Consider the following 65,991-nt stretch of genomic DNA (forward strand, 5'->3'; position numbering starts at 1 on the left):
ACCCGGGCCGACAACAACCCGGGCCGACAACAACCCGGGCCGACAACAACCCGGGCCGACAACAACCCGGGCCGACAACAACCCGGGCCGACAACAACCCGGGCCGACAACAACCCGGGCCGACAACAACCCGGGCCGACAACAACCCGGGCCGACAACAACCCGGGCCGACAACAACCCGGGCCGACAACAACCCGGGCCGACAACAACCCGGGCCGACAACAACCCGGGCCGACAACAACCCGGGCCGACAACAACCCGGGCCGACAACAACCCGGGCCGACAACAACCCGGGCCGACAACAACCCGGGCCGACAACAACCCGGGCCGACAACAACCCGGGCCGACAACAACCCGGGCCGACAACAACCCGGGCCGACAACAACCCGGGCCGACAACAACCCGGGCCGACAACAACCCGGGCCGACAACAACCCGGGCCGACAACAACCCGGGCCGACAACAACCCGGGCCGACAACAACCCGGGCCGACAACAACCCGGGCCGACAACAACCCGGGCCGACAACAACCCGGGCCGACAACAACCCGGGCCGACAACAACCCGGGCCGACAACAACCCGGGCCGACAACAACCCGGGCCGACAACAACCCGGGCCGACAACAACCCGGGCCGACAACAACCCGGGCCGACAACAACCCGGGCCGACAACAACCCGGGCCGACAACAACCCGGGCCGACAACAACCCGGGCCGACAACAACCCGGGCCGACAACAACCCGGGCCGACAACAACCCGGGCCGACAACAACCCGGGCCGACAACAACCCGGGCCGACAACAACCCGGGCCGACAACAACCCGGGCCGACAACAACCCGGGCCGACAACAACCCGGGCCGACAACAACCCGGGCCGACAACAACCCGGGCCGACAACAACCCGGGCCGACAACAACCCGGGCCGACAACAACCCGGGCCGACAACAACCCGGGCCGACAACAACCCGGGCCGACAACAACCCGGGCCGACAACAACCCGGGCCGACAACAACCCGGGCCGACAACAACCCGGGCCGACAACAACCCGGGCCGACAACAACCCGGGCCGACAACAACCCGGGCCGACAACAACCCGGGCCGACAACAACCCGGGCCGACAACAACCCGGGCCGACAACAACCCGGGCCGACAACAACCCGGGCCGACAACAACCCGGGCCGACAACAACCCGGGCCGACAACAACCCGGGCCGACAACAACCCGGGCCGACAACAACCCGGGCCGACAACAACCCGGGCCGACAACAACCCGGGCCGACAACAACCCGGGCCGACAACAACCCGGGCCGACAACAACCCGGGCCGACAACAACCCGGGCCGACAACAACCCGGGCCGACAACAACCCGGGCCGACAACAACCCGGGCCGACAACAACCCGGGCCGACAACAACCCGGGCCGACAACAACCCGGGCCGACAACAACCCGGGCCGACAACAACCCGGGCCGACAACAACCCGGGCCGACAACAACCCGGGCCGACAACAACCCGGGCCGACAACAACCCGGGCCGACAACAACCCGGGCCGACAACAACCCGGGCCGACAACAACCCGGGCCGACAACAACCCGGGCCGACAACAACCCGGGCCGACAACAACCCGGGCCGACAACAACCCGGGCCGACAACAACCCGGGCCGACAACAACCCGGGCCGACAACAACCCGGGCCGACAACAACCCGGGCCGACAACAACCCGGGCCGACAACAACCCGGGCCGACAACAACCCGGGCCGACAACAACCCGGGCCGACAACAACCCGGGCCGACAACAACCCGGGCCGACAACAACCCGGGCCGACAACAACCCGGGCCGACAACAACCCGGGCCGACAACAACCCGGGCCGACAACAACCCGGGCCGACAACAACCCGGGCCGACAACAACCCGGGCCGACAACAACCCGGGCCGACAACAACCCGGGCCGACAACAACCCGGGCCGACAACAACCCGGGCCGACAACAACCCGGGCCGACAACAACCCGGGCCGACAACAACCCGGGCCGACAACAACCCGGGCCGACAACAACCCGGGCCGACAACAACCCGGGCCGACAACAACCCGGGCCGACAACAACCCGGGCCGACAACAACCCGGGCCGACAACAACCCGGGCCGACAACAACCCGGGCCGACAACAACCCGGGCCGACAACAACCCGGGCCGACAACAACCCGGGCCGACAACAACCCGGGCCGACAACAACCCGGGCCGACAACAACCCGGGCCGACAACAACCCGGGCCGACAACAACCCGGGCCGACAACAACCCGGGCCGACAACAACCCGGGCCGACAACAACCCGGGCCGACAACAACCCGGGCCGACAACAACCCGGGCCGACAACAACCCGGGCCGACAACAACCCGGGCCGACAACAACCCGGGCCGACAACAACCCGGGCCGACAACAACCCGGGCCGACAACAACCCGGGCCGACAACAACCCGGGCCGACAACAACCCGGGCCGACAACAACCCGGGCCGACAACAACCCGGGCCGACAACAACCCGGGCCGACAACAACCCGGGCCGACAACAACCCGGGCCGACAACAACCCGGGCCGACAACAACCCGGGCCGACAACAACCCGGGCCGACAACAACCCGGGCCGACAACAACCCGGGCCGACAACAACCCGGGCCGACAACAACCCGGGCCGACAACAACCCGGGCCGACAACAACCCGGGCCGACAACAACCCGGGCCGACAACAACCCGGGCCGACAACAACCCGGGCCGACAACAACCCGGGCCGACAACAACCCGGGCCGACAACAACCCGGGCCGACAACAACCCGGGCCGACAACAACCCGGGCCGACAACAACCCGGGCCGACAACAACCCGGGCCGACAACAACCCGGGCCGACAACAACCCGGGCCGACAACAACCCGGGCCGACAACAACCCGGGCCGACAACAACCCGGGCCGACAACAACCCGGGCCGACAACAACCCGGGCCGACAACAACCCGGGCCGACAACAACCCGGGCCGACAACAACCCGGGCCGACAACAACCCGGGCCGACAACAACCCGGGCCGACAACAACCCGGGCCGACAACAACCCGGGCCGACAACAACCCGGGCCGACAACAACCCGGGCCGACAACAACCCGGGCCGACAACAACCCGGGCCGACAACAACCCGGGCCGACAACAACCCGGGCCGACAACAACCCGGGCCGACAACAACCCGGGCCGACAACAACCCGGGCCGACAACAACCCGGGCCGACAACAACCCGGGCCGACAACAACCCGGGCCGACAACAACCCGGGCCGACAACAACCCGGGCCGACAACAACCCGGGCCGACAACAACCCGGGCCGACAACAACCCGGGCCGACAACAACCCGGGCCGACAACAACCCGGGCCGACAACAACCCGGGCCGACAACAACCCGGGCCGACAACAACCCGGGCCGACAACAACCCGGGCCGACAACAACCCGGGCCGACAACAACCCGGGCCGACAACAACCCGGGCCGACAACAACCCGGGCCGACAACAACCCGGGCCGACAACAACCCGGGCCGACAACAACCCGGGCCGACAACAACCCGGGCCGACAACAACCCGGGCCGACAACAACCCGGGCCGACAACAACCCGGGCCGACAACAACCCGGGCCGACAACAACCCGGGCCGACAACAACCCGGGCCGACAACAACCCGGGCCGACAACAACCCGGGCCGACAACAACCCGGGCCGACAACAACCCGGGCCGACAACAACCCGGGCCGACAACAACCCGGGCCGACAACAACCCGGGCCGACAACAACCCGGGCCGACAACAACCCGGGCCGACAACAACCCGGGCCGACAACAACCCGGGCCGACAACAACCCGGGCCGACAACAACCCGGGCCGACAACAACCCGGGCCGACAACAACCCGGGCCGACAACAACCCGGGCCGACAACAACCCGGGCCGACAACAACCCGGGCCGACAACAACCCGGGCCGACAACAACCCGGGCCGACAACAACCCGGGCCGACAACAACCCGGGCCGACAACAACCCGGGCCGACAACAACCCGGGCCGACAACAACCCGGGCCGACAACAACCCGGGCCGACAACAACCCGGGCCGACAACAACCCGGGCCGACAACAACCCGGGCCGACAACAACCCGGGCCGACAACAACCCGGGCCGACAACAACCCGGGCCGACAACAACCCGGGCCGACAACAACCCGGGCCGACAACAACCCGGGCCGACAACAACCCGGGCCGACAACAACCCGGGCCGACAACAACCCGGGCCGACAACAACCCGGGCCGACAACAACCCGGGCCGACAACAACCCGGGCCGACAACAACCCGGGCCGACAACAACCCGGGCCGACAACAACCCGGGCCGACAACAACCCGGGCCGACAACAACCCGGGCCGACAACAACCCGGGCCGACAACAACCCGGGCCGACAACAACCCGGGCCGACAACAACCCGGGCCGACAACAACCCGGGCCGACAACAACCCGGGCCGACAACAACCCGGGCCGACAACAACCCGGGCCGACAACAACCCGGGCCGACAACAACCCGGGCCGACAACAACCCGGGCCGACAACAACCCGGGCCGACAACAACCCGGGCCGACAACAACCCGGGCCGACAACAACCCGGGCCGACAACAACCCGGGCCGACAACAACCCGGGCCGACAACAACCCGGGCCGACAACAACCCGGGCCGACAACAACCCGGGCCGACAACAACCCGGGCCGACAACAACCCGGGCCGACAACAACCCGGGCCGACAACAACCCGGGCCGACAACAACCCGGGCCGACAACAACCCGGGCCGACAACAACCCGGGCCGACAACAACCCGGGCCGACAACAACCCGGGCCGACAACAACCCGGGCCGACAACAACCCGGGCCGACAACAACCCGGGCCGACAACAACCCGGGCCGACAACAACCCGGGCCGACAACAACCCGGGCCGACAACAACCCGGGCCGACAACAACCCGGGCCGACAACAACCCGGGCCGACAACAACCCGGGCCGACAACAACCCGGGCCGACAACAACCCGGGCCGACAACAACCCGGGCCGACAACAACCCGGGCCGACAACAACCCGGGCCGACAACAACCCGGGCCGACAACAACCCGGGCCGACAACAACCCGGGCCGACAACAACCCGGGCCGACAACAACCCGGGCCGACAACAACCCGGGCCGACAACAACCCGGGCCGACAACAACCCGGGCCGACAACAACCCGGGCCGACAACAACCCGGGCCGACAACAACCCGGGCCGACAACAACCCGGGCCGACAACAACCCGGGCCGACAACAACCCGGGCCGACAACAACCCGGGCCGACAACAACCCGGGCCGACAACAACCCGGGCCGACAACAACCCGGGCCGACAACAACCCGGGCCGACAACAACCCGGGCCGACAACAACCCGGGCCGACAACAACCCGGGCCGACAACAACCCGGGCCGACAACAACCCGGGCCGACAACAACCCGGGCCGACAACAACCCGGGCCGACAACAACCCGGGCCGACAACAACCCGGGCCGACAACAACCCGGGCCGTCAACAACCCGGGCCGACAACAACCCGGGCCGACAACAACCCGGGCCGACAACAACCCGGGCCGACAACAACCCGGGCCGACAACAACCCGGGCCGACAACAACCCGGGCCGACAACAACCCGGGCCGACAACAACCCGGGCCGACAACAACCCGGGCCGACAACAACCCGGGCCGACAACAACCCGGGCCGACAACAACCCGGGCCGACAACAACCCGGGCCGACAACAACCCGGGCCGACAACAACCCGGGCCGACAACAACCCGGGCCGACAACAACCCGGGCCGACAACAACCCGGGCCGACAACAACCCGGGCCGACAACAACCCGGGCCGACAACAACCCGGGCCGACAACAACCCGGGCCGACAACAACCCGGGCCGACAACAACCCGGGCCGACAACAACCCGGGCCGACAACAACCCGGGCCGACAACAACCCGGGCCGACAACAACCCGGGCCGACAACAACCCGGGCCGACAACAACCCGGGCCGACAACAACCCGGGCCGACAACAACCCGGGCCGACAACAACCCGGGCCGACAACAACCCGGGCCGACAACAACCCGGGCCGACAACAACCCGGGCCGACAACAACCCGGGCCGACAACAACCCGGGCCGACAACAACCCGGGCCGACAACAACCCGGGCCGACAACAACCCGGGCCGACAACAACCCGGGCCGACAACAACCCGGGCCGACAACAACCCGGGCCGACAACAACCCGGGCCGACAACAACCCGGGCCGACAACAACCCGGGCCGACAACAACCCGGGCCGACAACAACCCGGGCCGACAACAACCCGGGCCGACAACAACCCGGGCCGACAACAACCCGGGCCGACAACAACCCGGGCCGACAACAACCCGGGCCGACAACAACCCGGGCCGACAACAACCCGGGCCGACAACAACCCGGGCCGACAACAACCCGGGCCGACAACAACCCGGGCCGACAACAACCCGGGCCGACAACAACCCGGGCCGACAACAACCCGGGCCGACAACAACCCGGGCCGACAACAACCCGGGCCGACAACAACCCGGGCCGACAACAACCCGGGCCGACAACAACCCGGGCCGACAACAACCCGGGCCGACAACAACCCGGGCCGACAACAACCCGGGCCGACAACAACCCGGGCCGACAACAACCCGGGCCGACAACAACCCGGGCCGACAACAACCCGGGCCGACAACAACCCGGGCCGACAACAACCCGGGCCGACAACAACCCGGGCCGACAACAACCCGGGCCGACAACAACCCGGGCCGACAACAACCCGGGCCGACAACAACCCGGGCCGACAACAACCCGGGCCGACAACAACCCGGGCCGACAACAACCCGGGCCGACAACAACCCGGGCCGACAACAACCCGGGCCGACAACAACCCGGGCCGACAACAACCCGGGCCGACAACAACCCGGGCCGACAACAACCCGGGCCGACAACAACCCGGGCCGACAACAACCCGGGCCGACAACAACCCGGGCCGACAACAACCCGGGCCGACAACAACCCGGGCCGACAACAACCCGGGCCGACAACAACCCGGGCCGACAACAACCCGGGCCGACAACAACCCGGGCCGACAACAACCCGGGCCGACAACAACCCGGGCCGACAACAACCCGGGCCGACAACAACCCGGGCCGACAACAACCCGGGCCGACAACAACCCGGGCCGACAACAACCCGGGCCGACAACAACCCGGGCCGACAACAACCCGGGCCGACAACAACCCGGGCCGACAACAACCCGGGCCGACAACAACCCGGGCCGACAACAACCCGGGCCGACAACAACCCGGGCCGACAACAACCCGGGCCGACAACAACCCGGGCCGACAACAACCCGGGCCGACAACAACCCGGGCCGACAACAACCCGGGCCGACAACAACCCGGGCCGACAACAACCCGGGCCGACAACAACCCGGGCCGACAACAACCCGGGCCGACAACAACCCGGGCCGACAACAACCCGGGCCGACAACAACCCGGGCCGACAACAACCCGGGCCGACAACAACCCGGGCCGACAACAACCCGGGCCGACAACAACCCGGGCCGACAACAACCCGGGCCGACAACAACCCGGGCCGACAACAACCCGGGCCGACAACAACCCGGGCCGACAACAACCCGGGCCGACAACAACCCGGGCCGACAACAACCCGGGCCGACAACAACCCGGGCCGACAACAACCCGGGCCGACAACAACCCGGGCCGACAACAACCCGGGCCGACAACAACCCGGGCCGACAACAACCCGGGCCGACAACAACCCGGGCCGACAACAACCCGGGCCGACAACAACCCGGGCCGACAACAACCCGGGCCGACAACAACCCGGGCCGACAACAACCCGGGCCGACAACAACCCGGGCCGACAACAACCCGGGCCGACAACAACCCGGGCCGACAACAACCCGGGCCGACAACAACCCGGGCCGACAACAACCCGGGCCGACAACAACCCGGGCCGACAACAACCCGGGCCGACAACAACCCGGGCCGACAACAACCCGGGCCGACAACAACCCGGGCCGACAACAACCCGGGCCGACAACAACCCGGGCCGACAACAACCCGGGCCGACAACAACCCGGGCCGACAACAACCCGGGCCGACAACAACCCGGGCCGACAACAACCCGGGCCGACAACAACCCGGGCCGACAACAACCCGGGCCGACAACAACCCGGGCCGACAACAACCCGGGCCGACAACAACCCGGGCCGACAACAACCCGGGCCGACAACAACCCGGGCCGACAACAACCCGGGCCGACAACAACCCGGGCCGACAACAACCCGGGCCGACAACAACCCGGGCCGACAACAACCCGGGCCGACAACAACCCGGGCCGACAACAACCCGGGCCGACAACAACCCGGGCCGACAACAACCCGGGCCGACAACAACCCGGGCCGACAACAACCCGGGCCGACAACAACCCGGGCCGACAACAACCCGGGCCGACAACAACCCGGGCCGACAACAACCCGGGCCGACAACAACCCGGGCCGACAACAACCCGGGCCGACAACAACCCGGGCCGACAACAACCCGGGCCGACAACAACCCGGGCCGACAACAACCCGGGCCGACAACAACCCGGGCCGACAACAACCCGGGCCGACAACAACCCGGGCCGACAACAACCCGGGCCGACAACAACCCGGGCCGACAACAACCCGGGCCGACAACAACCCGGGCCGACAACAACCCGGGCCGACAACAACCCGGGCCGACAACAACCCGGGCCGACAACAACCCGGGCCGACAACAACCCGGGCCGACAACAACCCGGGCCGACAACAACCCGGGCCGACAACAACCCGGGCCGACAACAACCCGGGCCGACAACAACCCGGGCCGACAACAACCCGGGCCGACAACAACCCGGGCCGACAACAACCCGGGCCGACAACAACCCGGGCCGACAACAACCCGGGCCGACAACAACCCGGGCCGACAACAACCCGGGCCGACAACAACCCGGGCCGACAACAACCCGGGCCGACAACAACCCGGGCCGACAACAACCCGGGCCGACAACAACCCGGGCCGACAACAACCCGGGCCGACAACAACCCGGGCCGACAACAACCCGGGCCGACAACAACCCGGGCCGACAACAACCCGGGCCGACAACAACCCGGGCCGACAACAACCCGGGCCGACAACAACCCGGGCCGACAACAACCCGGGCCGACAACAACCCGGGCCGACAACAACCCGGGCCGACAACAACCCGGGCCGACAACAACCCGGGCCGACAACAACCCGGGCCGACAACAACCCGGGCCGACAACAACCCGGGCCGACAACAACCCGGGCCGACAACAACCCGGGCCGACAACAACCCGGGCCGACAACAACCCGGGCCGACAACAACCCGGGCCGACAACAACCCGGGCCGACAACAACCCGGGCCGACAACAACCCGGGCCGACAACAACCCGGGCCGACAACAACCCGGGCCGACAACAACCCGGGCCGACAACAACCCGGGCCGACAACAACCCGGGCCGACAACAACCCGGGCCGACAACAACCCGGGCCGACAACAACCCGGGCCGACAACAACCCGGGCCGACAACAACCCGGGCCGACAACAACCCGGGCCGACAACAACCCGGGCCGACAACAACCCGGGCCGACAACAACCCGGGCCGACAACAACCCGGGCCGACAACAACCCGGGCCGACAACAACCCGGGCCGACAACAACCCGGGCCGACAACAACCCGGGCCGACAACAACCCGGGCCGACAACAACCCGGGCCGACAACAACCCGGGCCGACAACAACCCGGGCCGACAACAACCCGGGCCGACAACAACCCGGGCCGACAACAACCCGGGCCGACAACAACCCGGGCCGACAACAACCCGGGCCGACAACAACCCGGGCCGACAACAACCCGGGCCGACAACAACCCGGGCCGACAACAACCCGGGCCGACAACAACCCGGGCCGACAACAACCCGGGCCGACAACAACCCGGGCCGACAACAACCCGGGCCGACAACAACCCGGGCCGACAACAACCCGGGCCGACAACAACCCGGGCCGACAACAACCCGGGCCGACAACAACCCGGGCCGACAACAACCCGGGCCGACAACAACCCGGGCCGACAACAACCCGGGCCGACAACAACCCGGGCCGACAACAACCCGGGCCGACAACAACCCGGGCCGACAACAACCCGGGCCGACAACAACCCGGGCCGACAACAACCCGGGCCGACAACAACCCGGGCCGACAACAACCCGGGCCGACAACAACCCGGGCCGACAACAACCCGGGCCGACAACAACCCGGGCCGACAACAACCCGGGCCGACAACAACCCGGGCCGACAACAACCCGGGCCGACAACAACCCGGGCCGACAACAACCCGGGCCGACAACAACCCGGGCCGACAACAACCCGGGCCGACAACAACCCGGGCCGACAACAACCCGGGCCGACAACAACCCGGGCCGACAACAACCCGGGCCGACAACAACCCGGGCCGACAACAACCCGGGCCGACAACAACCCGGGCCGACAACAACCCGGGCCGACAACAACCCGGGCCGACAACAACCCGGGCCGACAACAACCCGGGCCGACAACAACCCGGGCCGACAACAACCCGGGCCGACAACAACCCGGGCCGACAACAACCCGGGCCGACAACAACCCGGGCCGACAACAACCCGGGCCGACAACAACCCGGGCCGACAACAACCCGGGCCGACAACAACCCGGGCCGACAACAACCCGGGCCGACAACAACCCGGGCCGACAACAACCCGGGCCGACAACAACCCGGGCCGACAACAACCCGGGCCGACAACAACCCGGGCCGACAACAACCCGGGCCGACAACAACCCGGGCCGACAACAACCCGGGCCGACAACAACCCGGGCCGACAACAACCCGGGCCGACAACAACCCGGGCCGACAACAACCCGGGCCGACAACAACCCGGGCCGACAACAACCCGGGCCGACAACAACCCGGGCCGACAACAACCCGGGCCGACAACAACCCGGGCCGACAACAACCCGGGCCGACAACAACCCGGGCCGACAACAACCCGGGCCGACAACAACCCGGGCCGACAACAACCCGGGCCGACAACAACCCGGGCCGACAACAACCCGGGCCGACAACAACCCGGGCCGACAACAACCCGGGCCGACAACAACCCGGGCCGACAACAACCCGGGCCGACAACAACCCGGGCCGACAACAACCCGGGCCGACAACAACCCGGGCCGACAACAACCCGGGCCGACAACAACCCGGGCCGACAACAACCCGGGCCGACAACAACCCGGGCCGACAACAACCCGGGCCGACAACAACCCGGGCCGACAACAACCCGGGCCGACAACAACCCGGGCCGACAACAACCCGGGCCGACAACAACCCGGGCCGACAACAACCCGGGCCGACAACAACCCGGGCCGACAACAACCCGGGCCGACAACAACCCGGGCCGACAACAACCCGGGCCGACAACAACCCGGGCCGACAACAACCCGGGCCGACAACAACCCGGGCCGACAACAACCCGGGCCGACAACAACCCGGGCCGACAACAACCCGGGCCGACAACAACCCGGGCCGACAACAACCCGGGCCGACAACAACCCGGGCCGACAACAACCCGGGCCGACAACAACCCGGGCCGACAACAACCCGGGCCGACAACAACCCGGGCCGACAACAACCCGGGCCGACAACAACCCGGGCCGACAACAACCCGGGCCGACAACAACCCGGGCCGACAACAACCCGGGCCGACAACAACCCGGGCCGACAACAACCCGGGCCGACAACAACCCGGGCCGACAACAACCCGGGCCGACAACAACCCGGGCCGACAACAACCCGGGCCGACAACAACCCGGGCCGACAACAACCCGGGCCGACAACAACCCGGGCCGACAACAACCCGGGCCGACAACAACCCGGGCCGACAACAACCCGGGCCGACAACAACCCGGGCCGACAACAACCCGGGCCGACAACAACCCGGGCCGACAACAACCCGGGCCGACAACAACCCGGGCCGACAACAACCCGGGCCGACAACAACCCGGGCCGACAACAACCCGGGCCGACAACAACCCGGGCCGACAACAACCCGGGCCGACAACAACCCGGGCCGACAACAACCCGGGCCGACAACAACCCGGGCCGACAACAACCCGGGCCGACAACAACCCGGGCCGACAACAACCCGGGCCGACAACAACCCGGGCCGACAACAACCCGGGCCGACAACAACCCGGGCCGACAACAACCCGGGCCGACAACAACCCGGGCCGACAACAACCCGGGCCGACAACAACCCGGGCCGACAACAACCCGGGCCGACAACAACCCGGGCCGACAACAACCCGGGCCGACAACAACCCGGGCCGACAACAACCCGGGCCGACAACAACCCGGGCCGACAACAACCCGGGCCGACAACAACCCGGGCCGACAACAACCCGGGCCGACAACAACCCGGGCCGACAACAACCCGGGCCGACAACAACCCGGGCCGACAACAACCCGGGCCGACAACAACCCGGGCCGACAACAACCCGGGCCGACAACAACCCGGGCCGACAACAACCCGGGCCGACAACAACCCGGGCCGACAACAACCCGGGCCGACAACAACCCGGGCCGACAACAACCCGGGCCGACAACAACCCGGGCCGACAACAACCCGGGCCGACAACAACCCGGGCCGACAACAACCCGGGCCGACAACAACCCGGGCCGACAACAACCCGGGCCGACAACAACCCGGGCCGACAACAACCCGGGCCGACAACAACCCGGGCCGACAACAACCCGGGCCGACAACAACCCGGGCCGACAACAACCCGGGCCGACAACAACCCGGGCCGACAACAACCCGGGCCGACAACAACCCGGGCCGACAACAACCCGGGCCGACAACAACCCGGGCCGACAACAACCCGGGCCGACAACAACCCGGGCCGACAACAACCCGGGCCGACAACAACCCGGGCCGACAACAACCCGGGCCGACAACAACCCGGGCCGACAACAACCCGGGCCGACAACAACCCGGGCCGACAACAACCCGGGCCGACAACAACCCGGGCCGACAACAACCCGGGCCGACAACAACCCGGGCCGACAACAACCCGGGCCGACAACAACCCGGGCCGACAACAACCCGGGCCGACAACAACCCGGGCCGACAACAACCCGGGCCGACAACAACCCGGGCCGACAACAACCCGGGCCGACAACAACCCGGGCCGACAACAACCCGGGCCGACAACAACCCGGGCCGACAACAACCCGGGCCGACAACAACCCGGGCCGACAACAACCCGGGCCGACAACAACCCGGGCCGACAACAACCCGGGCCGACAACAACCCGGGCCGACAACAACCCGGGCCGACAACAACCCGGGCCGACAACAACCCGGGCCGACAACAACCCGGGCCGACAACAACCCGGGCCGACAACAACCCGGGCCGACAACAACCCGGGCCGACAACAACCCGGGCCGACAACAACCCGGGCCGACAACAACCCGGGCCGACAACAACCCGGGCCGACAACAACCCGGGCCGACAACAACCCGGGCCGACAACAACCCGGGCCGACAACAACCCGGGCCGACAACAACCCGGGCCGACAACAACCCGGGCCGACAACAACCCGGGCCGACAACAACCCGGGCCGACAACAACCCGGGCCGACAACAACCCGGGCCGACAACAACCCGGGCCGACAACAACCCGGGCCGACAACAACCCGGGCCGACAACAACCCGGGCCGACAACAACCCGGGCCGACAACAACCCGGGCCGACAACAACCCGGGCCGACAACAACCCGGGCCGACAACAACCCGGGCCGACAACAACCCGGGCCGACAACAACCCGGGCCGACAACAACCCGGGCCGACAACAACCCGGGCCGACAACAACCCGGGCCGACAACAACCCGGGCCGACAACAACCCGGGCCGACAACAACCCGGGCCGACAACAACCCGGGCCGACAACAACCCGGGCCGACAACAACCCGGGCCGACAACAACCCGGGCCGACAACAACCCGGGCCGACAACAACCCGGGCCGACAACAACCCGGGCCGACAACAACCCGGGCCGACAACAACCCGGGCCGACAACAACCCGGGCCGACAACAACCCGGGCCGACAACAACCCGGGCCGACAACAACCCGGGCCGACAACAACCCGGGCCGACAACAACCCGGGCCGACAACAACCCGGGCCGACAACAACCCGGGCCGACAACAACCCGGGCCGACAACAACCCGGGCCGACAACAACCCGGGCCGACAACAACCCGGGCCGACAACAACCCGGGCCGACAACAACCCGGGCCGACAACAACCCGGGCCGACAACAACCCGGGCCGACAACAACCCGGGCCGACAACAACCCGGGCCGACAACAACCCGGGCCGACAACAACCCGGGCCGACAACAACCCGGGCCGACAACAACCCGGGCCGACAACAACCCGGGCCGACAACAACCCGGGCCGACAACAACCCGGGCCGACAACAACCCGGGCCGACAACAACCCGGGCCGACAACAACCCGGGCCGACAACAACCCGGGCCGACAACAACCCGGGCCGACAACAACCCGGGCCGACAACAACCCGGGCCGACAACAACCCGGGCCGACAACAACCCGGGCCGACAACAACCCGGGCCGACAACAACCCGGGCCGACAACAACCCGGGCCGACAACAACCCGGGCCGACAACAACCCGGGCCGACAACAACCCGGGCCGACAACAACCCGGGCCGACAACAACCCGGGCCGACAACAACCCGGGCCGACAACAACCCGGGCCGACAACAACCCGGGCCGACAACAACCCGGGCCGACAACAACCCGGGCCGACAACAACCCGGGCCGACAACAACCCGGGCCGACAACAACCCGGGCCGACAACAACCCGGGCCGACAACAACCCGGGCCGACAACAACCCGGGCCGACAACAACCCGGGCCGACAACAACCCGGGCCGACAACAACCCGGGCCGACAACAACCCGGGCCGACAACAACCCGGGCCGACAACAACCCGGGCCGACAACAACCCGGGCCGACAACAACCCGGGCCGACAACAACCCGGGCCGACAACAACCCGGGCCGACAACAACCCGGGCCGACAACAACCCGGGCCGACAACAACCCGGGCCGACAACAACCCGGGCCGACAACAACCCGGGCCGACAACAACCCGGGCCGACAACAACCCGGGCCGACAACAACCCGGGCCGACAACAACCCGGGCCGACAACAACCCGGGCCGACAACAACCCGGGCCGACAACAACCCGGGCCGACAACAACCCGGGCCGACAACAACCCGGGCCGACAACAACCCGGGCCGACAACAACCCGGGCCGACAACAACCCGGGCCGACAACAACCCGGGCCGACAACAACCCGGGCCGACAACAACCCGGGCCGACAACAACCCGGGCCGACAACAACCCGGGCCGACAACAACCCGGGCCGACAACAACCCGGGCCGACAACAACCCGGGCCGACAACAACCCGGGCCGACAACAACCCGGGCCGACAACAACCCGGGCCGACAACAACCCGGGCCGACAACAACCCGGGCCGACAACAACCCGGGCCGACAACAACCCGGGCCGACAACAACCCGGGCCGACAACAACCCGGGCCGACAACAACCCGGGCCGACAACAACCCGGGCCGACAACAACCCGGGCCGACAACAACCCGGGCCGACAACAACCCGGGCCGACAACAACCCGGGCCGACAACAACCCGGGCCGACAACAACCCGGGCCGACAACAACCCGGGCCGACAACAACCCGGGCCGACAACAACCCGGGCCGACAACAACCCGGGCCGACAACAACCCGGGCCGACAACAACCCGGGCCGACAACAACCCGGGCCGACAACAACCCGGGCCGACAACAACCCGGGCCGACAACAACCCGGGCCGACAACAACCCGGGCCGACAACAACCCGGGCCGACAACAACCCGGGCCGACAACAACCCGGGCCGACAACAACCCGGGCCGACAACAACCCGGGCCGACAACAACCCGGGCCGACAACAACCCGGGCCGACAACAACCCGGGCCGACAACAACCCGGGCCGACAACAACCCGGGCCGACAACAACCCGGGCCGACAACAACCCGGGCCGACAACAACCCGGGCCGACAACAACCCGGGCCGACAACAACCCGGGCCGACAACAACCCGGGCCGACAACAACCCGGGCCGACAACAACCCGGGCCGACAACAACCCGGGCCGACAACAACCCGGGCCGACAACAACCCGGGCCGACAACAACCCGGGCCGACAACAACCCGGGCCGACAACAACCCGGGCCGACAACAACCCGGGCCGACAACAACCCGGGCCGACAACAACCCGGGCCGACAACAACCCGGGCCGACAACAACCCGGGCCGACAACAACCCGGGCCGACAACAACCCGGGCCGACAACAACCCGGGCCGACAACAACCCGGGCCGACAACAACCCGGGCCGACAACAACCCGGGCCGACAACAACCCGGGCCGACAACAACCCGGGCCGACAACAACCCGGGCCGACAACAACCCGGGCCGACAACAACCCGGGCCGACAACAACCCGGGCCGACAACAACCCGGGCCGACAACAACCCGGGCCGACAACAACCCGGGCCGACAACAACCCGGGCCGACAACAACCCGGGCCGACAACAACCCGGGCCGACAACAACCCGGGCCGACAACAACCCGGGCCGACAACAACCCGGGCCGACAACAACCCGGGCCGACAACAACCCGGGCCGACAACAACCCGGGCCGACAACAACCCGGGCCGACAACAACCCGGGCCGACAACAACCCGGGCCGACAACAACCCGGGCCGACAACAACCCGGGCCGACAACAACCCGGGCCGACAACAACCCGGGCCGACAACAACCCGGGCCGACAACAACCCGGGCCGACAACAACCCGGGCCGACAACAACCCGGGCCGACAACAACCCGGGCCGACAACAACCCGGGCCGACAACAACCCGGGCCGACAACAACCCGGGCCGACAACAACCCGGGCCGACAACAACCCGGGCCGACAACAACCCGGGCCGACAACAACCCGGGCCGACAACAACCCGGGCCGACAACAACCCGGGCCGACAACAACCCGGGCCGACAACAACCCGGGCCGACAACAACCCGGGCCGACAACAACCCGGGCCGACAACAACCCGGGCCGACAACAACCCGGGCCGACAACAACCCGGGCCGACAACAACCCGGGCCGACAACAACCCGGGCCGACAACAACCCGGGCCGACAACAACCCGGGCCGACAACAACCCGGGCCGACAACAACCCGGGCCGACAACAACCCGGGCCGACAACAACCCGGGCCGACAACAACCCGGGCCGACAACAACCCGGGCCGACAACAACCCGGGCCGACAACAACCCGGGCCGACAACAACCCGGGCCGACAACAACCCGGGCCGACAACAACCCGGGCCGACAACAACCCGGGCCGACAACAACCCGGGCCGACAACAACCCGGGCCGACAACAACCCGGGCCGACAACAACCCGGGCCGACAACAACCCGGGCCGACAACAACCCGGGCCGACAACAACCCGGGCCGACAACAACCCGGGCCGACAACAACCCGGGCCGACAACAACCCGGGCCGACAACAACCCGGGCCGACAACAACCCGGGCCGACAACAACCCGGGCCGACAACAACCCGGGCCGACAACAACCCGGGCCGACAACAACCCGGGCCGACAACAACCCGGGCCGACAACAACCCGGGCCGACAACAACCCGGGCCGACAACAACCCGGGCCGACAACAACCCGGGCCGACAACAACCCGGGCCGACAACAACCCGGGCCGACAACAACCCGGGCCGACAACAACCCGGGCCGACAACAACCCGGGCCGACAACAACCCGGGCCGACAACAACCCGGGCCGACAACAACCCGGGCCGACAACAACCCGGGCCGACAACAACCCGGGCCGACAACAACCCGGGCCGACAACAACCCGGGCCGACAACAACCCGGGCCGACAACAACCCGGGCCGACAACAACCCGGGCCGACAACAACCCGGGCCGACAACAACCCGGGCCGACAACAACCCGGGCCGACAACAACCCGGGCCGACAACAACCCGGGCCGACAACAACCCGGGCCGACAACAACCCGGGCCGACAACAACCCGGGCCGACAACAACCCGGGCCGACAACAACCCGGGCCGACAACAACCCGGGCCGACAACAACCCGGGCCGACAACAACCCGGGCCGACAACAACCCGGGCCGACAACAACCCGGGCCGACAACAACCCGGGCCGACAACAACCCGGGCCGACAACAACCCGGGCCGACAACAACCCGGGCCGACAACAACCCGGGCCGACAACAACCCGGGCCGACAACAACCCGGGCCGACAACAACCCGGGCCGACAACAACCCGGGCCGACAACAACCCGGGCCGACAACAACCCGGGCCGACAACAACCCGGGCCGACAACAACCCGGGCCGACAACAACCCGGGCCGACAACAACCCGGGCCGACAACAACCCGGGCCGACAACAACCCGGGCCGACAACAACCCGGGCCGACAACAACCCGGGCCGACAACAACCCGGGCCGACAACAACCCGGGCCGACAACAACCCGGGCCGACAACAACCCGGGCCGACAACAACCCGGGCCGACAACAACCCGGGCCGACAACAACCCGGGCCGACAACAACCCGGGCCGACAACAACCCGGGCCGACAACAACCCGGGCCGACAACAACCCGGGCCGACAACAACCCGGGCCGACAACAACCCGGGCCGACAACAACCCGGGCCGACAACAACCCGGGCCGACAACAACCCGGGCCGACAACAACCCGGGCCGACAACAACCCGGGCCGACAACAACCCGGGCCGACAACAACCCGGGCCGACAACAACCCGGGCCGACAACAACCCGGGCCGACAACAACCCGGGCCGACAACAACCCGGGCCGACAACAACCCGGGCCGACAACAACCCGGGCCGACAACAACCCGGGCCGACAACAACCCGGGCCGACAACAACCCGGGCCGACAACAACCCGGGCCGACAACAACCCGGGCCGACAACAACCCGGGCCGACAACAACCCGGGCCGACAACAACCCGGGCCGACAACAACCCGGGCCGACAACAACCCGGGCCGACAACAACCCGGGCCGACAACAACCCGGGCCGACAACAACCCGGGCCGACAACAACCCGGGCCGACAACAACCCGGGCCGACAACAACCCGGGCCGACAACAACCCGGGCCGACAACAACCCGGGCCGACAACAACCCGGGCCGACAACAACCCGGGCCGACAACAACCCGGGCCGACAACAACCCGGGCCGACAACAACCCGGGCCGACAACAACCCGGGCCGACAACAACCCGGGCCGACAACAACCCGGGCCGACAACAACCCGGGCCGACAACAACCCGGGCCGACAACAACCCGGGCCGACAACAACCCGGGCCGACAACAACCCGGGCCGACAACAACCCGGGCCGACAACAACCCGGGCCGACAACAACCCGGGCCGACAACAACCCGGGCCGACAACAACCCGGGCCGACAACAACCCGGGCCGACAACAACCCGGGCCGACAACAACCCGGGCCGACAACAACCCGGGCCGACAACAACCCGGGCCGACAACAACCCGGGCCGACAACAACCCGGGCCGACAACAACCCGGGCCGACAACAACCCGGGCCGACAACAACCCGGGCCGACAACAACCCGGGCCGACAACAACCCGGGCCGACAACAACCCGGGCCGACAACAACCCGGGCCGACAACAACCCGGGCCGACAACAACCCGGGCCGACAACAACCCGGGCCGACAACAACCCGGGCCGACAACAACCCGGGCCGACAACAACCCGGGCCGACAACAACCCGGGCCGACAACAACCCGGGCCGACAACAACCCGGGCCGACAACAACCCGGGCCGACAACAACCCGGGCCGACAACAACCCGGGCCGACAACAACCCGGGCCGACAACAACCCGGGCCGACAACAACCCGGGCCGACAACAACCCGGGCCGACAACAACCCGGGCCGACAACAACCCGGGCCGACAACAACCCGGGCCGACAACAACCCGGGCCGACAACAACCCGGGCCGACAACAACCCGGGCCGACAACAACCCGGGCCGACAACAACCCGGGCCGACAACAACCCGGGCCGACAACAACCCGGGCCGACAACAACCCGGGCCGACAACAACCCGGGCCGACAACAACCCGGGCCGACAACAACCCGGGCCGACAACAACCCGGGCCGACAACAACCCGGGCCGACAACAACCCGGGCCGACAACAACCCGGGCCGACAACAACCCGGGCCGACAACAACCCGGGCCGACAACAACCCGGGCCGACAACAACCCGGGCCGACAACAACCCGGGCCGACAACAACCCGGGCCGACAACAACCCGGGCCGACAACAACCCGGGCCGACAACAACCCGGGCCGACAACAACCCGGGCCGACAACAACCCGGGCCGACAACAACCCGGGCCGACAACAACCCGGGCCGACAACAACCCGGGCCGACAACAACCCGGGCCGACAACAACCCGGGCCGACAACAACCCGGGCCGACAACAACCCGGGCCGACAACAACCCGGGCCGACAACAACCCGGGCCGACAACAACCCGGGCCGACAACAACCCGGGCCGACAACAACCCGGGCCGACAACAACCCGGGCCGACAACAACCCGGGCCGACAACAACCCGGGCCGACAACAACCCGGGCCGACAACAACCCGGGCCGACAACAACCCGGGCCGACAACAACCCGGGCCGACAACAACCCGGGCCGACAACAACCCGGGCCGACAACAACCCGGGCCGACAACAACCCGGGCCGACAACAACCCGGGCCGACAACAACCCGGGCCGACAACAACCCGGGCCGACAACAACCCGGGCCGACAACAACCCGGGCCGACAACAACCCGGGCCGACAACAACCCGGGCCGACAACAACCCGGGCCGACAACAACCCGGGCCGACAACAACCCGGGCCGACAACAACCCGGGCCGACAACAACCCGGGCCGACAACAACCCGGGCCGACAACAACCCGGGCCGACAACAACCCGGGCCGACAACAACCCGGGCCGACAACAACCCGGGCCGACAACAACCCGGGCCGACAACAACCCGGGCCGACAACAACCCGGGCCGACAACAACCCGGGCCGACAACAACCCGGGCCGACAACAACCCGGGCCGACAACAACCCGGGCCGACAACAACCCGGGCCGACAACAACCCGGGCCGACAACAACCCGGGCCGACAACAACCCGGGCCGACAACAACCCGGGCCGACAACAACCCGGGCCGACAACAACCCGGGCCGACAACAACCCGGGCCGACAACAACCCGGGCCGACAACAACCCGGGCCGACAACAACCCGGGCCGACAACAACCCGGGCCGACAACAACCCGGGCCGACAACAACCCGGGCCGACAACAACCCGGGCCGACAACAACCCGGGCCGACAACAACCCGGGCCGACAACAACCCGGGCCGACAACAACCCGGGCCGACAACAACCCGGGCCGACAACAACCCGGGCCGACAACAACCCGGGCCGACAACAACCCGGGCCGACAACAACCCGGGCCGACAACAACCCGGGCCGACAACAACCCGGGCCGACAACAACCCGGGCCGACAACAACCCGGGCCGACAACAACCCGGGCCGACAACAACCCGGGCCGACAACAACCCGGGCCGACAACAACCCGGGCCGACAACAACCCGGGCCGACAACAACCCGGGCCGACAACAACCCGGGCCGACAACAACCCGGGCCGACAACAACCCGGGCCGACAACAACCCGGGCCGACAACAACCCGGGCCGACAACAACCCGGGCCGACAACAACCCGGGCCGACAACAACCCGGGCCGACAACAACCCGGGCCGACAACAACCCGGGCCGACAACAACCCGGGCCGACAACAACCCGGGCCGACAACAACCCGGGCCGACAACAACCCGGGCCGACAACAACCCGGGCCGACAACAACCCGGGCCGACAACAACCCGGGCCGACAACAACCCGGGCCGACAACAACCCGGGCCGACAACAACCCGGGCCGACAACAACCCGGGCCGACAACAACCCGGGCCGACAACAACCCGGGCCGACAACAACCCGGGCCGACAACAACCCGGGCCGACAACAACCCGGGCCGACAACAACCCGGGCCGACAACAACCCGGGCCGACAACAACCCGGGCCGACAACAACCCGGGCCGACAACAACCCGGGCCGACAACAACCCGGGCCGACAACAACCCGGGCCGACAACAACCCGGGCCGACAACAACCCGGGCCGACAACAACCCGGGCCGACAACAACCCGGGCCGACAACAACCCGGGCCGACAACAACCCGGGCCGACAACAACCCGGGCCGACAACAACCCGGGCCGACAACAACCCGGGCCGACAACAACCCGGGCCGACAACAACCCGGGCCGACAACAACCCGGGCCGACAACAACCCGGGCCTACAACAACCCGGGCCGACAACAACCCGGGCCGACAACAACCCGGGCCGACAACAACCCGGGCCGACAACAACCCGGGCCGACAACAACCCGGGCCGACAACAACCCGGGCCGACAACAACCCGGGCCGACAACAACCCGGGCCGACAACAACCCGGGCCGACAACAACCCGGGCCGACAACAACCCGGGCCGACAACAACCCGGGCCGACAACAACCCGGGCCGACAACAACCCGGGCCGACAACAACCCGGGCCGACAACAACCCGGGCCGACAACAACCCGGGCCGACAACAACCCGGGCCGACAACAACCCGGGCCGACAACAACCCGGGCCGACAACAACCCGGGCCGACAACAACCCGGGCCGACAACAACCCGGGCCGACAACAACCCGGGCCGACAACAACCCGGGCCGACAACAACCCGGGCCGACAACAACCCGGGCCGACAACAACCCGGGCCGACAACAACCCGGGCCGACAACAACCCGGGCCGACAACAACCCGGGCCGACAACAACCCGGGCCGACAACAACCCGGGCCGACAACAACCCGGGCCGACAACAACCCGGGCCGACAACAACCCGGGCCGACAACAACCCGGGCCGACAACAACCCGGGCCGACAACAACCCGGGCCGACAACAACCCGGGCCGACAACAACCCGGGCCGACAACAACCCGGGCCGACAACAACCCGGGCCGACAACAACCCGGGCCGACAACAACCCGGGCCGACAACAACCCGGGCCGACAACAACCCGGGCCGACAACAACCCGGGCCGACAACAACCCGGGCCGACAACAACCCGGGCCGACAACAACCCGGGCCGACAACAACCCGGGCCGACAACAACCCGGGCCGACAACAACCCGGGCCGACAACAACCCGGGCCGACAACAACCCGGGCCGACAACAACCCGGGCCGACAACAACCCGGGCCGACAACAACCCGGGCCGACAACAACCCGGGCCGACAACAACCCGGGCCGACAACAACCCGGGCCGACAACAACCCGGGCCGACAACAACCCGGGCCGACAACAACCCGGGCCGACAACAACCCGGGCCGACAACAACCCGGGCCGACAACAACCCGGGCCGACAACAACCCGGGCCGACAACAACCCGGGCCGACAACAACCCGGGCCGACAACAACCCGGGCCGACAACAACCCGGGCCGACAACAACCCGGGCCGACAACAACCCGGGCCGACAACAACCCGGGCCGACAACAACCCGGGCCGACAACAACCCGGGCCGACAACAACCCGGGCCGACAACAACCCGGGCCGACAACAACCCGGGCCGACAACAACCCGGGCCGACAACAACCCGGGCCGACAACAACCCGGGCCGACAACAACCCGGGCCGACAACAACCCGGGCCGACAACAACCCGGGCCGACAACAACCCGGGCCGACAACAACCCGGGCCGACAACAACCCGGGCCGACAACAACCCGGGCCGACAACAACCCGGGCCGACAACAACCCGGGCCGACAACAACCCGGGCCGACAACAACCCGGGCCGACAACAACCCGGGCCGACAACAACCCGGGCCGACAACAACCCGGGCCGACAACAACCCGGGCCGACAACAACCCGGGCCGACAACAACCCGGGCCGACAACAACCCGGGCCGACAACAACCCGGGCCGACAACAACCCGGGCCGACAACAACCCGGGCCGACAACAACCCGGGCCGACAACAACCCGGGCCGACAACAACCCGGGCCGACAACAACCCGGGCCGACAACAACCCGGGCCGACAACAACCCGGGCCGACAACAACCCGGGCCGACAACAACCCGGGCCGACAACAACCCGGGCCGACAACAACCCGGGCCGACAACAACCCGGGCCGACAACAACCCGGGCCGACAACAACCCGGGCCGACAACAACCCGGGCCGACAACAACCCGGGCCGACAACAACCCGGGCCGACAACAACCCGGGCCGACAACAACCCGGGCCGACAACAACCCGGGCCGACAACAACCCGGGCCGACAACAACCCGGGCCGACAACAACCCGGGCCGACAACAACCCGGGCCGACAACAACCCGGGCCGACAACAACCCGGGCCGACAACAACCCGGGCCGACAACAACCCGGGCCGACAACAACCCGGGCCGACAACAACCCGGGCCGACAACAACCCGGGCCGACAACAACCCGGGCCGACAACAACCCGGGCCGACAACAACCCGGGCCGACAACAACCCGGGCCGACAACAACCCGGGCCGACAACAACCCGGGCCGACAACAACCCGGGCCGACAACAACCCGGGCCGACAACAACCCGGGCCGACAACAACCCGGGCCGACAACAACCCGGGCCGACAACAACCCGGGCCGACAACAACCCGGGCCGACAACAACCCGGGCCGACAACAACCCGGGCCCGACAACAACCCGGGCCGACAACAACCCGGGCCGACAACAACCCGGGCCGACAACAACCCGGGCCGACAACAACCCGGGCCGACAACAACCCGGGCCGACAACAACCCGGGCCGACAACAACCCGGGCCGACAACAACCCGGGCCGACAACAACCCGGGCCGACAACAACCCGGGCCGACAACAACCCGGGCCGACAACAACCCGGGCCGACAACAACCCGGGCCGACAACAACCCGGGCCGACAACAACCCGGGCCGACAACAACCCGGGCCGACAACAACCCGGGCCGACAACAACCCGGGCCGACAACAACCCGGGCCGACAACAACCCGGGCCGACAACAACCCGGGCCGACAACAACCCGGGCCGACAACAACCCGGGCCGACAACAACCCGGGCCGACAACAACCCGGGCCGACAACAACCCGGGCCGACAACAACCCGGGCCGACAACAACCCGGGCCGACAACAACCCGGGCCGACAACAACCCGGGCCGACAACAACCCGGGCCGACAACAACCCGGGCCGACAACAACCCGGGCCGACAACAACCCGGGCCGACAACAACCCGGGCCGACAACAACCCGGGCCGACAACAACCCGGGCCGACAACAACCCGGGCCGACAACAACCCGGGCCGACAACAACCCGGGCCGACAACAACCCGGGCCGACAACAACCCGGGCCGACAACAACCCGGGCCGACAACAACCCGGGCCGACAACAACCCGGGCCGACAACAACCCGGGCCGACAACAACCCGGGCCGACAACAACCCGGGCCGACAACAACCCGGGCCGACAACAACCCGGGCCGACAACAACCCGGGCCGACAACAACCCGGGCCGACAACAACCCGGGCCGACAACAACCCGGGCCGACAACAACCCGGGCCGACAACAACCCGGGCCGACAACAACCCGGGCCGACAACAACCCGGGCCGACAACAACCCGGGCCGACAACAACCCGGGCCGACAACAACCCGGGCCGACAACAACCCGGGCCGACAACAACCCGGGCCGACAACAACCCGGGCCGACAACAACCCGGGCCGACAACAACCCGGGCCGACAACAACCCGGGCCGACAACAACCCGGGCCGACAACAACCCGGGCCGACAACAACCCGGGCCGACAACAACCCGGGCCGACAACAACCCGGGCCGACAACAACCCGGGCCGACAACAACCCGGGCCGACAACAACCCGGGCCGACAACAACCCGGGCCGACAACAACCCGGGCCGACAACAACCCGGGCCGACAACAACCCGGGCCGACAACAACCCGGGCCGACAACAACCCGGGCCGACAACAACCCGGGCCGACAACAACCCGGGCCGACAACAACCCGGGCCGACAACAACCCGGGCCGACAACAACCCGGGCCGACAACAACCCGGGCCGACAACAACCCGGGCCGACAACAACCCGGGCCGACAACAACCCGGGCCGACAACAACCCGGGCCGACAACAACCCGGGCCGACAACAACCCGGGCCGACAACAACCCGGGCCGACAACAACCCGGGCCGACAACAACCCGGGCCGACAACAACCCGGGCCGACAACAACCCGGGCCGACAACAACCCGGGCCGACAACAACCCGGGCCGACAACAACCCGGGCCGACAACAACCCGGGCCGACAACAACCCGGGCCGACAACAACCCGGGCCGACAACAACCCGGGCCGACAACAACCCGGGCCGACAACAACCCGGGCCGACAACAACCCGGGCCGACAACAACCCGGGCCGACAACAACCCGGGCCGACAACAACCCGGGCCGACAACAACCCGGGCCGACAACAACCCGGGCCGACAACAACCCGGGCCGACAACAACCCGGGCCGACAACAACCCGGGCCGACAACAACCCGGGCCGACAACAACCCGGGCCGACAACAACCCGGGCCGACAACAACCCGGGCCGACAACAACCCGGGCCGACAACAACCCGGGCCGACAACAACCCGGGCCGACAACAACCCGGGCCGACAACAACCCGGGCCGACAACAACCCGGGCCGACAACAACCCGGGCCGACAACAACCCGGGCCGACAACAACCCGGGCCGACAACAACCCGGGCCGACAACAACCCGGGCCGACAACAACCCGGGCCGACAACAACCCGGGCCGACAACAACCCGGGCCGACAACAACCCGGGCCGACAACAACCCGGGCCGACAACAACCCGGGCCGACAACAACCCGGGCCGACAACAACCCGGGCCGACAACAACCCGGGCCGACAACAACCCGGGCCGACAACAACCCGGGCCGACAACAACCCGGGCCGACAACAACCCGGGCCGACAACAACCCGGGCCGACAACAACCCGGGCCGACAACAACCCGGGCCGACAACAACCCGGGCCGACAACAACCCGGGCCGACAACAACCCGGGCCGACAACAACCCGGGCCGACAACAACCCGGGCCGACAACAACCCGGGCCGACAACAACCCGGGCCGACAACAACCCGGGCCGACAACAACCCGGGCCGACAACAACCCGGGCCGACAACAACCCGGGCCGACAACAACCCGGGCCGACAACAACCCGGGCCGACAACAACCCGGGCCGACAACAACCCGGGCCGACAACAACCCGGGCCGACAACAACCCGGGCCGACAACAACCCGGGCCGACAACAACCCGGGCCGACAACAACCCGGGCCGACAACAACCCGGGCCGACAACAACCCGGGCCGACAACAACCCGGGCCGACAACAACCCGGGCCGACAACAACCCGGGCCGACAACAACCCGGGCCGACAACAACCCGGGCCGACAACAACCCGGGCCGACAACAACCCGGGCCGACAACAACCCGGGCCGACAACAACCCGGGCCGACAACAACCCGGGCCGACAACAACCCGGGCCGACAACAACCCGGGCCGACAACAACCCGGGCCGACAACAACCCGGGCCGACAACAACCCGGGCCGACAACAACCCGGGCCGACAACAACCCGGGCCGACAACAACCCGGGCCGACAACAACCCGGGCCGACAACAACCCGGGCCGACAACAACCCGGGCCGACAACAACCCGGGCCGACAACAACCCGGGCCGACAACAACCCGGGCCGACAACAACCCGGGCCGACAACAACCCGGGCCGACAACAACCCGGGCCGACAACAACCCGGGCCGACAACAACCCGGGCCGACAACAACCCGGGCCGACAACAACCCGGGCCGACAACAACCCGGGCCGACAACAACCCGGGCCGACAACAACCCGGGCCGACAACAACCCGGGCCGACAACAACCCGGGCCGACAACAACCCGGGCCGACAACAACCCGGGCCGACAACAACCCGGGCCGACAACAACCCGGGCCGACAACAACCCGGGCCGACAACAACCCGGGCCGACAACAACCCGGGCCGACAACAACCCGGGCCGACAACAACCCGGGCCGACAACAACCCGGGCCGACAACAACCCGGGCCGACAACAACCCGGGCCGACAACAACCCGGGCCGACAACAACCCGGGCCGACAACAACCCGGGCCGACAACAACCCGGGCCGACAACAACCCGGGCCGACAACAACCCGGGCCGACAACAACCCGGGCCGACAACAACCCGGGCCGACAACAACCCGGGCCGACAACAACCCGGGCCGACAACAACCCGGGCCGACAACAACCCGGGCCGACAACAACCCGGGCCGACAACAACCCGGGCCGACAACAACCCGGGCCGACAACAACCCGGGCCGACAACAACCCGGGCCGACAACAACCCGGGCCGACAACAACCCGGGCCGACAACAACCCGGGCCGACAACAACCCGGGCCGACAACAACCCGGGCCGACAACAACCCGGGCCGACAACAACCCGGGCCGACAACAACCCGGGCCGACAACAACCCGGGCCGACAACAACCCGGGCCGACAACAACCCGGGCCGACAACAACCCGGGCCGACAACAACCCGGGCCGACAACAACCCGGGCCGACAACAACCCGGGCCGACAACAACCCGGGCCGACAACAACCCGGGCCGACAACAACCCGGGCCGACAACAACCCGGGCCGACAACAACCCGGGCCGACAACAACCCGGGCCGACAACAACCCGGGCCGACAACAACCCGGGCCGACAACAACCCGGGCCGACAACAACCCGGGCCGACAACAACCCGGGCCGACAACAACCCGGGCCGACAACAACCCGGGCCGACAACAACCCGGGCCGACAACAACCCGGGCCGACAACAACCCGGGCCGACAACAACCCGGGCCGACAACAACCCGGGCCGACAACAACCCGGGCCGACAACAACCCGGGCCGACAACAACCCGGGCCGACAACAACCCGGGCCGACAACAACCCGGGCCGACAACAACCCGGGCCGACAACAACCCGGGCCGACAACAACCCGGGCCGACAACAACCCGGGCCGACAACAACCCGGGCCGACAACAACCCGGGCCGACAACAACCCGGGCCGACAACAACCCGGGCCGACAACAACCCGGGCCGACAACAACCCGGGCCGACAACAACCCGGGCCGACAACAACCCGGGCCGACAACAACCCGGGCCGACAACAACCCGGGCCGACAACAACCCGGGCCGACAACAACCCGGGCCGACAACAACCCGGGCCGACAACAACCCGGGCCGACAACAACCCGGGCCGACAACAACCCGGGCCGACAACAACCCGGGCCGACAACAACCCGGGCCGACAACAACCCGGGCCGACAACAACCCGGGCCGACAACAACCCGGGCCGACAACAACCCGGGCCGACAACAACCCGGGCCGACAACAACCCGGGCCGACAACAACCCGGGCCGACAACAACCCGGGCCGACAACAACCCGGGCCGACAACAACCCGGGCCGACAACAACCCGGGCCGACAACAACCCGGGCCGACAACAACCCGGGCCGACAACAACCCGGGCCGACAACAACCCGGGCCGACAACAACCCGGGCCGACAACAACCCGGGCCGACAACAACCCGGGCCGACAACAACCCGGGCCGACAACAACCCGGGCCGACAACAACCCGGGCCGACAACAACCCGGGCCGACAACAACCCGGGCCGACAACAACCCGGGCCGACAACAACCCGGGCCGACAACAACCCGGGCCGACAACAACCCGGGCCGACAACAACCCGGGCCGACAACAACCCGGGCCGACAACAACCCGGGCCGACAACAACCCGGGCCGACAACAACCCGGGCCGACAACAACCCGGGCCGACAACAACCCGGGCCGACAACAACCCGGGCCGACAACAACCCGGGCCGACAACAACCCGGGCCGACAACAACCCGGGCCGACAACAACCCGGGCCGACAACAACCCGGGCCGACAACAACCCGGGCCGACAACAACCCGGGCCGACAACAACCCGGGCCGACAACAACCCGGGCCGACAACAACCCGGGCCGACAACAACCCGGGCCGACAACAACCCGGGCCGACAACAACCCGGGCCGACAACAACCCGGGCCGACAACAACCCGGGCCGACAACAACCCGGGCCGACAACAACCCGGGCCGACAACAACCCGGGCCGACAACAACCCGGGCCGACAACAACCCGGGCCGACAACAACCCGGGCCGACAACAACCCGGGCCGACAACAACCCGGGCCGACAACAACCCGGGCCGACAACAACCCGGGCCGACAACAACCCGGGCCGACAACAACCCGGGCCGACAACAACCCGGGCCGACAACAACCCGGGCCGACAACAACCCGGGCCGACAACAACCCGGGCCGACAACAACCCGGGCCGACAACAACCCGGGCCGACAACAACCCGGGCCGACAACAACCCGGGCCGACAACAACCCGGGCCGACAACAACCCGGGCCGACAACAACCCGGGCCGACAACAACCCGGGCCGACAACAACCCGGGCCGACAACAACCCGGGCCGACAACAACCCGGGCCGACAACAACCCGGGCCGACAACAACCCGGGCCGACAACAACCCGGGCCGACAACAACCCGGGCCGACAACAACCCGGGCCGACAACAACCCGGGCCGACAACAACCCGGGCCGACAACAACCCGGGCCGACAACAACCCGGGCCGACAACAACCCGGGCCGACAACAACCCGGGCCGACAACAACCCGGGCCGACAACAACCCGGGCCGACAACAACCCGGGCCGACAACAACCCGGGCCGACAACAACCCGGGCCGACAACAACCCGGGCCGACAACAACCCGGGCCGACAACAACCCGGGCCGACAACAACCCGGGCCGACAACAACCCGGGCCGACAACAACCCGGGCCGACAACAACCCGGGCCGACAACAACCCGGGCCGACAACAACCCGGGCCGACAACAACCCGGGCCGACAACAACCCGGGCCGACAACAACCCGGGCCGACAACAACCCGGGCCGACAACAACCCGGGCCGACAACAACCCGGGCCGACAACAACCCGGGCCGACAACAACCCGGGCCGACAACAACCCGGGCCGACAACAACCCGGGCCGACAACAACCCGGGCCGACAACAACCCGGGCCGACAACAACCCGGGCCGACAACAACCCGGGCCGACAACAACCCGGGCCGACAACAACCCGGGCCGACAACAACCCGGGCCGACAACAACCCGGGCCGACAACAACCCGGGCCGACAACAACCCGGGCCGACAACAACCCGGGCCGACAACAACCCGGGCCGACAACAACCCGGGCCGACAACAACCCGGGCCGACAACAACCCGGGCCGACAACAACCCGGGCCGACAACAACCCGGGCCGACAACAACCCGGGCCGACAACAACCCGGGCCGACAACAACCCGGGCCGACAACAACCCGGGCCGACAACAACCCGGGCCGACAACAACCCGGGCCGACAACAACCCGGGCCGACAACAACCCGGGCCGACAACAACCCGGGCCGACAACAACCCGGGCCGACAACAACCCGGGCCGACAACAACCCGGGCCGACAACAACCCGGGCCGACAACAACCCGGGCCGACAACAACCCGGGCCGACAACAACCCGGGCCGACAACAACCCGGGCCGACAACAACCCGGGCCGACAACAACCCGGGCCGACAACAACCCGGGCCGACAACAACCCGGGCCGACAACAACCCGGGCCGACAACAACCCGGGCCGACAACAACCCGGGCCGACAACAACCCGGGCCGACAACAACCCGGGCCGACAACAACCCGGGCCGACAACAACCCGGGCCGACAACAACCCGGGCCGACAACAACCCGGGCCGACAACAACCCGGGCCGACAACAACCCGGGCCGACAACAACCCGGGCCGACAACAACCCGGGCCGACAACAACCCGGGCCGACAACAACCCGGGCCGACAACAACCCGGGCCGACAACAACCCGGGCCGACAACAACCCGGGCCGACAACAACCCGGGCCGACAACAACCCGGGCCGACAACAACCCGGGCCGACAACAACCCGGGCCGACAACAACCCGGGCCGACAACAACCCGGGCCGACAACAACCCGGGCCGACAACAACCCGGGCCGACAACAACCCGGGCCGACAACAACCCGGGCCGACAACAACCCGGGCCGACAACAACCCGGGCCGACAACAACCCGGGCCGACAACAACCCGGGCCGACAACAACCCGGGCCGACAACAACCCGGGCCGACAACAACCCGGGCCGACAACAACCCGGGCCGACAACAACCCGGGCCGACAACAACCCGGGCCGACAACAACCCGGGCCGACAACAACCCGGGCCGACAACAACCCGGGCCGACAACAACCCGGGCCGACAACAACCCGGGCCGACAACAACCCGGGCCGACAACAACCCGGGCCGACAACAACCCGGGCCGACAACAACCCGGGCCGACAACAACCCGGGCCGACAACAACCCGGGCCGACAACAACCCGGGCCGACAACAACCCGGGCCGACAACAACCCGGGCCGACAACAACCCGGGCCGACAACAACCCGGGCCGACAACAACCCGGGCCGACAACAACCCGGGCCGACAACAACCCGGGCCGACAACAACCCGGGCCGACAACAACCCGGGCCGACAACAACCCGGGCCGACAACAACCCGGGCCGACAACAACCCGGGCCGACAACAACCCGGGCCGACAACAACCCGGGCCGACAACAACCCGGGCCGACAACAACCCGGGCCGACAACAACCCGGGCCGACAACAACCCGGGCCGACAACAACCCGGGCCGACAACAACCCGGGCCGACAACAACCCGGGCCGACAACAACCCGGGCCGACAACAACCCGGGCCGACAACAACCCGGGCCGACAACAACCCGGGCCGACAACAACCCGGGCCGACAACAACCCGGGCCGACAACAACCCGGGCCGACAACAACCCGGGCCGACAACAACCCGGGCCGACAACAACCCGGGCCGACAACAACCCGGGCCGACAACAACCCGGGCCGACAACAACCCGGGCCGACAACAACCCGGGCCGACAACAACCCGGGCCGACAACAACCCGGGCCGACAACAACCCGGGCCGACAACAACCCGGGCCGACAACAACCCGGGCCGACAACAACCCGGGCCGACAACAACCCGGGCCGACAACAACCCGGGCCGACAACAACCCGGGCCGACAACAACCCGGGCCGACAACAACCCGGGCCGACAACAACCCGGGCCGACAACAACCCGGGCCGACAACAACCCGGGCCGACAACAACCCGGGCCGACAACAACCCGGGCCGACAACAACCCGGGCCGACAACAACCCGGGCCGACAACAACCCGGGCCGACAACAACCCGGGCCGACAACAACCCGGGCCGACAACAACCCGGGCCGACAACAACCCGGGCCGACAACAACCCGGGCCGACAACAACCCGGGCCGACAACAACCCGGGCCGACAACAACCCGGGCCGACAACAACCCGGGCCGACAACAACCCGGGCCGACAACAACCCGGGCCGACAACAACCCGGGCCGACAACAACCCGGGCCGACAACAACCCGGGCCGACAACAACCCGGGCCGACAACAACCCGGGCCGACAACAACCCGGGCCGACAACAACCCGGGCCGACAACAACCCGGGCCGACAACAACCCGGGCCGACAACAACCCGGGCCGACAACAACCCGGGCCGACAACAACCCGGGCCGACAACAACCCGGGCCGACAACAACCCGGGCCGACAACAACCCGGGCCGACAACAACCCGGGCCGACAACAACCCGGGCCGACAACAACCCGGGCCGACAACAACCCGGGCCGACAACAACCCGGGCCGACAACAACCCGGGCCGACAACAACCCGGGCCGACAACAACCCGGGCCGACAACAACCCGGGCCGACAACAACCCGGGCCGACAACAACCCGGGCCGACAACAACCCGGGCCGACAACAACCCGGGCCGACAACAACCCGGGCCGACAACAACCCGGGCCGACAACAACCCGGGCCGACAACAACCCGGGCCGACAACAACCCGGGCCGACAACAACCCGGGCCGACAACAACCCGGGCCGACAACAACCCGGGCCGACAACAACCCGGGCCGACAACAACCCGGGCCGACAACAACCCGGGCCGACAACAACCCGGGCCGACAACAACCCGGGCCGACAACAACCCGGGCCGACAACAACCCGGGCCGACAACAACCCGGGCCGACAACAACCCGGGCCGACAACAACCCGGGCCGACAACAACCCGGGCCGACAACAACCCGGGCCGACAACAACCCGGGCCGACAACAACCCGGGCCGACAACAACCCGGGCCGACAACAACCCGGGCCGACAACAACCCGGGCCGACAACAACCCGGGCCGACAACAACCCGGGCCGACAACAACCCGGGCCGACAACAACCCGGGCCGACAACAACCCGGGCCGACAACAACCCGGGCCGACAACAACCCGGGCCGACAACAACCCGGGCCGACAACAACCCGGGCCGACAACAACCCGGGCCGACAACAACCCGGGCCGACAACAACCCGGGCCGACAACAACCCGGGCCGACAACAACCCGGGCCGACAACAACCCGGGCCGACAACAACCCGGGCCGACAACAACCCGGGCCGACAACAACCCGGGCCGACAACAACCCGGGCCGACAACAACCCGGGCCGACAACAACCCGGGCCGACAACAACCCGGGCCGACAACAACCCGGGCCGACAACAACCCGGGCCGACAACAACCCGGGCCGACAACAACCCGGGCCGACAACAACCCGGGCCGACAACAACCCGGGCCGACAACAACCCGGGCCGACAACAACCCGGGCCGACAACAACCCGGGCCGACAACAACCCGGGCCGACAACAACCCGGGCCGACAACAACCCGGGCCGACAACAACCCGGGCCGACAACAACCCGGGCCGACAACAACCCGGGCCGACAACAACCCGGGCCGACAACAACCCGGGCCGACAACAACCCGGGCCGACAACAACCCGGGCCGACAACAACCCGGGCCGACAACAACCCGGGCCGACAACAACCCGGGCCGACAACAACCCGGGCCGACAACAACCCGGGCCGACAACAACCCGGGCCGACAACAACCCGGGCCGACAACAACCCGGGCCGACAACAACCCGGGCCGACAACAACCCGGGCCGACAACAACCCGGGCCGACAACAACCCGGGCCGACAACAACCCGGGCCGACAACAACCCGGGCCGACAACAACCCGGGCCGACAACAACCCGGGCCGACAACAACCCGGGCCGACAACAACCCGGGCCGACAACAACCCGGGCCGACAACAACCCGGGCCGACAACAACCCGGGCCGACAACAACCCGGGCCGACAACAACCCGGGCCGACAACAACCCGGGCCGACAACAACCCGGGCCGACAACAACCCGGGCCGACAACAACCCGGGCCGACAACAACCCGGGCCGACAACAACCCGGGCCGACAACAACCCGGGCCGACAACAACCCGGGCCGACAACAACCCGGGCCGACAACAACCCGGGCCGACAACAACCCGGGCCGACAACAACCCGGGCCGACAACAACCCGGGCCGACAACAACCCGGGCCGACAACAACCCGGGCCGACAACAACCCGGGCCGACAACAACCCGGGCCGACAACAACCCGGGCCGACAACAACCCGGGCCGACAACAACCCGGGCCGACAACAACCCGGGCCGACAACAACCCGGGCCGACAACAACCCGGGCCGACAACAACCCGGGCCGACAACAACCCGGGCCGACAACAACCCGGGCCGACAACAACCCGGGCCGACAACAACCCGGGCCGACAACAACCCGGGCCGACAACAACCCGGGCCGACAACAACCCGGGCCGACAACAACCCGGGCCGACAACAACCCGGGCCGACAACAACCCGGGCCGACAACAACCCGGGCCGACAACAACCCGGGCCGACAACAACCCGGGCCGACAACAACCCGGGCCGACAACAACCCGGGCCGACAACAACCCGGGCCGACAACAACCCGGGCCGACAACAACCCGGGCCGACAACAACCCGGGCCGACAACAACCCGGGCCGACAACAACCCGGGCCGACAACAACCCGGGCCGACAACAACCCGGGCCGACAACAACCCGGGCCGACAACAACCCGGGCCGACAACAACCCGGGCCGACAACAACCCGGGCCGACAACAACCCGGGCCGACAACAACCCGGGCCGACAACAACCCGGGCCGACAACAACCCGGGCCGACAACAACCCGGGCCGACAACAACCCGGGCCGACAACAACCCGGGCCGACAACAACCCGGGCCGACAACAACCCGGGCCGACAACAACCCGGGCCGACAACAACCCGGGCCGACAACAACCCGGGCCGACAACAACCCGGGCCGACAACAACCCGGGCCGACAACAACCCGGGCCGACAACAACCCGGGCCGACAACAACCCGGGCCGACAACAACCCGGGCCGACAACAACCCGGGCCGACAACAACCCGGGCCGACAACAACCCGGGCCGACAACAACCCGGGCCGACAACAACCCGGGCCGACAACAACCCGGGCCGACAACAACCCGGGCCGACAACAACCCGGGCCGACAACAACCCGGGCCGACAACAACCCGGGCCGACAACAACCCGGGCCGACAACAACCCGGGCCGACAACAACCCGGGCCGACAACAACCCGGGCCGACAACAACCCGGGCCGACAACAACCCGGGCCGACAACAACCCGGGCCGACAACAACCCGGGCCGACAACAACCCGGGCCGACAACAACCCGGGCCGACAACAACCCGGGCCGACAACAACCCGGGCCGACAACAACCCGGGCCGACAACAACCCGGGCCGACAACAACCCGGGCCGACAACAACCCGGGCCGACAACAACCCGGGCCGACAACAACCCGGGCCGACAACAACCCGGGCCGACAACAACCCGGGCCGACAACAACCCGGGCCGACAACAACCCGGGCCGACAACAACCCGGGCCGACAACAACCCGGGCCGACAACAACCCGGGCCGACAACAACCCGGGCCGACAACAACCCGGGCCGACAACAACCCGGGCCGACAACAACCCGGGCCGACAACAACCCGGGCCGACAACAACCCGGGCCGACAACAACCCGGGCCGACAACAACCCGGGCCGACAACAACCCGGGCCGACAACAACCCGGGCCGACAACAACCCGGGCCGACAACAACCCGGGCCGACAACAACCCGGGCCGACAACAACCCGGGCCGACAACAACCCGGGCCGACAACAACCCGGGCCGACAACAACCCGGGCCGACAACAACCCGGGCCGACAACAACCCGGGCCGACAACAACCCGGGCCGACAACAACCCGGGCCGACAACAACCCGGGCCGACAACAACCCGGGCCGACAACAACCCGGGCCGACAACAACCCGGGCCGACAACAACCCGGGCCGACAACAACCCGGGCCGACAACAACCCGGGCCGACAACAACCCGGGCCGACAACAACCCGGGCCGACAACAACCCGGGCCGACAACAACCCGGGCCGACAACAACCCGGGCCGACAACAACCCGGGCCGACAACAACCCGGGCCGACAACAACCCGGGCCGACAACAACCCGGGCCGACAACAACCCGGGCCGACAACAACCCAGGGCCGACAACAACCCGGGCCGACAACAACCCGGGCCGACAACAACCCGGGCCGACAACAACCCGGGCCGACAACAACCCGGGCCGACAACAACCCGGGCCGACAACAACCCGGGCCGACAACAACCCGGGCCGACAACAACCCGGGCCGACAACAACCCGGGCCGACAACAACCCGGGCCGACAACAACCCGGGCCGACAACAACCCGGGCCGACAACAACCCGGGCCGACAACAACCCGGGCCGACAACAACCCGGGCCGACAACAACCCGGGCCGACAACAACCCGGGCCGACAACAACCCGGGCCGACAACAACCCGGGCCGACAACAACCCGGGCCGACAACAACCCGGGCCGACAACAACCCGGGCCGACAACAACCCGGGCCGACAACAACCCGGGCCGACAACAACCCGGGCCGACAACAACCCGGGCCGACAACAACCCGGGCCGACAACAACCCGGGCCGACAACAACCCGGGCCGACAACAACCCGGGCCGACAACAACCCGGGCCGACAACAACCCGGGCCGACAACAACCCGGGCCGACAACAACCCGGGCCGACAACAACCCGGGCCGACAACAACCCGGGCCGACAACAACCCGGGCCGACAACAACCCGGGCCGACAACAACCCGGGCCGACAACAACCCGGGCCGACAACAACCCGGGCCGACAACAACCCGGGCCGACAACAACCCGGGCCGACAACAACCCGGGCCGACAACAACCCGGGCCGACAACAACCCGGGCCGACAACAACCCGGGCCGACAACAACCCGGGCCGACAACAACCCGGGCCGACAACAACCCGGGCCGACAACAACCCGGGCCGACAACAACCCGGGCCGACAACAACCCGGGCCGACAACAACCCGGGCCGACAACAACCCGGGCCGACAACAACCCGGGCCGACAACAACCCGGGCCGACAACAACCCGGGCCGACAACAACCCGGGCCGACAACAACCCGGGCCGACAACAACCCGGGCCGACAACAACCCGGGCCGACAACAACCCGGGCCGACAACAACCCGGGCCGACAACAACCCGGGCCGACAACAACCCGGGCCGACAACAACCCGGGCCGACAACAACCCGGGCCGACAACAACCCGGGCCGACAACAACCCGGGCCGACAACAACCCGGGCCGACAACAACCCGGGCCGACAACAACCCGGGCCGACAACAACCCGGGCCGACAACAACCCGGGCCGACAACAACCCGGGCCGACAACAACCCGGGCCGACAACAACCCGGGCCGACAACAACCCGGGCCGACAACAACCCGGGCCGACAACAACCCGGGCCGACAACAACCCGGGCCGACAACAACCCGGGCCGACAACAACCCGGGCCGACAACAACCCGGGCCGACAACAACCCGGGCCGACAACAACCCGGGCCGACAACAACCCGGGCCGACAACAACCCGGGCCGACAACAACCCGGGCCGACAACAACCCGGGCCGACAACAACCCGGGCCGACAACAACCCGGGCCGACAACAACCCGGGCCGACAACAACCCGGGCCGACAACAACCCGGGCCGACAACAACCCGGGCCGACAACAACCCGGGCCGACAACAACCCGGGCCGACAACAACCCGGGCCGACAACAACCCGGGCCGACAACAACCCGGGCCGACAACAACCCGGGCCGACAACAACCCGGGCCGACAACAACCCGGGCCGACAACAACCCGGGCCGACAACAACCCGGGCCGACAACAACCCGGGCCGACAACAACCCGGGCCGACAACAACCCGGGCCGACAACAACCCGGGCCGACAACAACCCGGGCCGACAACAACCCGGGCCGACAACAACCCGGGCCGACAACAACCCGGGCCGACAACAACCCGGGCCGACAACAACCCGGGCCGACAACAACCCGGGCCGACAACAACCCGGGCCGACAACAACCCGGGCCGACAACAACCCGGGCCGACAACAACCCGGGCCGACAACAACCCGGGCCGACAACAACCCGGGCCGACAACAACCCGGGCCGACAACAACCCGGGCCGACAACAACCCGGGCCGACAACAACCCGGGCCGACAACAACCCGGGCCGACAACAACCCGGGCCGACAACAACCCGGGCCGACAACAACCCGGGCCGACAACAACCCGGGCCGACAACAACCCGGGCCGACAACAACCCGGGCCGACAACAACCCGGGCCGACAACAACCCGGGCCGACAACAACCCGGGCCGACAACAACCCGGGCCGACAACAACCCGGGCCGACAACAACCCGGGCCGACAACAACCCGGGCCGACAACAACCCGGGCCGACAACAACCCGGGCCGACAACAACCCGGGCCGACAACAACCCGGGCCGACAACAACCCGGGCCGACAACAACCCGGGCCGACAACAACCCGGGCCGACAACAACCCGGGCCGACAACAACCCGGGCCGACAACAACCCGGGCCGACAACAACCCGGGCCGACAACAACCCGGGCCGACAACAACCCGGGCCGACAACAACCCGGGCCGACAACAACCCGGGCCGACAACAACCCGGGCCGACAACAACCCGGGCCGACAACAACCCGGGCCGACAACAACCCGGGCCGACAACAACCCGGGCCGACAACAACCCGGGCCGACAACAACCCGGGCCGACAACAACCCGGGCCGACAACAACCCGGGCCGACAACAACCCGGGCCGACAACAACCCGGGCCGACAACAACCCGGGCCGACAACAACCCGGGCCGACAACAACCCGGGCCGACAACAACCCGGGCCGACAACAACCCGGGCCGACAACAACCCGGGCCGACAACAACCCGGGCCGACAACAACCCGGGCCGACAACAACCCGGGCCGACAACAACCCGGGCCGACAACAACCCGGGCCGACAACAACCCGGGCCGACAACAACCCGGGCCGACAACAACCCGGGCCGACAACAACCCGGGCCGACAACAACCCGGGCCGACAACAACCCGGGCCGACAACAACCCGGGCCGACAACAACCCGGGCCGACAACAACCCGGGCCGACAACAACCCGGGCCGACAACAACCCGGGCCGACAACAACCCGGGCCGACAACAACCCGGGCCGACAACAACCCGGGCCGACAACAACCCGGGCCGACAACAACCCGGGCCGACAACAACCCGGGCCGACAACAACCCGGGCCGACAACAACCCGGGCCGACAACAACCCGGGCCGACAACAACCCGGGCCGACAACAACCCGGGCCGACAACAACCCGGGCCGACAACAACCCGGGCCGACAACAACCCGGGCCGACAACAACCCGGGCCGACAACAACCCGGGCCGACAACAACCCGGGCCGACAACAACCCGGGCCGACAACAACCCGGGCCGACAACAACCCGGGCCGACAACAACCCGGGCCGACAACAACCCGGGCCGACAACAACCCGGGCCGACAACAACCCGGGCCGACAACAACCCGGGCCGACAACAACCCGGGCCGACAACAACCCGGGCCGACAACAACCCGGGCCGACAACAACCCGGGCCGACAACAACCCGGGCCGACAACAACCCGGGCCGACAACAACCCGGGCCGACAACAACCCGGGCCGACAACAACCCGGGCCGACAACAACCCGGGCCGACAACAACCCGGGCCGACAACAACCCGGGCCGACAACAACCCGGGCCGACAACAACCCGGGCCGACAACAACCCGGGCCGACAACAACCCGGGCCGACAACAACCCGGGCCGACAACAACCCGGGCCGACAACAACCCGGGCCGACAACAACCCGGGCCGACAACAACCCGGGCCGACAACAACCCGGGCCGACAACAACCCGGGCCGACAACAACCCGGGCCGACAACAACCCGGGCCGACAACAACCCGGGCCGACAACAACCCGGGCCGACAACAACCCGGGCCGACAACAACCCGGGCCGACAACAACCCGGGCCGACAACAACCCGGGCCGACAACAACCCGGGCCGACAACAACCCGGGCCGACAACAACCCGGGCCGACAACAACCCGGGCCGACAACAACCCGGGCCGACAACAACCCGGGCCGACAACAACCCGGGCCGACAACAACCCGGGCCGACAACAACCCGGGCCGACAACAACCCGGGCCGACAACAACCCGGGCCGACAACAACCCGGGCCGACAACAACCCGGGCCGACAACAACCCGGGCCGACAACAACCCGGGCCGACAACAACCCGGGCCGACAACAACCCGGGCCGACAACAACCCGGGCCGGCCGACAACAACCCGGGCCGACAACAACCCGGGCCGACAACAACCCGGGCCGACAACAACCCGGGCCGACAACAACCCGGGCCGACAACAACCCGGGCCGACAACAACCCGGGCCGACAACAACCCGGGCCGACAACAACCCGGGCCGACAACAACCCGGGCCGACAACAACCCGGGCCGACAACAACCCGGGCCGACAACAACCCGGGCCGACAACAACCCGGGCCGACAACAACCCGGGCCGACAACAACCCGGGCCGACAACAACCCGGGCCGACAACAACCCGGGCCGACAACAACCCGGGCCGACAACAACCCGGGCCGACAACAACCCGGGCCGACAACAACCCGGGCCGACAACAACCCGGGCCGACAACAACCCGGGCCGACAACAACCCGGGCCGACAACAACCCGGGCCGACAACAACCCGGGCCGACAACAACCCGGGCCGACAACAACCCGGGCCGACAACAACCCGGGCCGACAACAACCCGGGCCGACAACAACCCGGGCCGACAACAACCCGGGCCGACAACAACCCGGGCCGACAACAACCCGGGCCGACAACAACCCGGGCCGACAACAACCCGGGCCGACAACAACCCGGGCCGACAACAACCCGGGCCGACAACAACCCGGGCCGACAACAACCCGGGCCGACAACAACCCGGGCCGACAACAACCCGGGCCGACAACAACCCGGGCCGACAACAACCCGGGCCGACAACAACCCGGGCCGACAACAACCCGGGCCGACAACAACCCGGGCCGACAACAACCCGGGCCGACAACAACCCGGGCCGACAACAACCCGGGCCGACAACAACCCGGGCCGACAACAACCCGGGCCGACAACAACCCGGGCCGACAACAACCCGGGCCGACAACAACCCGGGCCGACAACAACCCGGGCCGACAACAACCCGGGCCGACAACAACCCGGGCCGACAACAACCCGGGCCGACAACAACCCGGGCCGACAACAACCCGGGCCGACAACAACCCGGGCCGACAACAACCCGGGCCGACAACAACCCGGGCCGACAACAACCCGGGCCGACAACAACCCGGGCCGACAACAACCCGGGCCGACAACAACCCGGGCCGACAACAACCCGGGCCGACAACAACCCGGGCCGACAACAACCCGGGCCGACAACAACCCGGGCCGACAACAACCCGGGCCGACAACAACCCGGGCCGACAACAACCCCGGCAGACAACAACCCCGGCAGACAACAACCCCGGCAGACAACAACCCCGGCAGACAACAACCCCAGCAGACAACAACCCCAGCAGACAACCACCCCAGCAGACAACCACCCCAGCAGACAAACACCCCAGCAGACAACCACCCCAGCAGACAACCACCCCAGCAGACAAACACCCCAGCAGACAACAACCCCAGCAGACAACAACCCCAGCAGACAACAACCCCAGCAGACAACAACCCCAGCAGACAACAACCCCAGCAGACAACAACCCCAGCAGACAACAACCCCAGCAGACAACAACCCCAGCAGACAACAACCCCAGCAGACAACAACCCCAGCAGACAACAACCCCAGCAGACAACAACCCCAGCAGACAACAACCCCAGCAGACAACAACCCCAGCAGACAACAACGCCAGCAGACAACAACCCCAGCAGACAACAACCCCAGCAGACAACAACCCCAGCAGACAACAACCCCAGCAGACAACAAAAAGGAGTTGTTAGTAAGAAAGGACTTGTCCCTTGCTTTTCATTTGACGCGTGTGATTGTCATCGCGCTCGCTGAACGTGTTGATGCCTTCAGTAAAGAAAAATAGACTTTTGTATTTTGGGGGGGGGGGGGGGAAATGACCATGACGTATGTGGCATCAACCCGCATCACACCTGAGCTAAGCGCTCTGCAATGCTTACCCCCCTACCACATGGCTCTTCGCGCGCCGTACTTCTACAGCTGTTCACAGCGTGCCGGGAGATTTTAGGTGGCACTTCGCTCCTGGCCGATAAAGTCAATGGCTTCTCGGAGTTTCAATAAAAATCCGTGTGAAGAACGGGTACAACTGCCATCTTAAATATAAAGCAGAACTTACACCTGTTTGTTTGTGTGCAGCAGCAAAAACTCTCCAACGCTGAGCTCTGGCGTCATGAAATTTTCACAGCTTATGCTGTCTGGAATGTCTAAGCGAACGCCACGTCATTCCCTTCCCGAGTGGCAAACATCGACCTGACGTAGCAGTGGGTTCAGGTTGAATTTCCTTGAGTGAAAACATCCGATTTAGGTAAATTGAAGTGTTTCGGCTTCCTTCTTGCAAGCATCAATTTTTCAGGGTTTTTCATTGAATTATGAGGAAATATTAAATTAATCCAAGACAAGAATCCAAGTCCCGGGCAAAGCCGGGTATTGAAGCTAGTTATTAATAAACCCCAATGATCCTATCGAAATTAGGGATTTCTATCGGATCGTTGGGGGGGGGGGCACGTGCCACCCCACCCCCACTGGCTCCACCACTGTCACACACTGGCATGGTTCACAGGTGGTGGTGTGTCCAGACCCACGCCTGGCCACCTTCACCTGCTCAGTATTAATGCTTCCTCACTCCACCAAGTAATTCATTGAGGATCAATCAACACAGCCGAGACTGCGTGTCTCTCTCTCCGCGTGGTCGTGTGGATTTCCTTCCCGATCCCCGGGTTTCCCCTCCACATGTAGAGAGTGAACACCGCCACGCGTCTAGAGTGAACACCGCCACGCGTCTAGAGTGAACACCGCTACGCGTCTAGAGTGAACTCCGCCACGCGTCTAGAGTGAACTCCGCCACGCGTCTAGAGTGAACTCCGCCACGCGTCTAGAGTGAACTCCGCCACACGTCTAGAGTGAACACCGCCACGCGTCTAGAGTGAACTCCACCACGCGTCTAGAGCGAACACCGCCACACGTCTAGAGCGAACACCGCCACGCGTCTAGAGTGAACACCGCCACACGTCCAGAGTGAACTCCGCCACACGTCCAGAGTGAACTCCGCCACGTGTCTAGAGTGAACTCCACCACGTGTCTAGAGTGAACTCCGCCACGTGTCTAGAGTGAACTCCGCCACACGTCTAGAGTGAACACCATCACGTGTCTAGAGTGAACACCACCACGTGTCTAGAGTGAACTCCGCCACGCATCTAGAGTGAACACCGCCACGCGTCTAGAGTGAACACTGCCACGCGTCTAGAGTGAACACCGCCACGCTGTTGACGAGCCTCACCTTGTTGTTATTGTTGTTGTGGGCAAGTCGCTTCTGAAAACAAGAGCGGTATATCAGCTCAAGCGGGTGTGGCCTGGTAAAAAAAATGGAAAAAAAAACCTATTAAACTTAGAGTCAGCTAACATAACAGTCAACACCCTACCTGGTTGATAACGTTCTTCCAAAGATTGCTCAATTTGAGAGAGAGACACGGAGACATATAGACAGACACATAAGCAGAGAGAGAGAGATGACACAAAGACACACAGAGAGAGACACAGATATAGACACACAGAGAGAGAGATGACACAGAGAGAGACACACATAGGCACACAGAGAAACAACGCCTCTGTGTTGAGGCCTTAAATAGAGAGAGGGGGGGTGGGTAGTGAAGGGGGTAGAGAAATTAGCATGTCAATGCAAGGCCGTAGCCATGAAGTCAACATTGGGGGAGACCAAATATTCCACGGGTCTGGGGTCCCCCCCCCAGAAAAATATCTAAATTTGAAAACTATTTTCCTGCCATTTCCTCCCTAAAATATTTTTAAAAGTTCACTAGCACATGGCATGGACTTTGTTTTATTTGATACAATAATGTCTAATAGGGTATTGTAATACATTGCTGTTTCTTTTTTACCTTTCTTGTTTCATAGTATGTAATGGCAGAGATTAGGGATTCATAAAGTACAACGCAATCCTATAAACAGGAATCTATGCATTGTTATATGAAGACAAGTCCAGATTTCGTGGCCAAGGTTTAGCAAATTGTTGTCTTTATTAACAGAGCATCACAATTATTATTTACAAATAATTTTACAGAAACATATTGGGGGGCATATTTGATTATTATACGTATTATAACATATTATAACATTATAATTATGACATATTATACTTATTATAACATTATAATTATTATATATTATAACATAATATTATACTTATTATAACATGTTATAATGACGGCCTTGTGTCAATGAGAGACTTGGAGGTTTGGAGACTGCACAGAGAGAGAGAGAGACACTTAATGTAATGCAACACAGAGAGTCGGTCAACACACCAACTAACGTACTCTTAGGTTTTTTCGGTAAAGTCACCACGTAGGTAAAAAATGAAATTAAAATTAATGAAAGTAAAGCTTAATAACCAGGCTACAGTCTACATTATAGACTGCCAGTACACTCACCCAGCTTAATAACCAGGCTACAGTCTACGTTACTACGTTATAGACTGCCAGTACACTCACCCAGCTTAATAACCAGGCTACAGTCTACATTATAGACTGCCAGTACACTCACCCAGCTTAATAACCAGGCTACAGTCCACATTATAGACTGCCAGTACACTCACTTCAGTCCTCGGACTGGTTTACAGCAGCGTCCTGCATTGAGTTTTTATTGTAAGATTTCTGTTTCGGCCAATTAATGATGACGAGTGTTAATACAAGTGGGAGAAAACCGGAGCACCCGAGAAAAACCCACGCCATGTGCGTGGTGGCAACACTCTATCCCTGCACAGATGGAAACAGGTGGCAATTAATCCGCTGGCCAAAGGCTAGATTATGGACCGGGCCAGTGGGGCCAGTGCCCCGGGGCTGCCAGGGGGGGCCTCCAAGCCTCAGGCCGCTAGGTGTGTCGCCCAAGTCTTCCGAAGGAAGTTGAACGCCAGGGCCCTCAGTGCGCACAGCGCAAGCCGACCACTGGCCCCTGGGTGGTTATAGCGTGAGCTAACCACTAGGGCCCCCAGACCCCTCAGTGCTTACAATGTGAGGGCCCCTTAGACCATTTGGTGTTTAAAACGTAACCTGACAACTAGGGTCCCTGGGCCCCTCGACACCTACAGTGTGAGTGTCCCAGGGCCCCTCCACGCTTAAATCATGAGCTGACCACTAGGGCCCCCAGGCCCCTCGGTGCACACATCGAGCGTAACACCTGGGCCCCTTGGTACATACAGTGCATGCCTAAAACGAGAGCCTCTGAACAACCGAGCCACTGGTCGGCACGCTAAAATATAAAATATAAATTTTCAAATTTTCTTTGTGGATTTCACACCTGATGATGATTTCTTGTGTTGCAGTCGAAACGTCGTGAGAATTTTTATTGTTTTATATTTATATTATTTTATTATTACCAAGTTTGCAGTCGATACCACTTTGGGAAGTGGGTTAAAATTGAGTTACAAGAGTTGAGGATACAACAACAGACAGAGTGGGCTAATAGAAGGCGCGTAATAAAAAAAACCGAAAACAGGCTGGAACAACGAGGACGTCCAGAATAAGTACCTGCTCGATCGAGACCCAAACATTCCTCCTTGTAGACACGAGTGGTGTAACCATCATCTGCATCAGAACATCAAAAGGCCGCTGCACACGTCTCGATTATAAACGGCTTAGACTCCGCCCTCGGCCCCGCACCCCTTCTGGATATTCCAGAATGCCTTGCCCACAGGTGCAATTGACAGAACGGAATTGTACCCCTAATGACATTGTCTACCAATCTCCTAGCGACACGCGCTACAGTGACTCATTCAATGTCAATAGACGTAATAATGCCATAAGAGGAATAGGCAGGGATTCTCCTGTAGATACAACTGGTTCTTCATGTTCTACAGATGTAGATGCCACTGGGTTTTGACGTTCTGCAGATGTAGATGCCACTGGTTCTTCACGTTCTGTAGATGTAGATGCCACTGGTTCTTCTCGTTCTGTAGATGTAGATACCACTGGTTCTTCTCGTTCTGTAGATGTAGATGCCACTGGTTCTTCATGTTCTGCAGATGAAGATGCCACTGGTTCTTCACGTTCTGCAGATGTAGATGCCACTGGTTCTTCACGTTCTGCAGATCTAGATGCCACTGGTTCTTCACGTTCTGTAGATGTAGATGCCACTGGTTCTTCACGTTCTGCAGATCTAGATGCCACTGGTTTTTCTCGTTCTGTAGATGTAGATACCACTGGTTCTTCTCATTCTGCAGGTGTAGATGCCACTGATTCTTCACGTTCTGCAGATGTAGATGCCACTGATTCTTCACGTTCTGCCGATGTAGATACCACTGGTTCTTCACGTTCTGCAGGTGTAGATGCCACTGATTCTTCACGTTCTGCCGATGTAGATACCACTGGTTCTTCACGTTCTGCAGGTGTAGATACCACTGGTTCTTCTCGTTCTGCAGATGTAGATGCCACTGGTTCTTCACGTTCTGTAGATGTAGATGCCACTGGTCCTTCACGTTCTGTAGATGTAGATACCACTGGTTCTTCATGTTCTGTATATCTAGATACCACTGGTTCTTCACGTTCTGCAGATGTAGATGCCACTGGTTCTTCTCAATCTGCAGATGTAGATGCCACTGGTTCTTCACGTTCTGTAGATGTAGATGCCACTGGTTCTTCACGTTCTGTAGATGTAGATGCCACTGGTTCTTCTCGTTCTGTAGATGTAGATACCACTGGTTCTTCTCATTCTGCAGGTGCAGATACCACTGGTTCTTCTCGTTCTGTAGATGTAGATACCACTGGTTCTTCTCATTCTGCAGATGTAGATGCCACTGGTTATTCACGTTCTGTAGATGTAGATGCCACTGGTTCTTCTCATTCTGCAGATGTAGATGCCACTGGTTCTTCACGTTCTGTAGATGTAGATACCACTGGTTCTTCTCATTCTGCAGATGTAGATGCCACTGGTTCTTCACGTTCTGTAGATGTAGATACCACTGGTTCTTCTCATTCTGCAGATGTAGATGCCACTGTTTCTTCTCGTTCTGTAGATGTAGATACCACTGGTTCTTCTCATTCTGCAGATGTAGATGCCACTGGTTCTTCATGTTCTACAGATGTAGATACCACTGGTTCTTCACGTTCTGTAGATGTAGATACCACTGGTTCTTCTCATTCTGCAGATGTAGATGCCACTGGTTCTTCTCGTTCTGTAGATGCCACTGGTTCTTCACGTTCTGTAGATGTAGATACCACTGGTTCTTCGCATTCTGCAGATGTAGATGCCACTGGTTCTTCACGTTCTGTAGATGTAGATACCACTGGTTCTTCTCATTCTGCAGATGTAGATGCCACTGGTTCTTCACGTTCTGTAGATGTAGATACCACTGGTTCTTCACATTCTGTAGATGTAGATGCCACTGGTTCTTCTCGTTCTGTAGATGTAGATACCACTGGTTCTTCACGTTCTGCAGATGTAGATGCCACTGGTTCTTCTCATTCTGCAGATGTAGATGCCACTGGTTCTTCACGTTCTGTAGATGTAGATGCCACTGGTTCTTCACGTTCTGTAGATGTAGATGCCACTGGTTCTTCTCGTTCTGTAGATGTAGATACCACTGGTTCTTCTCGTTCTGTAGATGTAGATACCACTGGTTCTTCTCATTCTGCAGATGTAGATGCCACTGGTTATTCACGTTCTGTAGATGTAGATGCCACTGGTTCTTCTCATTCTGCAGATGTAGATGCCACTGGTTCTTCACGTTCTGTAGATGTAGATACCACTGGTTCTTCTCATTCTGCAGATGTAGATGCCACTGGTTCTTCACGTTCTGTAGATGTAGATACCACTGGTTCTTCTCATTCTGCAGATGTAGATGCCACTGTTTCTTCTCGTTCTGTAGATGTAGATGCCACTGGTTCTTCACGTTCTGTAGATGTAGATACCACTGGTTCTTCACGTTCTGTAGATGTAGATACCACTGGTTCTTCTCATTCTGCAGATGTAGATGCCACTGGTTCTTCTCGTTCTGTAGATGCCACTGGTTCTTCACGTTCTGTAGATGTAGATACCACTGGTTCTTCGCATTCTGCAGATGTAGATGCCACTGGTTCTTCACGTTCTGTAGATGTAGATACCACTGGTTCTTCTCATTCTGCAGATGTAGATGCCACTGGTTTTTCACGTTCTGTAGATGTAGATACCACTGGTTCTTCACGTTCTGCAGATGTAGATGCCACTGGTTCTTCTCATTCTGCAGATGTAGATGCCACTGGTTCTTCACGTTCTGTAGATGTAGATGCCACTGGTTCTTCACGTTCTGTAGATGTAGATGCCACTGGTTCTTCTCGTTCTGTAGATGTAGATACCACTGGTTCTTCTCGTTCTGTAGATGTAGATACCACTGGTTCTTCTCATTCTGCAGATGTAGATGCCACTGGTTATTCACGTTCTGTAGATGTAGATGCCACTGGTTCTTCTCATTCTGCAGATGTAGATGCCACTGGTTCTTCACGTTCTGTAGATGTAGATACCACTGGTTCTTCTCATTCTGCAGATGTAGATGCCACTGGTTCTTCACGTTCTGTAGATGTAGATACCACTGGTTCTTCTCATTCTGCAGATGTAGATGCCACTGTTTCTTCTCGTTCTGTAGATGTAGATGCCACTGGTTCTTCACGTTCTGTAGATGTAGATACCACTGGTTCTTCACGTTCTGTAGATGTAGATACCACTGGTTCTTCTCATTCTGCAGATGTAGATGCCACTGGTTCTTCTCGTCCTGTAGATGCCACTGGTTCTTCACGTTCTGTAGATGTAGATACCACTGGTTCTTCGCATTCTGCAGATGTAGATGCCACTGGTTCTTCACGTTCTGTAGATGTAGATACCACTGATTCTTCTCATTCTGCAGATGTAGATGCCACTGGTTCTTCACGTTCTGTAGATGTAGATACCACTGGTTCTTCACATTCTGTAGATGTAGATGCCACTGGTTCTTCTCGTTCTGTAGATGTAGATACCACTGGTTCTTCTCATTCTGCAGATGTAGATGCCACTGGTTCTTCATGTTCTACAGATGTAGATGCCACTGGTTCTTCACGTTCTGTAGATGTAGATGCCACTGGTTCTTCTCATTCAGCAGATGTAGATGCCACTGGTTCTTCTCGTTCTGTAGATGTAGATGCCACTGGTTCTTCACGTTCTGTAGATGTAGATACCACTGGTTCTTCTCATTCTGCAGATGTAGATGCCACTAGTTCTTCTCGTTCTGTAGATGTAGATGCCACTGGTTCTTCACGTTTTGTAGATGTAGATACCACTGGTTCTTCACGTTCTGTAGATGTAGATACCACTGGTTCTTCTCATTCTGCAGATGTAGATGCCACTGGTTCTTCTCGTTCTGTAGATGTAGATGCCACTGGTTCTTCACGTTCTGTAGATGTAGATACCACTGGTTCTTCTCATTCTGCAGATGTAGATGCCACTGGTTCTTCACGTTCTGTAGATGTAGATACCACTGGTTCTTCTCATTCTGCAGATTGTAGATGCCACTGGTTCTTCACGTTCTGTAGATGTAGATACCACTGGTTCTTCTCATTCTGCAGATGTAGATGCCACTGGTTCTTCATGTTCTACAGATGTAGATGCCACTGGTTCTTCACATTCTGTAGATGTAGATGCCACTGGTTCTTCTCGTTCTGTAGATGTAGATACCACTGGTTCTTCTCATTCTGCAGATGCCACTGGTTCTTCATGTTCTACAGATGTAGATGCCACTGGTTCTTCACGTTCTGTAGATGTAGATGCCACTGGGTTTTCTCGTTCTGTAGATGTAGATGCCACTGGTTCTTCTCATTCTGCAGATGTAGATGCCACTGGTTCTTCTCGTTCTGTAGATGTAGATGCCACTGGTTCTTCACGTTCTGTAGATGTAGATACCACTGGTTCTTCTGATTCTGCAGATGTAGATGCCACTGGTTCTTCACGTTCTGTAGATGTAGATACCACTGGTTCTTCTCATTCTGCAGATGTAGATGCCACTGGTTCTTCACGTTCTGTAGATGTAGATACCACTGGTTCTTCTCATTCTGCAGATGTAGATGCCACTGGTTCTTCATGTTCTACAGATGTAGATGCCACTGGTTATTCACGTTCTGTAGATGTAGATGCCACTGGTTCTTCTCGTTCTGTAGATGTAGATACCACTGGTTCTTCTCATTCTGCAGATGTAGATGCCACTGGTTCTTCATGTTCTACAGATGTAGATGCCACTGGTTCTTCACGTTCTGTAGATGTAGATGACACTGGTTCTTCTCATTCTGCAGATGTAGATGCCACTGGTTCTTCATGTTCTACAGATGTAGATACCACTGGTTCTTCTCAGTCTGCAGATGTAGATGCCACTGGTTCTTCACGTTCTGTAGATGTAGATACCACTGGTTCTTCTCATTCTGCAGATGTAGATGCCACTGGTTCTTCACGTTCTGTAGATGTAGATACCACTGGTTCTTCTCATTCTGCAGATGTAGATGCCACTGGTTCTTCATGTTCTGTAGATGTAGATGCCACTGGTTCTTCTCGTTCTGTAGATGTAGATACCACTGGTTCTTCTCATTCTGCAGATGTAGATGCCACTGGTTCTTCATGTTCTACAGATGTAGATGCCACTGGTTCTTCACGTTCTGTAGATGTAGATGCCACTGGTTCTTCTCATTCTGCAGATGTAGATGCCACTGGTTCTTCATGTTCTACAGATGTAGATGCCACTGGTTCTTCTCGTTCTGTAGATGCCACTGGTTCTTCTCGTTCTGTAGATGTAGATACCACTGGTTCTTCTCATTATGCAGATGTAGATGCCACTGGTTCTTCATGTTCTACAGATGTAGGTGCCACTGGTTCTTCACGTTCTGTAGATGTAGATGCCACTGGTTCTTCTCATTCTGCAGATGTAGATGCCACTGGTTCTTCATGTTCTACCGATGTAGATGCCACTGGTTCTTCTCATTCTGCAGATGTAGATGCCACTGGTTCTTCTCATTCTGTAGATGTAGATGCCACTGGTTCTTCTCATTCTGCAGATGTAGATACCACTGGTTCTTCTCATTCTGCAGATGTAGATACCACTGGTTCTTCTCATTCTGTAGATGTAGGTGCCACTGGTTCTTCACGTTCTGTAGATGTAGATGCCACTGGTTCTTCTCATTCTGCAGATGTAGATGCCACTGGTTCTTCTCGTTCTGTAGATGTAGATGCCACTGGTTCTTCTCATTCTGCAGATGTAGATACCACTGGTTCTTCTCATTCTGCAGATGTAGATACCACTGGTTCTTCTCATTCTGTAGATGTAGATGCCACTGGTTCTTCACGTTCTGTAGATGTAGATGCCACTGGTTCTTCTCATTCTGTAGATGTAGATGCCACTGGTTCTTCTCATTCTGCAGATGTAGATACCACTGGTTCTTCTCATTCTGTAGATGTAGATGCCACTGGTTCTTCTCATTCTGCAGATGTAGATGCCACTGGTTCTTCACGTTCTGTAGATGTAGGGAGTGCTCCTAATCTCAACTTGTTACCTGTGTAATAAAAGACTTGACCACGATCTCTGGCTCAGTGTCCTATATTTGGTTCGTACTGTATTTCCCAAACGGCTGTCTCCTCTTTGCTCAGTCCCCACAGTGCTGACTCCGATGTCTTTCCAGTGTCCACCAGCAGCCCCTCTGTTGGCCTCTGTCGCTCTTGTAGCCCCCACAGCAGTTCCGCTGCTGTTACTCTCTCTCAGCCCCCCTGGCTGTAATCGCTGCAGCTCCTCTCGCTCTTGGTTACTCCGCAGCTCTGACAGCCTCGTGCTGTCTCTCTCTCTTCGTCGCTCCTGCGACTCTCTGCAGCCACACCGCTGCCTCTAACACACAGCCTTCCTGGCTGTACTCTCTGCAGCCACACCGCTGCCTCTAACACACAGCCTTCCTGGCTGTACTCTCTGCAGCCTCACCACTGCCTCTAACACACAGCCTTCCTGGCTGTACTCTCTGCAGCCTCACCGCTGCCTCTAACACACAGCCTTCCTGGCTGTACTCTCCGCAGCCACACCGCTGCCTCTAACACACAGCCTTCCTGGCTGTACTCTCTGCAGCCTCACCGCTGCCTCTAACACACAGCCTTCCTGGCTGTACTCTCCGCAGCCACACCGCTGCCTCTAACACACAGCCTTCCTGGCTGTACTCTCTGCAGCCACACCGCTGCCTCTAACACACAGCCTTCCTGGCTGTACTCTCTGCAGCCTCACCGCTGCCTCTAACACACAGCCTTCCTGGCTGTACTCTCCGCAGCCACACCGCTGCCTCTAACACACAGCCTTCCTGGCTGTACTCTCTGCAGCCACACCGCTGCCTCTAACACACAGCCTTCCTGGCTGTACTCTCTGCAGCCTCACACCACCCCGTAGCTCCCTACTGTTCTCCGGGGTTGGCTCCCGCTGGCCGACGGTGCCCCCCTCCTCTCGTTCGCCCGCGTGGCCTCACTCTTTTCCATTCACAACCCGACTGACTTCTCCTTCCCGAACCTTTCACCCACGTCACATGGCTCCACCTCCCCGTGACGTCACATCCGGAAGGTCGCTTACGCCCGCATTACACCTGTGTAGTAACGCTCACGACTCGTTCACACCGGAGTTGGAGGCACACTTGTTTATTTAACACCAACGTTGTGACATACACATTTGAGGGGGTATCGGCCCCCTCACCCGTCTATCTGAGGACACACCTCTCTAGCTAACCCTAGCCTGCCTCTGAGTCCTCCACTAATGGGCTAGGGGAGGCTATCTTGGCCCGACACTGGTCAGTCGGGCCCGGTACCCAGAGTCCAGACCAGCACTGGCTCTGGCCCTGGTACCACGCCACTGGCTCGAGCCTGCGCGGTCCTGATAAGGACGGCGTACCAGGGGGAGTCCAGGGCTCTCTCTAAGACGTCTTCCGTCTTCTCTCCTTTAGCTAAACATCACTCCCGAGCCCTACGATACATTCCCCTTTTATACCCAACCCCTCCCTGAGGGGTGGGGCCCCGGGAGATCATAACGACCGAATCGACCCCCCAGGGTGTCTGGCGCGGACGTCGCAGAGGGCACCTGCTCGTGCACTCATGTAGCCCCGCCTACTGTGTTTGTTTACCATAGGCTGCCATGCATAACGGGCTCTCTCTCTAACACCCCTACACCTGTATAAAAGGCACCTGTTCACAGAAGAAATCAATAAATCAGATTCCAAACTCTCCATCATGGCCAAGACCAATGAGCTCTGCAAGGATGTCAGGGACAAGATTGTAAACCTACACAAGGCTGGAATGGGCTACAAGACCATCGCCAAGCAGCTTGGTGAGAAGGTGACAAAAGTTGGTGCGATTATTCGCAAATGGAAGAAACACAAAAGAACTGTCAATCTCCCTCGGCCTGGGGCTCCATGCAAGATCTCACCTCGTGGAGTTGCAATGATCATGAGAACGGTGAGGAATCAGCCCAGAACTACACGGGAGGATCTTGTCAATGATCTCAAGGCAGCTGGGACCATAGTCACTAAGAAAACAGTTGGTAACACACTACGCCGTGAAGGACTGAAATCCTGCACTCGCTCTCACTCACACTATCAGACTCACACACACTCACTTTCACACTCTCAGACACACACACTTACCTGGTCAATATTCTAGATATTTTTAAACTATCAATCAGAATTTGTTTAACCAAGAAAACTGTGGACCCGCTTCACCCTTCTTGGTGTCGACAGCAGATCCAGAGGCAGGAAGGCAGGCGGAATGGAAGTGGCTGAGGTGGCTTACAATCGTCATCTGCTGCTGCTGACTGCAGCCAACATCAACATAGGGAGGATAAAAATAAGCAAAGCCAGATTTGCAAAACACATAATGGCAAGCGCACTACAGATGAAGTGCTGGACCTGTTAAACGTAAAAAATTAAATGACGCAATGCTTCACAATCGACTGTCGATGTGATAAACCGTCACGGCTGGCGGTGGTGATTCGATTAAAAACATGATTAACAGTTGTTGTTGTTTTAACGTCTAATTTGTATTTACCGTTTGTTCCGTCTCGTTAATCATAATCACAATAAAACACATTCCAAGTGATTAATAATCTACAACTCGCATCGTAACAACTGCCTGATTACTAATCTAGTATATAATTACAATAACCCCCCCCCCTCAAATCTCTGCACGTGATGAGTTAATGAGTTAATGATGACGTCACCCTGCTGCTGCTCTATATAAGAACGGGAGACAGAGGAGAGCCTCACCATTCTGGCGAATTGCCCGATGAGTAGGGGGGGGGGTTAGCGCGGTGCCTCTGTATCTCTGCTGGTGTCGTGCCAAGTCTCGGCTCCCTGGCTTCCTGGCCAGTGGCAGCCTCGCAGGCCCTCGGGGGCATGGCGACCAAGCGCTCTGGGGTGGTGAGCCAAGGTGAGCGGGCCAGTTTGGCTGCTGCAGAGGCGGAGGATGGTGAGGTGGGACTGCCTGGAGGAGGGAGACCCGCAGAGGAGAGGGACGAGGCGCGAGCGTCGACCTTGAGGCGAGCGGAGGAGGACGCCTGGTGGCAGCGGGCGAGGAAGGGAGAGGAGCCGACGAGGAGTGGAATGGTGTCGGCCAGCCCAGGAGAGGAGGTGGAGGAAGCACCGAGCTCGGCGGGGCTGCAGGCGCAAGGTGCACAACGCGACGCAATGCAGGTATGTGCTTGGATCACAAATTCGGATAATACACAATTAACCTCGGAATAAAAACGCAAAAATGCAACAATTCCAAAGAACGAAAATGTAAATATGCAATAAAGTGCCATTATCTGCACGGATAAAAGGAATCAAGATTGAAGAGTATCAGTTTAACATGTAGGCTTTCGCGACCAATATCATACATAATAGTTTTTTTTGGGTTATATCGCGTAAATATATATTTATATAAATATCTACGAGGTTAGATCGCATATTTATGTGATCTAACCCCTGACAACGACCTGTATTGTGGAAGAGTCTCTTATGGTCGTTTTACATTTTCGTAAACGTGATTCGTACAAACGGATAAGTAACGTTTGAATTATGTTAATTTGCTTAGAGTCCAAGTTAAACCTCAGTTAGAAACGATAATTGAGCACGGACGTGGCGTGAATGATGGTAACGGCTGCATTTCCCTACTATGGGATGGAAGCACAAACCTCAAACGCCGTATTGAGCGCTCTGAAGCTTTGTGTTTGTGGCACAGGATGGGACCGGGAGTCGAGTCAATTCCACAAGAGTCAGAATATTTATTTATAACTGGGGAAGGAATCTGATAAGCTATGAAGCTCTTTTTCCTTGATGCCCAGTGGGGGCGTGTCGGCAAGTTACAACAACAAACAAAACACAAACACGACAGGAGTGCGACATAGAGAAACAGGGTAAGCAAGTGGTACAATATAATTAATGTATTTATTAATGAGTTATCGAAGTCTGACTTGTCAACATTAGGCAGCAGAAAGCACAACGCAGTTACAGACCACACCAAGACAGCGCCACACAGCAGTAGCCCTCAATACAATGGCACATTGACATTGAACAATCGACGAGCAGGTAATGGTCAACGTTACAAATCACATTTGCAAGTGTGACTGTATCCAGCACGAATCTACTGCTTCAGGATCTGTGTTTGAAGGGCAGCAGGCACGGGGTAGCAGGATTAGGGGGAGAGTGAAGTGAGGTTGGGAAGGAAGTCCTCGAGGGCGGACAAAAGTTCAAGACGAGCAGCAGTCAGAATCTTTATATCCTGGGGACGGAGAGGTGAACGCGATCACTTCTAACTGAAGAAAGTCCAAGGTGGGCTTGGGCAGGATGTGGCACGACTCGACGGGATGCTGGCCAACGGTCAAGAATAATGAGCGAGTGGCAATCCAAGGGAGTGGAACGCGTTTTGGAATGCCTCCGCTGAGCAGACGGAGCGACGACATCGGTGTGACACGTTGTCCTGCCCCCATTGTCGTGCTCCCATTTTGCATGTTGTGGGTTTACCCTCCAACACACCGGTGTGCTGAACCAGTAACTAATTGGCACATTTTGTTTACTTGACAAACCTTACTAATTGGCTGTTGGGTGGTGGTGGGTTTACCGACACATCTATATTTACACTATATAAACAAACAACCTTTATTACGGACGAAATCAGGTCGTGCTCGGTACCTGGGTGAATTGTTACATCGCAAGATGGCGGGAGGTGGTCGTGGCTTTGGGGAGGCATTCGTTCAGCTGTGGACCGAGTGTGGTTGATGAGGACAATGAGTCTATTTGTTGCTGTAAGTGTCCACGATGATAAGGCACTCCGACGAGCTCTCCTTTGTGGCCAGGTCACTTCTGAAAAAGAGCGACATAGCTCGGTGAGGTTTGTGTGTGCCCTTGCTATGTGCTTTACCCCAATTACACCTGATGATGAGCGCCTGTGTTGCGTTCGCAACGTCGTTATTTATTTTAATCTGATTTTATTTTATTTGTTAATATTTTATTTCCACATACGTGACTTTACCAAAAACAACAGTATAGGTTTAACTGGTGAAGTAAAAAAAAATTCGAGTGGAATGTTTAGAAAAGCTTCACCAACTACGTTATTTCCTCTGCCCGTGGCTGTCCCGTCTCCTGTCGGTTTTGCGATGGTGCCCCTCGCTTTGCAAACGGAATCACTCCGGTCTCATCCACGTGATGCGTGCGGTGCGTTCCACTCTTTGTTCCGTGCGCGGCGTTTTGAGCCTCATTGGCATTCAGACGCCACACGTACAAGTGGTGCTGTGGCGTGTCGGTGGCTTGTGTCTGTGGTCTGAACAAGTTAATTATTTCAAACAACAAAACAATTATTTCACGGCATTAAACAGGTAATCTTAAATCTGGAATTGTATTTGCACGAATCATTGTCTCGTAAGCTGGAGGGTTTCTTTCCTGTGCGAGTCAAACAAGAAGGTTTGCCATAAATATTTCTATCAACATGACTTCCAGGGCAATCATAGCTACTCAAAGTCCAGCATAAACTGTTATTTATTTTTTGACCGAGAAATCAGCCGCATGAAAGCTGCTCCCGTCGTCTCCCAGGGGCATACAATTCTTGTCCAGACCAGCGACGGAATTCAAAATTTCGAGACCTCACAGAAGAAGACTGCAAGGCTGGAGCCAATGGAACCATTTAGTGCTCCCAATTAAGTTTTGGCTGCGAGGATGTTTCAAGTTATCTCGATCCTTATAAACATTCCCCTGCAATTGCTACTGCGTGTCCTAATGTTCCGACGGTAACATGCCTTGCGAATTACAATACGTTAAAAACCTAACCTTTTGCATAACGGTCAATTAATCCCGATTAGCTAAAGCTACTGGCAAAGGCGTGGCGGTTCCAACAAAGTGGCTTTGGGGAAGGGGGCCACATTGAATACGCACTACAATGACAATAGTTTAAAGCGATTTGAAGCATGTTTCATTTTGGGGGGGGCAGAGCTTTGACCTCATATTTGAGGGGGGTCTGACTTTTTGTGACGCCGTGTGGGGAGGGGGTGGTCAAAAATCGTCCAAAATTGCATTGAACATAACGGAACGCGATTTTGGGGGTGGGGGGGGGGGAGTGGGGTGGAGGTGCCCGTTGCTTGAACTAAACTAAAACTGTTATTTACCAGGTAAAGCCACCTGGGAGCTATGAGCTATTTTTCAGAAGCCACATGTGACGACAGCTCATAAAAGTGGCGTACGTCATGGTCATCTTCGGCTGGATAGAGTGTTTCCCACGCAGTGTCTGTTATGGGGGTTTAACCTTGCTTCTTTGTGTGGTGGTGGTGGTGCGTGTGGGTCGGTGGTGGTGGCGAGTCTGCGGGTCTCTGTGTGGTGGTGGTGAGTCCGCGGGTCTGTGAGCGTGGGTGTTGGTCAACTGTGCTTCTCAATGCCCGTCATTGCAAGTTGTTGAAATACACAATGTACTTTGCTGCAGTGCCCTCTGCTACCTTCAACATCAGAAGCGCATTTCAAAGCGCACGATGCAGTAACTCCTTTGTTCGGTGGTTAGCCAAAAGCCGCCGCTGCTGCGAGAATGAGCGGAGTTCGCGTGATGGTTTATGCTCCTTGACGAGATCAGCAGCGAGGTGTTGTGGGCTTTGTGTCATCGAGGCACACCCACCTGGTCTGCGTCTCCACTTGTGCCGCCGTAAGGGGCGCTCCTTACGGCGTTTTTTGTCTTTTTTCCGTTTTCGCAGAAGGGCGGGCAGCAACTTCTTCCGCTTCCTTTTTTTTACGTCCGATTCCAACCTGACGACGACAAGCGTCGAGAAGGGAGGGAATGACTGTGGCCGAGAAGACCTGACGCTTCGGGCGGAGCGACAGACCAGGTAGCTTCCACACAGCGTTACTCAACCGATGAAAAGATATTGCCGTTCGACCCAAGCGCCTCACCCTCGCTGATGAGCGTCACGCTCGGGTGGAAGTTCCCACGTCTGTCGCCGCCGTGTGCCCCGACGACTGCCGCTCCCGCTGCGTCTGCGCCGCGGGTGCCGCGGGTGCCCCTGCGGCCCTTGACGGCGAGGCTCTGTCCGAGCTGCTTGCGCCGCCAGGCGGTGCAGCACTTTGCATCGATATTCAGTTTGATGCAGCACCAGTCGCACTCGGTGATGCCAAACTTGTAGAACAGGTGGCCTGCGTCACGGTCGGCATAGTGGTGGTGGTGGAGGGAGGTTACGATTTGTGAGTATGCAATGGGACACTCCCACTCCACTCACCCCCTATCCACCACCCTCGCCCTACCCACTCCACCCACCCCACCCACCACCACCCCCCCCAACCCACTCCACTCGCCCCACTCACTCCCTACCCACCCACCCCACTCACTCACTCCCCACCCACCCACCTCACTCACTCCCTACCCACCACCACACCACCACCACCCACCCACCCCCAACCCACTCCACCCATCCCACTCACTCCCTACCCGTCCACCCCCTCCCCCCCCTACCCACCACCGCACCATCACCACCACCACCCACCCACCCCACCCACCCCACTCACACACCACCACCACCACCGCCGCAACTCGCAGCGGATGCCGTAGACCATGAGCCGGTCCACTGCTTCTTGCCGTGGTGCCCGTGACCCGACAAGTTGCTGGCGGCCTGCACCTCGCGATGGAAGAGGTGGTCCAGGAGGGTGAGCGCCATCTTCTCGGGCGTGCGGCAAGCGGCGGTCACGTGCAGCAGGTCCCCCGGGGCGATGGGGCAGCGCACGCGAAGCTCCACGTTCCACTCGTCGCCCAGCCAAGTGCCATGCGGGTAATCCTCTGCGGGGTTTTGTGAGTGGGTGGAGGAGAGGGTTGGTGAGTGGGTGGGGTGGGTGGAAGGAGGAGTGGTTGTAAGTGGGTGGGGTGAGTGGTTGAGTGAGTGGCTGAGTGGGTGGGTGAGTGTCACTCAGCGAGTGAGCAAGTGACCGGCTGTGCGACCGATCACGCGGCAGAGAGCCGCAGACTCAGAGACCCACAGTCTCGGTCTGATTTCTGCGTCCACCCCCCGCCCCCCCCCCCCACCGCCAGCGCTGTGCCGGGCAAGGGCCCCGGTCTTGGTGAAGGTGCCGGAGCCGGCGGCGGCCGTGGCGGAGCCGGTGCGCCTTCAGGCAACTTTACTGGTGACCTTTGCCGGGTTTCCTTTGCCGGGACGTGTGCATGTGTGTGTGTACGCACAGGACGAGGAGCGGGAGGATGAGGTGGTGACAGCGGCTCCGATGCCGCGCTGGTAGACGCTCATCGCTTGCCCTCCGGCAGCCAATCAGGAGACACCGCCACGGGGGGGGGCAGCCAGGGAGTTGTGCGGGGGGGGGCGGTGTCAGCCGTGGGAACTTCCACCCGAGCGTGACGCTCATCACGCTCAACAGCGAGGGTGAGGCGCTTGGGTCGACGGATCGGTCACACAGCCGGTCACTCGCTCGCCCGCTGAGTGACACTCACCCACCCACTCATCCACTCACTCACTCAACCACTCACCTACTCGCCCACCCACCCACTCACCACCCCTCTCCTCCATCCACCCACCCACCGACAAAACCCCGCAGAGGATTTCCCGAACGGCACTTGGCTGGGCGACGAGTGGAACGTGGATCTTCGCGTGCGCTGCCCCATCGCCCCGGGGGACCTGCTGCACGTGACCGCCGCTTGCCGCACGCCCGAGAAGATGGCGCTCACCCTCCTGGACCACCTCCTCCATCTCGAGGTGCAGGCCGCCAGTAACCTGTCGGGTCACGGGCACCACGGCAAGAAGCAGATGGACCCGCTCATTGTCTATGGCATCCGCTGTGAGTTGCGGTGGTGGTGGTGGTGGTGGGGTGGGTGGTGGTGGTGGTGGGGTGGGTGGGTGGGTGGTGGTGGTGGTGGTGCGGTGGTCGGTAGGGGGGGGAGGGGGGTGGGTGGAGTGTGTTGGGGGGGGGGGTGGTGGGTGGGTAGTGAGTGAGTGGGGGTGGTGGGTGGGTGGGGAGGGTGGGAGGGTGTGTGGGTAGGGAGTGAGTGGGGTGAATGGAGTGGGTGGGGGGTGGGTAGGGAGTGAGTGGGTTGTGGGGGGTGGTGGGGTGATGGTGGGGGGTGTTGGTGGGAGTGTCCCATTGTATTCTCACAAATCGTAACCTATTCTATCAACCCTACTGTATGTCACACTGCTGTATATTTACTATACAATTACGATACTATATATTGCCTTGTACATTGTATTAAACATTACAATTTTATACTCTTTATTATTATACATTCTGCTATACCAGTTACTACTGGCAAAGACTAATTAGAGAATCCATTGAAATTGAGAGAAACAGAAATAACTTTAATCGCTCGGACAGCTACAGGCCTAGTGCGGCCTGGAAGCGTATTATTAAATAAGATACATTACAATTCCTTTATAGGGGAAACAAACACTAACTGATTAATAACGTAGCATAATCGCAATAAAACACATTCCAACTAATTACTAATCTACAACTAGCATTGTAACAACTGCCATATTACTAATCTAGTATATCATTACTAACAGGTCCCTGCGGGGTGGGCTGGTAGGAACGAATAACCAAAGAATATAAACATCATGTATTATTACACTTGTTTAGCCAGGAAAGCCCCACTGAGTGTAAAGGTTTTTGTAGGGTCCTGCCAAGTGTTTGCAGTAGGGGGCGATGCTGCTACACCGAATCGGACGATACGAAGGGAGAGTGTGAGGCCTAGTTCTAGGCTTTAGGCCTAGCTGTAGGCGTTAGGCCGCTGTGAGTTAATTTTAAATTTACATGTTTTTATAATTCATGTAAAAGCTTTAAATGTAAATGTTTCTATTTAAAAGCATCAGGGAATGTAACATTGATAAACATAACTCCCTTGCACACACGCAGGGGAACGATACGAAGGGAGAGTTTGAGGCGTTGTTCGAGGCTTGAGGCCTAGCTGTAGGCTTTAGGGCGCTGAGTTTTTTTATTTAATTTCAAAGTTTTAATTAAAAGCTATCTCAGGGAATTATAAGGGAATGTTACACTTGTTTAGGCAGGAAAGCCTCAGTCTAACGGTTTTTGTAGGGTCAGGCCAAGTGTTTGCAGTAGGGGGCGATGTTGCTACACGGTCGGACGGACGAAATAATCTATTGGTGGCTGGTCCACTTTGTTCCTACCAGTATAACTCCCCCCCCCCCCCCTCAAATCGTTGCGCCTGATGAGTTAATGATGACGTCACCCTGCTCTGCTGCTCTATATAAGAACGGGAGATGGAGCAGAGCCTCACCATTCTGGCGAATTGCCCGATGATGCTGGATGCAATTACCAGCGAAACGTCGTACTCAAAAATTGTAAATGTTGTGGTTTCACGCTTCAACACACCGGTGGGCGAAAGCAGTGAACTATTTGTCTTTTGTCAACGTGACTTTTATTTACTGATTGGCTGTGTCGGGTGGTGGAGGGTTACGACACATTTATAAATAACGCGATCTAACCCAAAAACGTTGATTATGAATATTGGTCGCGAAAGCCTACGTGTTGAACTGATGAGAACGATGATGAGCCCAATACGCTTCACGTGTTTTTTTAAATATTTTTCAAGGAAGGCTTGGATCACAAATTCAGATAATACACAATTAACCTCAGAATAAAAACGCAAAAATGCAACAATTCCAAAGAACGAAAATGTAAAAATGCAATAAAGTGCCATTATCTGCACGGATAAAAGGAATCAAGATTGAAGAGTATCAGTTTAACATGTAGGCTTTCGCGACCAATATCATCCATAATAGTTTTTTTGGGTTATATCGCGTAAACATATATAATTATATAAATATCTAAGGGGTTAGATCACGTAAATATGCGATCTAACCTCGGACAACGACCTGTATTGTGGAAGAGTCTATGGTCGTTTTACATTTTCGTAAACGTGATTAGTACAAACAGACAAGTTACGTTTGAATTATGTTAATTTGCTTAGAGTCCAAGTTAAACCTCAGTTAGAAACGATAATTGAGCACGGACGTGGCGTGAATGATGGTAACGGCTGCATTTCCATACAATGCGATGGAAGCACAAACCTCAAACGCCGTATTGAGCGCTCTGAAGCTTTGTGTTTGTGGCACAGGATGGGACCGGGAGTCGAGTCAATTCCACAAGAGTCAGAATATTTATTTATAACTGGGGAAGGAATCTGATAAGCTATGAAGCTCTTTTTCCTTGATGCCCAGTGGGGGCGTGTCGGCAAGTTACAACAACAAACAAAACACAAACACGACAGGAGTGCGACATAGAGAAACAGGGTAAGCAAGTGGTACAATATAATTAATGTATTTATTAATGAGTTATCGAAGTCTGACTTGTCAACATTAGGCAGCAGAAAGCACAATGCAGTTACAGACCACACCAAGACAGCGCCACACAGCAGTAGCCCTCAATACAATGGCACATTGACATTGAACAATCGACGAGCAGGTAATAGTCAACGTTACAAATCACATTTGCAAGTGTGACTGTATCCAGCACGAATCTACTGCTTCAGGATCTGTGTTTGAAGGGCAGCAGGCACGGGGTAGCAGGATTAGGGGGAGAGTGAAGTGAGGTTGGGAAGGAAGTCTCCGAGGCGGACAAAAGTTCAAGACGAGCAGCAGTCAGAATCTTTATCCTGGGGAAATCCGATGACCTGTGAAGCTCTTTGTCACAGATCTCTAATAACAGGACCCTGCGGGGTGGGCTGGTAGGAATAATACTAATACCGGTACAGGGATATCGACCGGGTATAGAGGAGTTAAAAAGAAAATGATTTGTGCATGGGGGGTGAGCGATGACGTCCACACCCCCCTCCCCACTGACTTGCGCGGCCACAGAGCAAGGATTGCAACAGGCGATGTCATTGGCTGCGCCGGATGCGACGGCCATCTTGTTAAAACTGTTATGTACCAGGTAAAGCCACCTGGGAGCTACGAGCTATTTTTCAGAGGCCACATGTGACGACCGCTCATAAAA

The 65,991-nt window shown here is 62.0% G+C and overlaps 2 long non-coding RNA genes across 3 annotated transcripts; both read right to left on the reverse strand.

Moving 5' to 3' along the window:
* Positions 1-45,722: 45,722 nt before the first annotated feature.
* LOC144740897 (uncharacterized) lies at positions 45,723-49,041 on the reverse strand. The gene is made up of 3 exons (XR_013589818.1): positions 48,061-49,041; positions 45,801-45,873; positions 45,723-45,740 (listed from the first exon to the last, which is right to left on the reverse strand). It is a non-coding gene; the product is annotated as an uncharacterized LOC144740897 (long non-coding RNA).
* Positions 49,042-54,835: 5,794 nt separating this feature from the next.
* LOC144740896 (uncharacterized) lies at positions 54,836-60,748 on the reverse strand. 2 transcript variants are annotated; one of them, XR_013589817.1, is made up of 5 exons: positions 60,665-60,748; positions 58,702-58,872; positions 56,797-57,186; positions 55,706-56,345; positions 54,836-55,128 (listed from the first exon to the last, which is right to left on the reverse strand). It is a non-coding gene; the product is annotated as an uncharacterized LOC144740896 (long non-coding RNA). The 2 variants fall into 2 exon arrangements; XR_013589816.1 differs by lacking the exon at positions 60,665-60,748 and having other exon boundaries at positions 58,702-60,237.
* Positions 60,749-65,991: the final 5,243 nt, after the last annotated feature.

Source organism: Lampetra planeri, unplaced genomic scaffold (assembly GCF_965212315.1).
Source record: "Lampetra planeri unplaced genomic scaffold, kcLamPlan1.2.h2 scaffold_337, whole genome shotgun sequence".
NCBI classification, from domain to species: domain Eukaryota; kingdom Metazoa; phylum Chordata; class Hyperoartia; order Petromyzontiformes; family Petromyzontidae; genus Lampetra; species Lampetra planeri.